General features: G+C 32.6%; 4 protein-coding genes across 6 annotated transcripts in view; 1 reads left to right on the top strand and 3 right to left on the bottom strand.

The window, feature by feature from the left end:
• The window catches only part of LOC139500330 (uncharacterized), a 17,023-nt gene extending 8,569 nt beyond the window's left edge, over positions 1–8,454 (top strand). The window contains exons 6-7 of the mRNA XM_071289071.1: positions 6,647–6,738; positions 7,062–8,454. Of these exons, the coding sequence (XP_071145172.1) occupies positions 6,647–6,738; positions 7,062–7,484 (515 nt within the window). The 3' untranslated portion in view covers positions 7,485–8,454. The remainder of the gene's footprint in view (positions 1–6,646; positions 6,739–7,061) is intronic.
• Positions 8,455–21,043: 12,589 nt separating this feature from the next.
• On the bottom strand, positions 21,044–22,255 carry LOC139500329 (craniofacial development protein 2-like). Its single transcript, XM_071289070.1, has one exon. It carries the CDS (start codon positions 22,253–22,255, stop codon positions 21,044–21,046), a length of 1,212 nt encoding a protein of 403 aa, XP_071145171.1.
• A 7,728-nt stretch (positions 22,256–29,983) lies between these two features.
• Positions 29,984–52,968, bottom strand: LOC139502258 (low-density lipoprotein receptor-related protein 4-like). 2 transcript variants are annotated; one of them, XM_071291692.1, is made up of 7 exons: positions 52,810–52,968; positions 37,929–38,103; positions 36,408–36,638; positions 34,335–34,456; positions 33,551–33,681; positions 32,113–32,254; positions 29,984–30,373 (listed from the first exon to the last, which is right to left on the bottom strand). In XM_071291692.1, the coding sequence occupies exons 1-7, from the start codon at positions 52,862–52,864 to the stop codon at positions 30,237–30,239; spliced, it is 993 nt and encodes a 330-aa protein (XP_071147793.1). In that variant the 5' UTR covers positions 52,865–52,968; the 3' UTR covers positions 29,984–30,236. The 2 variants fall into 2 exon arrangements, with proteins under 2 accessions (XP_071147793.1, XP_071147794.1); XM_071291693.1 differs by lacking the exon at positions 52,810–52,968 and adding an exon at positions 42,592–42,744.
• A 928-nt stretch (positions 52,969–53,896) lies between these two features.
• Positions 53,897–66,927, bottom strand: LOC139501275 (uncharacterized). 2 transcript variants are annotated; one of them, XM_071290310.1, is made up of 8 exons: positions 66,585–66,927; positions 62,758–62,961; positions 60,711–60,946; positions 59,077–60,191; positions 58,057–58,337; positions 57,378–57,563; positions 56,553–56,711; positions 53,897–55,495 (listed from the first exon to the last, which is right to left on the bottom strand). In XM_071290310.1, the coding sequence occupies exons 1-7, from the start codon at positions 66,777–66,779 to the stop codon at positions 56,565–56,567; spliced, it is 2,364 nt and encodes a 787-aa protein (XP_071146411.1). In that variant the 5' UTR covers positions 66,780–66,927; the 3' UTR covers positions 53,897–55,495; positions 56,553–56,564. The 2 variants fall into 2 exon arrangements, with proteins under 2 accessions (XP_071146411.1, XP_071146412.1); XM_071290311.1 differs by lacking the exon at positions 56,553–56,711 and having other exon boundaries at positions 66,585–66,917.
• Between the last annotated feature and the right edge of the window lie 5,162 nt (positions 66,928–72,089).

Raw genomic sequence — 72,089 nt, 5'->3', positions numbered from 1 at the left:
AATTTCACCCCCCCCCCCCCCCTACTTACAATGTGAGGCATTAAACAAGGAGAAATAAATTTGGAAGGGGCATAAAAATTATTGGCAAGTAACCCACTGTTATCACTAGGGACTAATAACGAAAATCAAGGGACGACAATTGTGGTCTCGGACGAAATCATTGAAATTTAAAATCTGAGCAACAAGAACCAATGCAACTGTGATGATGTATGGTTAACTGGAAGAGTAAGATAATCCTGCTCCGTCCATTAAGTTTTAAAAAGTCATGTATTAAACTCAAACTCTCGAACACGTTGTCTTGGAAGATCTTTATTCCAAGGGGGTCCTTAATAGTTGCTTTTTGATAATCCTATAAGGAGTTTATAATTTAACTCCTTGCGAACACTTTCATAAGGAACGAAAATTCCCATCTGCATCTTTTTGAAAAGATTGCAAATATTGTTTAAATTAAATAGGGTATCCCATTTCAAACCCAGCGTCTCGGAAAATCTCATTTTAGGGCACTAGACAATGATTAAATGTAGTAATTTGATAATAATACATGGATTTCTCGCGAAAACATCGTTAAGGCGAAATTTAAAGTTTGTCTTGGCTGATTGAAGAAATTTCACAATAAAAACTGAAACGCAAAAACGCAAAAACGCATAAAGATGATATTCAGGACAATAACTTATATAAAACAACAGCAGAAATACATATAATGTATCACCAATGGAGGTTATAAAATACTGTAGGTGATACTTAAACGTAATGTTCTATTTATTTTTTTTTGTCGTTAAGGGGACTGGAGGGTATTAATCCATTATTTTTTAAATATACATGTAGGATTTTGCTTGTTTTTCTATAGATGAACTTTTATCATATACTTAATAGAAAAATCAAATAAAAACATGGGGTTATCGTTCACTTAAGCTCACAATCTGCCCTCGAAAGAAGCAACCATTTTTGTTAAGGTACTTTTTTTTAAGTTGAACTAATAGGAGAAATAGAGAGATATATATATCGAAATAAAAAAAGAACTAAATTACAGAAATCGATTTAATTTTACAACTGTTTAGTTTACGTAAAGCATATTTGAAAAATATCTCTAGGTCACCGATGAGTTGAAAAAGACATTTTAACTCTAATGCCAAAACAAAATGTCATTATTGCACTAAAGGGAGACAATTTGGAGCTTTTACAGTGATATAAACATTTGAAAAATAAATCTGAGGCCAAAATCATTCGATTTTTTGGGTTGATTTTTGAGCCAATTTATAAAGTTATAACTAATAGTGTAATAAATAAAATTTGTAATGAAAACAAAAATGATAAAATTTTTGCTGAAATTACCATCGAGCCTCCGAAAGAGCAAGTATTGCACAAAAAAAAAAGGAATCATCCTTTAACGGAAACAACTCTTGAAATCATCGGCTATTCGTCGATGACTAAAGGCTATTTATTTCTGAAATCTAAATTTTGTTTTGCTGTTCTGAGTGTTCAAGATGTTACATGCAGCTAAAATATTGGTAAAACATTTGAAAAAATACTAGCTGATCTGTATAAAATTTACACAAAAGTAAACGAATGAAAGCCACTGGAATGCAGTCCAGGACTCGGATAAATAAGCACATTTAAACAAGAGTGCACACACTGAAATGTCTCGCCTACTTTACTCATCATTAATATTATGTTGATAGCCCTAAGTATAAAGATTTATTACAACTGCCACATAAACTTAACATTAACCAAGATAGCTAAACAAAGACCAAATGAATTATGAAAATGAGGTAAAGGTCAGACGAACCATACCAGGCAGACATGAACAGCTAACAATTCTTCGATACAACAAATATACTTGATCTATTACTTATAGTTTAAGAAAAACAGACCAAAACACAAAAACTTAACACTGTGCAATGAACCGTGAAATTGAGGTCATGGTCAAATAAAACCTGGGAGACTTATATATAGATCATAAGATATTTTCATGCACCAAATATAGTGACCTTTGGCATATAATATTAGATAAAAAGACCAAAACTCAAAAACTGAACTTTGACCACTGAACCATGAAAATGAGGTCAAGGTCAGATGATATCTTCCCGCTAGACATGTACACCTTACAATCATTCCATACAACAAATATTGTAGACTCATTGCATAAAGTATGAGAAAAACAGACCAAGACAGAAAAATTTAACTATAACCACTGAACCGTGAAAATGAGGTCAAGGTCAGATGACACCTGCCAGTTGGACATGTACACCTTACAGTCCTTCCATACACCGAATATACTAGCCCTGTTGCTTATAGTATCTGAGATGTGGACTTAACCACCAAAACTTATTCTAACCTTTGTTCACTGATCCACGAAATGAAGTCGAGGTCAAGTAAAAACTGTCTGACGGGCATGAGTACCTTGCAAGGTACGCACATACCAAATATAGTTATCTTATTACTTATAATAAGAGAGAATACAACATTACAAAAATTCTGAACTTTTTTTTCAAGTGATCACTGAACCATGAAAATGAGGTCAAGGACATTGGACATGTGACTGACAGAAACTTCGTAACATGAGGCATCTATATACAGAGTATGAAGCTTCCACCTTCTAAAATATTAAGCTTTTCAGAAGTTAACTTACGCCGCCGCCGCCGCCGCCGCCGGATCACTATTCATATGTCGAGCTTTCTGCAACAAAAGTTACAGGCTCGACTAAAATGACAGGTTATATGAACTGAGTGGCAATAAAAGCACAAGTCTAACACTTGCTTTTTAAAAAATTAAAATCTTTATTTAAAATGGTCATCTTTAAACAAACATGAAAATTTACAATTCCAACAATAGATAATTGGTTGTCAGAAAGACCTGGCATATAGTCTTATATTTATTGAACTTACTTACTTACAATAAGGGATAAGCCAGCGAGTAAGTCAGCAAAGGGTTAGGGAAGTACCTTGGTATATAAAAAAGTCGAAATAAACAATTGCCGGCTGGCCAAGAGATTCTCCACGTGGGGTATGATGCCAGAGGTAGAAGTAGGCATTGCCTTAAAAAAGGCACAGATCACTTAGGCCTAAGACCCGTACGAGTTTGACAACAATGAATTAAAAGGGTAAGGTGGTACCTCTGTTTGCAACGAAGTCGAAATACACTTTAATAATTGCCGGCTGGCCAAACTAAAAGATTCTCCACGTAGGCCATTTTACCAGAGATTGAGGAGGGCATTGCCATACAAATTTCTTATAGCACTTATGCCCTAGACCCGTACGAGTTTGACAATAATGAATCAAAAGGGGGAGATGGTACCTCTTTTTACAACAAAGTCGAAATAAAGTATTGCCGGCTGGCCAAACTAAGAGGTTCTCCACGTAGGCCATTTTACCAGAGATAGATATGGTAATTGCCTTTAAAATGGCATATGCCTTTAAAATGGCATATAACACTAATTCCAAAGACCTGTACGATTTTGCCTGCAAGGGGTTAAAAATAAAAGGTGTTACCTTTGTTTACAACGAAGTCGAAATAAACCTCTACCTCTGGTATAATGATCCACGTAGAGAATCCCGGAGTTTGGCCTACCGGCTACAGTTATTTTGACTTTAATGTGAACAGAGGTACCACCTCCTCATTTTAGCTCTTTACTGACAAACTCGTACGGGTATATGCCATATAAGTGCTATAGGCTATTTTAAAGGCAATGACCACCTATACCTCTGGTAGCATGGCCCATGTGGTGAATCTCGTAGTTTGAACAGCCGGCAATATTTCATAACGACTGTGCGATATACTAGAATACCCTCCTTTCCTTTTGCTGGCATAAGTGCTATAAACCATTTTAAAGGCAAGGCCCACCTCTACCTCTGGTATCATGATAAACGTGGATCATCTTTTATTTTTGGCCATCCGGCAATAGTTTATTTCGACTTTGTTATATACCAGGGTACCCTCCTTACCCTTTGCTGACAAACTCGTACAGATCAATGGAATAAGAAGTATGGGCCATTTTAGATGCAATGTCCACCACTACCTTTGTTATAATGGCCTATGTTGAGAATTTCTTTGTTTGGCCAGCCGGCAATAATTCATTTCGACTTCGTTGTAAACATAGATACCACCTCCCCCTTTTAACACTTTGCTGAAGCACTGGTACGGGTCTACGGCATAATTGGCCATTTTTGAGGCTATGGCCACTTCTACCTCTGGTATCATGGCCCATGTGGAGAATCTCTTCGTTTAGCCAGCCAGCAATAGTTTATTTCGACTTTGTGATATACTTAGGTACCCCCCTTACCCTTTGCTGATTAACTTACACCGGTCTGGGTCATACGTGTTATGGCTATGTTAGAGGTAATGCCTACCTCATCCTCTGATATAATACCCCGCGTATAGAATCTCTTAGTTAGGCCAGTCGGCTTAATTTATATTTTCGTTGTAAAAAGAGGCATCGCATCCCCCCTTTAACTTTTTGCTGACAAACTCGTACAGGTCTAGGGCGTTAGTTTTATCAGCCATTTAAAAGGCAATGCACACATTTAACCTAGGATTAATGGCCAACTTGGAGAATCTCGTACTTAAGCAAGCCGGCAATAATTTATTTCGACTTCTTGGTAAACAGAGGTTCCAACTCCCTTTTAAACCCTTTGATGATACCGCGTACTTCTCTAGGGAATAAGTGATTTAGGCCATTTTAGAGGCAATGACAACCTCTACCTCTGGTATCATGGCCCACGCGGAGAATCTCTTAGCCATCCAGCAATAATTTAGTTCGACTTTATTATATACTAGGGTACCAACCTTACACTTTGCTGACTAACTCGTACGGGTCTAGGTCATACGTGCTCATGGTCATTTTATAGAGGAAATCCCTTTCTCTACCTCTCATATTATGGCCCGCGTGGATAATTTCTTAGTTTAGCCAGCGGGCAACAGTTTATTTCAACTTCGTTATATACCGGGCTAATTCATCCCCCTTTTAACTCATTGTTGACAAACTCGTTCGGGTCTATAGCATAAGTGCTATGAGCCATTTTTAAGAGAATGACTACTCCAACATCTAGTATAAGGGCGCACCTAAAAATGTCTTAGTTTGGGCAGACGTCACTATTTTTGGTGGACTGTGTGATATACTAGAGTATTCCCCTTACCCTCTTCTGACCAACTCGTACGGGTCGAGGACATAAGTGCCATGGCCCATGGACCATTTAAGAGGCACTGCCTACCTATACCTCTGGTATAATGGCCAACGTGGAGAATCTCTTAGTTTGAAGAGCTGGCAATAATGAGGTTTATTTTTACTTCGTGATATACCGGCGAAACTCATGCCCCTTTTAATTCGTTGCTGATAAACTCGTGTAGATCCAGGACATAAGTGCTATAAGCCATTTATAAGGGTTTGACTACCTCTTCTTTTGGTATAATGGCCTACCTGGAGTATGTCTTAGTTTAGCCAGCTTTCAATAGTTGTTTTTTAGACTTAGGGATATACAAGAGTATTCCCCTTGCCCTCTGTTGACCAACACCTACGGGTCTAGGATATTAGTGCTTCGAGCCATTTTAGAGGTAATGCGATATATTGTAAAAGACATGAAATTTCATATACAAATCATTTATAATGTGAGTATGGTCTGTATTTAACTCCTAAAAGGACATGGTATTTTGAAGTTCAAAATGAAACCTGCCAAAAATATACACATTTTATATCGGACATAAAGCAAAATTATCGGACAAAAAGCAAAACGGACAAAAAGCAACGGACAAAAAGCAAAAGTTTCGGACAAAAAGCAAAATAATCGGACAAAAGGCAAAACGGACAAAAAGCAACGGACAAAAAGCAAAAGTTTCGGACAAAAAGCAAAATAATCGGACAAAAGGCAAAACGGACAAAAAGCAACGGACAAAAAGCAAAAGTTTCGGACAAAAAGCAAAATTATCGGACAAAAAGCAAAAGCGGACAAAAAGCGAATTGCGGACAAAAAGCACCGTATCAAACGTTCCTCTTGTACTGGCAACAATCCCGTCATCCATTAAAAAAGTATGACTGAATGCGACTTATCACCGAAATTTTACCTGTCTTAATCGAAACTGCAGTACCAAAAATATTTTGGAAACAACATATCATTACTTATATCCTACATATTTGGAAACATAGGGTACTCTGAAATTAAAACACCTCATCTTTTCCGTAAAAGAAATCAATACGCTACGTAGTATCTGCCATACAGGGTATCGTTTCATAAAGCCTTCGTAAGTCTACGTGTCATCGTACATCTATCGTTAAATAATCGTAATAAACTTAGTAGTCCTTTACGTTGCGTTAGTGAATCACACGTAACGTGAACTTAGTACCACACGTAAACACATCGTAAACTGATACGATGATCGTAAGTTAAGAAGGCATTTATGAAACGGTGGCCAGGTAGTTAAGAATGTACCATTACATGTAAATTAGTATGGCATTCATTATCACTGGACTAGTATATATTTGTTTAGGGGCCAGCTGAAGGACGCCTCCGGGTGCGGGAATTTCTCGCTACATTGAAGACCTGTTGTTTTTTATTTGGTCGGGTTGTTGTCTCTTTGACACATTCCCCATTTCCATTCTCAATTTTATGTGTATACAAAAATTTATCTTTATTATTAGAAAGTGTTTATTTTTTAGCAAATAAAATACATATCAGCTATTCTACATATCAATTGCTTCGGAAGACGAAATCGTTTACTATCAAGAAAAGAGGAAGCGTTGCAGTTAAGGTAGTATATATTGAAAGTATATTGTAAGAATTAAAATGGCTTACGAAAAACGAGACTGAGCCATAAAAGAACATATACAAATAAAATAATTAATATAAACATAAAACGATAAGGTATGATTCATAATGATTGTCAAATAAAACAACTGTAGTACAAAAGAATTCAAATGAAGTGAATGTCAGCAATTATAGACCATCGTACGACATACAACAATGATAAAAACAATACTGAATGATGGCTATAGAATGCTCTCACAATCAGAATTATGTTTGTAACAATTTACTTTGATTTTATCTAAATTTTATTTATTTGTTTTTCAATAGGGAAAAGGTGATATGAGAACATTCTGGTTGATGGGAAAAGTTGAAGATTTTGGCACAGTAGAAATTGAAGCAGATTTAGAATCTAACCAACAAGCTATTGATATCACTGACATGCCTGGAGAAATCGCATCAGTTCAACAACACACGTCCGGAATCTATGTAATGCCCGGATGCTCTGCGAAGGACGAGAAATCTTTTGGGTTGAATACTAGCCACGGTGACGTAAACAAAGAGGATCTTCCGGGTGAGATCACAACCATAGAAAGTCCAACATACAGTGCTTCTCTTCAATACCCAATGCCAGGTAGACAACCACAGCGAAGGAAACCAATACTGAAGAAGACGACAACTAATCCAAATATTGAAGTCACCAGCGGGAAAGAGAAGGAACTTAAAGCCCCGGATGTCCGTGAGAAAATATGATTTTATAGCTCAGCGATTATACATAGTTCCAAGTTACCTATCTTGTTGTTGATTTTGTTTTAATGTATTTAATTGATCTTCTGTGAGTTAGTGTATTTAATCCATTTCAACATAATTTATATTGCACACAAAAAAAAAGTCATGTACACAAACAAGAAACTATATTGATTCAAATGCAACTTCCTTGGTTTTCTTTTTTTTGTTAGATATGTGTCTTAACTCATGGATAAAACGAGTTGAGATGATAGTACACTATTTTAAAGAGGATCTGTGTTGAATATAGTTTTGAAATTATTGATAAAAAAACAATTCAGTTTGTAAAGTATAAAAAGGAAAGTGGCGAAAATTGAAATTTCGTCTTTTGCTGACTGTGTTAAATATATTTTCTATTTCATTGATAAAAAAAAGTCAGTTTGTAAAGTATAAAATGACTTATTAATGATTAAAATGCATTTTTTTTCTGTGGGTTACTTTGCTGACTATATTTTTGACTTGATGGTTGGAATAAGTGTTGAGAATACAACAGTTTTTATTGGTTACTGTGTTAAAGATTCGACTTTAAAAAAATGAATGAAAACAGTTTGTAAAGTAGAAAACGACTATTTTTTAATTAAAGTGCAGCTATTTGTTACTTTGTTAAGCATAGTTTTGATTTCATTAATATAATGGTTTCAGTATTAAAAGTATAAAACTACCAATTAGTGATAATGATGCTACATCTTCTTTTGGTTACTTTGTTAAAGTCCTAAGTAACCTCAAATTAAAAATTTATTACAACTTATGTACATATACTTTTTCTGAGGAAAATTCTTTAATTCGTACACATTTAGAAAAAGTTTTCTTAATTTTTAATTGCTTCCTTCCAGGATTTTTTTTCCGTATTTTCCGTATGCATAGTGACCTGAGCGTAACCTTCCTCGTAAAAATCCGGTGATCACAATACGCATGGATCTGTCATTAAAATAAACAATTATCTGATTATAATTACAAAAAATGTTTCTTTCACTATAATACGTTATTAATTGGCTAACTGTACATCACGTGTTACTCCTTAAGCAGTTGTATCACACAATTAAACTTTTCATTCATGATGACACGAGGTTCCACAATAAAGTGCACAGGTAAATGAAATAAAAACTTGATAAAGGGCGTGTTTTCATGATCCTATAGGTAAAAATGTAATAAGTATTGAATGCTTTTTTTTGTAACTTTATAGGGTTGTAAAAGCGTTGGCCGTGCGCACATTTTTAGTATGAAGCACTTCCGCGCTTCATACAAAATGTACTTCGGTCAACGCTTTTACACCCCAATAAATTTACAAAAAAGAGCATTCAATTCTTAAGTACATGTTAAACGCGTGCTCAATTCCTATGCGTTTTGTTATTTGTTTACTATAAGGTGACAATCGTTAAACTTAAGCTTCAAAACACGGTATTTAATGAGCAGCCATATTTGTTAAAGCATAACAGAAAGAGAGAACAAAAATTGACGATTATACGATATATCTGCGTAAAAAATGAGAAAATCGTGTACAGAAAGAAGTTTATGATACATTCTTGCATTGGTTCAAGAATTGGATAAACATTATTTTTCACCAGTCACTCGTTTCATATGACTTTAAATATACTTTTCTCTTTATTGAAAAACAAAAACAAAACCTGTTTGTGAAGTATGAAACGGCTAATAAATATGGAAAGAGCAACTGCTTCTATTGTTTACATTGTTTAATAGAGTTTTGACTTCATTGTTAAACAGTCATTTGGAAAAGTAGAAAACGACTTATTTGTGATGAAAATACAGCTTTTTATTTTAATTAAAATAGTTTCAACTTTATTTTTTCACAGTTTCAGTATAAAATTGTGAATGGATGGTAAAAAGTTTGTTCTGTTAGTTACCTTGTTGAATAGACTGAGTTTTAACTTTAAAGAGGAAAAATTGTCATCTGATAAAGTATAAAACGGTTAATCAATACCGAACAAACAGTTGATTCTGTTGATTGCTTTACTAAATATAGTTTTGATTTTATTAAAAAAAAAAGTTTCAGTTTCAGTTTGTAAAGTAAAAAAAAAAACTACTAATAACTAGTAGTGAAGATGCAACGCCTTCTGTTGATTACTTTGTTCAAATATATGTTTGAATTCATGATATCCATAATATAAAGCATATCTTAAAGGGACATAAGCTACAAGATATCAAAATAGATTAAAATATGAGGTTTTTGTTAAATCATTAATGAAAATGAAAAAGTGAAATTATAATTCGCCTTTAGAAGCCAGTTTTGTTAAATTTGTCAAGTTAAGCCAAGAAACATCGTTGATTGAATGATTCGACATCAATGAATCCGTAAATTCATGTGACCTTCAATTAACCCTTAGCTAGATATAGGTTACGCATGAATTAGACAAGTTCAGCTATTTATAGAAAAATAATGATAACATTAATAATGAAACCATGGTAAAACATTTGATTGACGATGATTCACATATATTGTTCACCTATAACATGTATAATATAAAATCAAACAGACCTAGAAAAATCCAATTGCGCGAGTTTGCCATCTATATATGTATTCCAAAATTTATGTTTATTTCGGGTTAAACTCTTTGAGGTCACCTCGGTGGTTAAAAGGTGGCGTCTATTCTAAACTTTACAAGAAATGCACTTACATATTATCGCGCCCTTGCATTGTATCTTGTTTATTTTAGATTTGTTTTATTATTTAGATATACATTTTACGTTATATGTGAAAAATATGATATGCGAATTTTAGTCAAATAGGTGAACATGATTTTAACAGCTATTGCCCCTTTAATGTATACAATAAATCAAAATAAATATATATTCAAACAACTAACGTGTTTTGATTGTACGTCTATAGTTTATTTCATTAAGTCATACAAGGGTGAACTTATACCAAAATACAAAATCACCCATATAAAAAGGAAAGGAAAAACACACTTTCCTATCAAAATAGTTTAATAATGTTTTCATAGAAAATACTATGCTTATAAAATACGTTTGATTTTTCTTCACCAGACTCGTGAGTTACAATTGAATTATAACAATTGTAAGATCTAAAAGTTGCCAAATATAAACTTATTTGAAACCAAAACTAATATGAATCGGTAACACAATTCATTCTTGTAGCTGTTACAACGACTGACTAAAACACGCATATCAATTAAATCAAAGGAATTGTCAACACTCTGTATTTCTGATCTAATTTTGCATTTAGGCCAATGTTAGATCGACCTGCTTGTAACCAGAACAGATGAAGAATACACAAAAGTTAACATCTACATCAGGTGCTCCTTTTTAGTAACTGTTAATAAATGACAGCCATATTCCTACTTTTGGCTTTGAGCGTTCCTGATGAAGGTAAATCCAGAAAAGCGCTTCGGACGCAAGAAATTAATAACGTGTTGTTTTCAATATTTAACATACATATGCATATACATCACGGAGAATCATCTTTACAACAAAAGATTGACTGCTGTACCTCTATTTTTTACATTTTTTCAATCATGCCTGTTTGGTTTTTTTTAACACACATTCCCAGCAAACACAAAAACATCCTTAAAATGTTGTGTCTAATGTCATTAAAATATCACGAAAAAATGTGAGAAAAACATGAATTGTATGGCTGAATACATATCGTTAAAACGTTTTCTAAAATATTTTCTAAAATATTTGCACAATATTATTAAAATGTTGTAAAGAAATATCATGATAATGTGAAAACCAATGGCGTATAAAACATTTTGATAAACTTTTAAAAAATATTTTCTAGAATTATTTTCTGAACGTTGGAAAAACATCATGAACATCAAATAACGTTATAAAAATGTTTTTGGGATGTTTTCTATTAAGTGAGACTGTGCCTGAAAAATGTTTTCAAAATGTTTTCAAAATGTTTTAAGAAAATGTTTTTGGTTGATATCTTGATCATATCAATATTAAAATTCTGTATTTTTGATTGAGTTTCCTGCCTTTTTAAGCAACACATCATTAGTTTAATTGATATACAGTGATTCATTCATTATACATACACGAATAAATCAATTGTTTTGCTAAACGTATGAAAATTCACAATTCAAAGTATCTAAAAACAAGAAGTATCTCCAAATTTTGACACATCCAAAATGGCAGACACAACTCATCATGGTCAATATTTACCAAATATGAAGTCATTAAGAACATTTGAGAACATTCAACATTTTGAAACAAAATATATAAGCAAACGGGAAACAGATGCCAGATAAAAAAAAAATGGTCACACATCACAGTTCATCACAGTTCATCACTATCAAGCAGCTTATCAAATATGAACTCATTTTAGTCAGCAGTTTTGGGAAACACAGTACAGTGTAATGAAAATATTTGTTGATCAAAATCCGACAAATTTAGGTGGACAGACGACAAACAGTGCAAGAAAGCTTACATTCCTACCTCAATGGTATAATGTTTAGTTTTTCACTCTCAACTCGTACTAACCATCTTATATACACATCATGCATATGTCAACATGATAAAATTGAGAATGGAAATGGGGAATGTGTCAAAGAGACAACAACCCGACCAAATAAAAAACAACAGCAGAAGGTCACCAACAGGTCTTCAATGTAGTGAGAAATTCCCGCACCCGGAGGCGTCCTTCAGCTGGCCCCTAAACAAATATATACTAGTTCAGTGATAATGAACGCCATACTAATTTCCAAATTGTACACAAGAAACTAAAATTAAAATAATACAAGACTAACAAAGGCCAGGACATGCATGACATATTTGCCATTGGACATTATGCAAACATTATACACATTTTTAAGCTGAGGTTACATTGACTAAAACTTGTGTCCAAATTCAGATTTTCCCATATAACTTCTCTTACTAAACTAAAACGTTCAACTTCTAATACGGTTACATCTTGAGTCAATAATCATTAAGAGATGATGAGAACAAACCACCATTTTTCATCAACTATTTGATTTATTTAAGAATACATTGAGTAAATCAATTGTCTTATTAAAAATCACTAGCAATGTCTTCTTGTAGTGTCTTAAATCTTTTTCTTGCTGTGCCATGCTTCTGAAAAAAAAATTAACAATCTTTCATTCATATATAAACTTCTTGCGCATTCCTTTATTACAGAACGATTTACGTTGCCAGATGGATATACATCCCCTCCCCTCTAAAGTTTTGAAATAAATAACGATGTTAGTCTGTCGGAATGGGACGATAAACAGCTGACCTTTTTAAGCAAGAGCAATATGCCACGCTGAACCTCATTTAGATAAAAAAAAAAAAAAAAAAAAAACATATGAAAAAACTTTCATTATACTCATTGATTGTTGTCTATCATATTTTTTTCTTTCATTGTTTTGTTTAAATCAGGCTGTTGTTTTTATTCTTTGATTTTTAGTTTTTACTTATTTTTTCAGTTTTCATTAAATATCTATTTATACCTATTCCTGTCAGAACAGTAGATGTCTCCTTAAAACACTGACAAGTCTCATATACTATACCACATAGAACAGTAGATATTTCTAAAGAACACTAACAAGTCTCATATACCATACCACATAGAAACAGTAGTAGTCTCCTAATAAAACCTCACAAGTCTCATATACCATACCACAAAGAACAGTAGATGTGTCCTTTAGACAATAACTAGTCTCATGCATCATACCACATTGAACAGAGGATGTCTCCTATAGACAATTACTAGTCTCATGCGTCATACCACATTTATCTATACTACTATAGATACTAAGAGTAGAAAAGGAAATGTTCTACTTGAATGGAACATTTATCCTGCCATACTGGATACTTGATATTTTATGCAAAACTGTATAATAACTATTCTAATTTTATTAACAAAATAATATACTAAGACACCATTGTATACACAGTATACTAGTATCATATTCACAATCAATTCTAAATCTATTATACTGAATACATATGAAAATAATAATAAATGTATCATTTGGCTTTCTAGGGGGCTACTCATTAAAACTTACAAAAATACTAATAAAAATAATCAAATGGAAAAACACTACCTACTCAACATAATTTAAATTGATTAAAAATAAATTGCCTAAATTATGCAATTTTCAGAACCTGCAGTAGAGCCCTGACAGGTGAAAAATTTATTTTAGAACCTGACTGGTAGAGCCCAGACAGGTATAAATTTTAAAAATGAGATTACCTGCGGTAGATCCCAACAGGTACTTTTAGAACCTGAGTGGTAGAGCCCAGACAAGTATGAATTTTGAAAACTGAGAATTCCTGCGGTAGATCCCAACATGTACTTTTAGAACCTGAGTGGTAGAGCCCAGACAAGTATGAATTTTGAAGACTGAGAATTCCTGCGGTAGATCCCAACAGGTTCTTTTAGAACCTGAGTGGTAGAGCCCAGACAAGTATGAATTTTGAAAAATGAGAATTCCTGCGGTAGATCCCAACAGGTACTATTAGAACCTGACTGGTAGAGCCCAGACGGGTATACATTTGAAAAATGAGAATTCCTGCGGTAGATCCCAACAGGTACCAAAACTAACTTAATTATCACCCTTAAATAAAACAAAGCCTTATTAATTTATAAGATGTATGAATGAATTGGGGGAAAATAATTTCCCTGAAATTAAGTAGGCCAAATTGAACGAGTAGAATGAGTGAAAGCCCCCAAGAAATGATACACGTACAAATATACATAGTTAAAATAAAAAATAAAAAATAATTCAATACTTAGTATACCATTTAAAAGATAAGTACTTGAATATGATTTCATGTATGAAAATGAAAACAAACAAAATAAAATAACTACAATAATAAAATAATGAACAAAATGTAGTTCTAGGACTCCTTTGATGTAGAACAAAACATGTATAAGAATTAGGAACGACACATTCTGCTTTGTGCTTTGCAAACAGTTGTTGGATCAGTTAGAATATAACGTTATATCAATCAAATGACAATCTACCTAAAGTCTGGGTAATGTGATCCTCAACCCCTGCTGCTTCTGCTGATGTAGCAGCACCAATTCGAAAGGAATGACCACAAAATTTACTATCATTATACCCTAATCTGAGCAGCAAATCTCTAAGCAGAGATAAAAATGTATCTCTAGACAAAGGAGCTTATACATGTATACTCATCACTAACAAATAAATGGGAATCTGGTCTATCTCCCTTATTTTTTCGTACTTGTAAATATCTTTTCATCAAATCAACTGGGCTGAAAATATACCTTCTCGAAATAAGTCACATTTGGAGGAATTCAGATGTAATGTGAAATAGAAAATTTATGTCTAAATAAATATTTTGAATTAAGAGTGTGTCCTGCCTTGCAATTTACTACTATTCGTAAATTCACAACATCGGAGAAATCCAAAAAGCTAGATTAAATGAGCGCTGCAACCGTAAGTCAACGAATTTGTTAAAGGTTCAGGATGCCCTATTCTTGAGTTATTATGCCTAATTCCTGCTAAATACAATTTAATTGTACATGTTGTAGCATGAGCTAGCTTAAGAGAAATCTTGCAATAGGTTACAAATTAAATTAAACAATCTTCATCTATTATTGGCACACTATTTATATGCTTCTAACTAGTCATACCATAAATGTTTTAAAACATAGAAAGCCAGAATAATAAGTCTAACTAAATCTTATACATAAGGATGCCTAGAAACCTGTGGTAGAACCCACAGGTGAAACAACAATTACCTGAGGTAAAACCCAGATAGGTAAAAATACTTGAATACTGTAGTAAAACCCTGACAAGCAAGACCTATAATAACATATAGTAAAACCCAGATAGGTGAAAAAACAAAACCAAAACAATAACATTTGGTAGACCAAAAAAGGTAAAAATTCTTGAGACTGCATATAAAATAAAACAGGTCTGCAAGCCTTGCTACATGTATGTGCAATATACGTAATGTGATACAATGTTCACTGGATTGATTGATTGATTGATTGTTGGTTGCTTAACGTCCCAATGTTCACTGGATTGATTGATTGATTGATTGATTGTTGGTTGCTTAACGTCCCAATGTTCACTGGATATATGAATGTTGAATCCTGCACAGCTGCATCTGACAAATACCATAACTTGGGTTAACTTGAACTGACAAGTCATCTAGCACTCCTTAGGCGGATTTATAGTTACAATTTCACCTACTATCATTCCTTGAGAACCATAAACAGCATTCCAGCTGGGACTATTATACCATAATAGTCCCAGATTCCTGCTGAAATATAAAACTAAAGCAGTATCATGTTTTAAACATCTGGTCCAACCTAACCATGAAAACAATATATGAACCTGTGCTAAATCCAGACAGGTAAAATCTTGAAAATGTGGTATAACCCTGACAGTTATAAACATGCAATATCCAGAACCCAGACAGGTGAAAATCTTGAATCCTATGGAAGAACCCTGATAGGTGAGCTTTAAAACATACATGTGCAAAACACCTGTGGTTGATCAAACACGAGTGTTTAGATGAGAATCACTGCATGATTGATTGATAGATTGTTGGTTGCTTACCGTTCAGTGGCCATCTTGCATGAAAACCTGCTATTAATCCATCAATTCAATTACCTAAAAATCCATAGTACGGATGGTCATTCAAATACTCTGATAAACTGTTAGTTTTAAAGTGGAAACTGAAGTCAAAACTGACATGGGGATCTAAAATGTCTTCAAGTAGCCAGATCCAATACTCTGGGGCTCATATGGTCTCTGCTTTAAGTAAGTACAACATATATAGATTTCCCCTTTACAAATCGAACAATTATGACTATTGCAACATCTCATAGCTGCGCATCCTCTGATACCTGAAAATATTACAAATTTCCCGAATTTCCCAACCTAAGAGTAGTGTTTCTAATAGACCACTCTGCTGCTATATAGTAAAAAGGCATATGAGCTGCACATTAACAATAGTGAAATTCGTAGAAACCCATACCTGGGTAATAAGTGGTCATATCTACATGATCCCTCCTATAGAAATCACATTACTTCTCCGTTGGGGGAAGAGCACGTATAATATAATATGAATATAAGATAAATAATATACTAACAACGTGAATATTAATAAAACACTTCTGTAATTACTTGATGAAAACCTAATTAGCCTAGGGATGAATGAAATGAATAGCCCCAATGTAAATTATTTTTTCAGACCCGGCATGATAAGGGTTGAGTATAAGGAGTTCGTACCTGATGTAATGTTTCCTCAGTTGGGGAGAAAGGCAGTGATTTCAGCTGCATATCACCTTGTATTCCGAACAACACAAACTTCCTGGTTTTTCTACTAGCTGCAGTTTCTGATATAGAATTCCTAGAGAAGGCTGCGTATCCTTCATATGTATGTAGTAGGGATAAATTTCTCCAATTGTTGACATTGTCACATCGTAAACCTCCGGTTGAAGTGAAAGTAGAAAAATCGGCTGCTTTATGTTCTGTCAAGTATTTTCAGAAACTTATAAGATTTTAGATGATTACTAACTTCCGTTCGGTGCAACATTTCCACTGAAGCAAGGGTGAAGAAAAATATGGACGCCCAATTGATAAATTTCTTCTGTCCATTTAATAAAGAAGTGGAATTAGAAACCATGTGGTCCTCTGTGTACTAGCTGATGCATTGTGGGATCGCGCACTACCATCTATGGTGTAGCTTGAATTTTATCTGCTTATAACGAAATATGTCCTCCATTTCGATTATATTATCATTATTGGTAATAAAGTCTTGAAAAACAATATTCTGCCTGACACATTTTCCTTGCATTTAACAGTGCTGTTATTAACTGCTCGGTTAATCCCGACTATTAACGTCCCATACATGCGGAATGAGAGGTCTAAATAGCTACTGAGAAGCAAACACATTAACTAACAACTAACTATGTTGATAATGAAATGAATAATTAACAGCATCTTTTGAAGCAGGTGCAAGTATCAATATCAATATCCGTGTTAGAAACATCAACTTCAATACAAAGACGCTCCAAATGTACCATTTTCTTGAATTAATTTTCCACAAGTACAAATATGACTGCTAACAGTGCAATGCTCAAACGACAACTGACCATCCTATCAAAATTATATACAGATGTTTCTCTGATAACATCCATGCTGTCATCCTGCTGTTTCCTATCTATGATCTAATACCTATCCCTTAATCTCTTAATTAAAACAAACTGCCAAGCTGCCAAGCTGACCTTATCATTAATGAAATTAAAACCAGGGAAAGTACATACCCTAGGAATTTATCAAATATGTATAAACTCTAATTTAATTTTTAAATTACCATTGTACATCTACATTGTGTCTTGTACATGTGTAGGGGCCTTTAAAAGCCCTGCTACATAAAACATATCATTGTCCTTATTAAGTGTTTTTAAACTCTGCAGAGTGACATAGTTTATGATTTGTCATTTGTATCTAAGGGCATACGATACAGTCCTAGAAGTAAACTAGAGGCACATAATAACCATTCGAAGTGTTACGCATTGTTTTCACAAAGATGATAATAATATAACAACTTCCGGGAAACACACAGATGTCATTAAATGAGTTGTTTATATGTATTTTAAATACTTCAAAGGAAAGCAAACATGTTATTTATGAAAGCAAACTTTTGGACTAAAAGATTTATTTAAATAAATAACTTATAGATATAGGAAGATGTGGTATGAATGCCAATGAGACAACTCTCCATCTAAATAACATATATTTTGTCACCAAAAAAATAATTCATTCAAATATATCCAGATATCTTGTCTGTATTGCATTGTATTGCGTGCCCTTAATCTTGAATATAATGTATTGTTTATGCTAAATATTTGACTTAAATATGGAATAACAGGAATTCTGTATGAAAATCTTACTTAAAAAAAAAAACAATCTCCTGAAAGGTTGTCTTCATTCAAAAGAATCTGGGACACTTCCAAATTGTAAACCTACAAATTGAGTTTGTCCTGTGTGACTTTTTTTTATCTCCTGTTTAAAAATAAAAGATATACATACATGTACATTGTGTGTATAAATCAATAAATATAATTTTAACCAATAGTTTGTATTATCTTGCTTTTGCGTACTGAAGTGTTACATACATGACATAGTCTTTTTGTAATGTTCATTAAGCTGTTAAGGGAAATTTAATTTACTGTTTTGAAAATTATACCTACGTAAATGTACATGTACACTGATTTTACTAGAAAAAAAATCTCCATATTCACATGGTGCTTAAATAAGTGTTATATTGTAACTTGTTTGTGTGCCTCAGAACAAGGTATTGAGTCATGCGTATTGCAATAGTTATTTTTGGTTTAAGTCTGTCATATTTGTTTTTCATAATGTGTATTCAATGAAGATGGTTAGTAGTTATGTTTCAATTGTGTTGAGAAAACATTGACATTTGTTTGTCAACATGATCAAGGCCTTTTAAAGGCTAATTTAAAGTGGACTTAATGTTATGGCTTTTCTCAGTGTTGAAAGCTGTACACGGTACAGTGACCTATAATTTCTTGTATCCAAATCATTTGAATTCTGATTAATACATGCAGCTGTCTCACACGCCTTATCGCTATTTCAGTATTTGGAAATATATCCTGCTTGGACTCTTTTACGTCAGCATACTTCATACAACATGTACAATAATACACCTTATCACTATTCCTGCTCGAACTGAGAATCTGTCCTGCTTGAAGTTTTGATGTCACACAACAATCACTTTTCCATTTTGGCGTCAGACATTTTTTTTATTATGACATCAGTGTTTTACAGGATCTTGTGACAGTTGTGTGATGTTCAGTTACTTAATTACCCTCATTGCTCCGATCTGAGCATAAGGTCAACACAAGTCCTCGCCACTCTGGTCTGTTCTTTGCCATTGTTTCTGCCTCTCCCCATGTCATCTTTAGGTCTTTTAATTCATTCTCTATTGTCCTCCGCCATGTTGTTTTGGGACGTCCTCTTTGTCTCTTTCCCTGTGGTGTCCATCTAAGGGCTATTGTTGTTATGGTTGAGTTTTCCTTTCTTAAAACGTGTCCAAGCCACCGGAAGCGCTTCTGTGTTATCTCGTCGATTATACATGACGACTCTGTCATTTTTAGAAGGTTGGTGTTCGAGATGGTATTAGGCCAAAATATTCTGCAATTTTGTCGGAGGCAGCGGTGATGAAATGAAGAAAGTGCCCTCATATCTGCTTTCGTAACTCTCCAACATTCACTTCCATACAAAAGAACATGTTTTACGTTGCTATTGTATAATTTGATTTTTGTTTTTCGGCTGTATTGCTTTGATCTCCAGATGTTCCTTAGTTTTTGAAATGCTGTTCTTGCTTTTGCCAATCTGTTTTTGATGTCCTTTTGTGTAGAATCTTTAGTGCTGATGACTGTGCCCAAATAAATAAATTTATCAACTTTTTGAATTTCATTTCCATCAACCTCTAGTTTTCTTTGAGATGAGGTGTTTAATCTCATTTCCTCTGTTTTCTGTGTGTTGAGTTGGAGTCCGGTTTGGCTTGCGAAATGGCTGAGTCTGTTGGTCTTTTCTTGCATATGATCATTCCGAGATGATAATAAGGCAATATCATCTGCAAAATCCAGGTCTTCTAGTGTTGTTAACATAGACCATGTTATTCCTCTTTTCTCGTCACTTGTGGTTTTTCTCATTACCCAATCGATTGCAACTAGGAATAAGATAGGAGAGATGATGAATCCTTGTCTTACCCCGGAGTCTACTGCAAACCATTCTGTCTCTTTGTTGTCTAATAAGACAGAACATTCAAATTTTGTGTATAAGCATTTAATGAGGGTCACTACCTTGTCTGGTACTCCGTATGATCTTAAAATTTTCCAGAGTGTATCTCTATGGACGCTGTCGAAGGCCTTCTTGAAGTCAATAAAGTTGATAAAGAGTGGTGTTTTCCATTCTATTGACTGTTCTACAATGTTTTTCAGTGTAAAGATTTGATCTATGCATCATTTGCCTTTTCTAAATCCTGCTTGAACTTGTCTTAGCATGCTATCTAGTTCTTTATCTATCATATTGAGGAGTATGCGACAGAAAACCTTACTAGGAATTGATAGTAGGGTGATGCCCCTCCAATTGTCACAATTTCCTAGATCACCTTTTTTTGGAAGCTTCACTATAAGACCTTTTGCGCAGTCTTTTTGGATGATGTTTTTCTCCCAAATAGTATTGAATAGACTGTATAAAACATCTGTTGCAGTTACTATGTCGGCCTTTAAAAGTTCAGCTTGAATCCCATCTATGCCTGCAGTTTTTCCGGTCTTCATGGATTTAATGGCTATTTTTATTTCTTCCTTAGATGGAGAGTTGATATTTATATCAAGTTCACATTGTTGTTGCATGCCTTCAAAAGGTACTGTTGGTTCTGGCCTGTTCAGGACATTTTTGAAATGTTTTACCCATCGTTTGGTCTTTTCATCATGTGTTGTTATCAATTTACCATTTTTGTTTTTAACAGGTGGTACTTGACTGGCTTTTCCACTAAGTTCCTTGGTTATTTTATATACTGTATTTAAATCACCTTGTTTTTTTTGCTGCCTTTTCTGCTTCTTCGGCACGTGTCTCGATGAAATTTCTTTTATCCTTTCTTGCTGATCTTTTCACCTCTTTATTTTTTTGGTTATATTCTTTCTGCAGCTGTTCTTTTAGTCTAAGTGACTTGGTGTTAAGGACTTTTTCTTTAATCTTTCGTCTCTCATCAATTATTGTCCAGGTGTCTTGTGTTAGCCATTGTTTATCGTTCTTTCTACGAAATACAATTGTTTTCTCAGCGGTCTCTTGGTAGACTTGTTTGATGTTTTCCCACTTATTTTCTAGATCAATTTCTTCCATCTGACTGAGATCTTCTAATGCTTTTAACCTGTTCTTAAGTTCGATGCAAAATTTCTTTTTAACTTCTGCATCATAAAGTTGTTTTGTATCTATGATCTTTCTACATGTTCTTATCATACTTTCTGCCTTCTTCAATTTGAGTCGTACTTTTGATATTATTAGATGATGGTCACTATTTACATCAGCTTCACTATATGATCTTGTATCAAGAAGTGATCTTCTCCATTTGCCGTTTATTATAACATGGTCTATCTGATTTTTGTCACGGTTGTTTGGTGAGTTCCATGTTATTTTGTGTATGCCTTTGTGTTTGAACAAGGTACCTCCAATAACAAGCCCATTTGTTGAGCAAAAGTCAGCTAGTCTTTCTCCATTTTCATTCATGATTCCAAGCCCTTCTCTGCCCATTGATCGTTCATGTTGGCTGTTATCATTACCAACCTTGGCATTCTGATCACCAATTATCAGAAGGACATCATGTTGAGGTGTTTTGACTATCTGTGTTTGTAAAGCTTCATAATAAGCATCTTTCACTTCATCTTCTGCATCATTTGTGGGTGAGTAACATTGGATTATTGTGGTCTTTGCATAGGTGGAATTGAAGCGAGCTTTTATGAGTCTTTCATTTATTGGCTCCCATTCTATTAAGCTTTTAGCACTTTCTTTGTTCATGATCAGCCCAACTCCTTCTTTATGTTGGTCATCAGCTCTTCCAGAGAAGATGATGGTGTGGTTGATTGAGACAGTTTTCCCAGATCCTGTCCATCTACACTCACCTATTCCCATGATGGCTATGTTGTATCTGTCCATCTCTTTAATGACTTGCGCCGTTTTTGATACCTGGTACATTGTTCTTACATTCCAGGTACCAACCTTTATGGTTTTCTTTGGATCCATGAGGTAACGATTCCTGCTTAAGGCCTCCCTTTGCGGGCTTTCTCCTTAAGCATTCATATCGTTACTTGTATTTAAGTAACTCGTCGCCTCAAGGTTTCCAGCTGTAATTTGATTTCTTGCGTTGATTTCTGTAATAATAGTCTTTTTACAAGATGAGGTTATTAGCCTCATGCTTAACCCCCAACTAGGAGGACCAGGGGTTTTTCATCTAGTTTCCTGTGCTATAGATCAGTTGCCTACCCTGGCTATCGACTTGTGATCTACCCGGTTTAGTTAGAGTTTACTCTCATAGATGAGTTACTAACCAAGGCTAGCGACCCTCATCTGGCCAACTATTTACCCATAGCTGGGGCAAGGTTGATGAGTGCAAGGGCATGTCCACACGCCGGTGGGCCTACACACTGCATCTCTGGGGTCCTTGCTACTCCGAGATCCTCTACAATTATGCCTAGGGTACTAGACCCTAGTTACCGTGTGCGTCGCGTGGAGGCATTGCAGAAGTCTTGAATAATGCAGAGGCTATGTACTGGCAGGAAGACTTACTCACTCGGCTTTCTTTTTCACCTGCAAGCAGGCTAGCCAGCGGTGATAAAAAGCCTATGGCTCTACCACACTAGACGCATGCACAATCCTGTGGTACAACCACCAGCACACGTGATGTTCAGTAGTAAGGGAAAAATAACAATAATGTGTGTCAAATATTTTCTATTATGATGTCAACATTTGACGGGAACTTTTGTGATGTCCATGGCCAGTAATGACGGACGATTAGCGATAAGGTGTATTGGCATAAAACCAAATGCACTTGTTTCTATCCATCTGAAGACCCAGTGTGCCACCATCAACGTATAGACTCGTTATATATACGTGATAGTGGATCTTCCCATAGATAGAAACAAGTGCCTGTCAATATACGTGGATAGTGGGTCTTCCCATGGATAAAAACAAGTGTACAAACAAACCACATATCATTATTTTTAGAATTTGTGTACATGAATGCTGAAACATTGGCGGATTTAGGGCATAGACACCCCCTATGGAGCTACATATAAGTTAATGCATAGACTATTTACATGTATCTAAGGACCAAACGATTGCTTGCCTTGGGCAGGCCCCCCTTTTCAAAACCTTGAAACGCACCTCTAGAAACAGATGTATTGGTTCCGATTATGATAGAAATCTTAAAAGATTAATCATTCTTACCAAGTGAGCATATATCGCGTAACAAACAATTTTCTTTACTCTTTTTGTTGATGTTCTGACCTCTTCGTTTCAAAATTCAAGTTCAATATCATTTCCAGTTATAAAACAAAAGTCGATTCCGGAAAAGATCGGGTTTCCGTAATGCATATAAACGATACGAAAATGGAATTACTACAGTTACCAGTTTTCATGTCTTTTAATTTCTAAAATATACACAAACGAAATAAAAAAACGAAAACATTAAAGAAAGATAATTGTTTATTAATACATTATTGATTAATTTAACCTTGAATCTTTTAAATGTTGATATAAGAAGAAAACAAATCTGACTCCTTCCACATATCATTCAAGAATTACACTGGTATAGTACATGTATCTTGCTTGGCATGATATTGATGAAATGTAGTACTATATCTTATATCCTGAAAAAAAACGAGCTAATTCCACAAAACGATGTGTGTGGGGTTTTGAATAAAGTTTAAATAAAATGTTATTCTTATATCCGTAAAATATTGAATAAAATATCAGTAAGACTATTAAAAAATGTGCATGTCAAAATAATTTACAGAAAACATTTAGCTGATGTTTTTCAGATGTTTTATGTAAAACATTTTAATTTTACTTTAACAAACATTTTATGCAAATAGCAAAACTATATTTTCTGTAAAACATTTTTTGCAGAATGTTTTTGGGATATTTGGAAAATATTTACTTTAAATGTTGTAATAATATAAATTACCGATTGAAGAAAATATTATTTATCTATATTAAAAAAATATCTACAGGATATTTTTGAACAATGTTCGAGAACATGAACAAAAGACATTAGCAAATAATATTTCGTCAATGTTATAAAAACATTTTACTTAAATGTTAAAAATAAAACATTTCAAAAACAATAAAATAAATTTTTTTTAATGTTTAAATGATATCTTATTGAAATGTTTTGTGAGAGACGTCCATATGACATTTGAAAAATGTTTTTTAAATGTTGTGTGTTTGCTGGGTTGTTATCAATATCATGGAATTGTATAAGACTGTCATAAAAGTGAGAGGTTTAGCTATCTATATAACCAGGTTTAATCCACCATTTTTTACATTAGAAAATGCCTGTTCCAAGTCAAGAGTGTGACAGTTGTTTTCCATTCGTTTGAAGAGTTGCAGCTTTTGTCATTAAAAAAAGGACTTTCCGATATGAATTTTACTTTGATTTCTGTATTTTTGTTTTTTTACTTTTTAAATGTAAAGTTAAAGGACAATTCTAGCATCTAGCCTATTTGTTCCTTTATTCATATAAGGCCGACATTATACAAGAGCTGATAAGGAAGAATGAAAAGAAGCTCACATTATCCTTTAACTTTACATTCCACTAAAACGATGATGTGCTCTCATTAAAATATTCACAGTTTTTGGGACCTTGTTGAACCCATCTTTCCTACCGAACATGTAAACTAGAGGCTCTAAAGAGCCTGTCGCTCACCTTGGGCTATGTGAATACTTAACAAAGGACACAGATGGATTCATAACAAAATTGTGTTTTTGTGATGGTGATATGTTTGCAGATTTTACTTTACTGAACATTCTTGCTGCTTGCAATTATCTCTATAATGAACTTGGCCCAGTAGTTACAGTAGATAATGTTAGTGAAAATTTACAAATTTTAAATTGTTAAAAATTGACTATAAAGGGCAATAACTCCTTAAGGGGTCAATTTAGCTTTTTGGTCATGATGACTTATTTAGGTTTTACTTTGCTGTACATTATTACTGTTTATAGTTTATCTCTATCTATAATAATATTCAAGATTATAACCAAAAACAGCGAAATTTCCATAAGATTACCAATTCAGGGGCAGCAACCCAACAATGGGTTGTCTGATTCATCTGAAAATTTCAGGGCAGATAGATCTTGACCTGATAAACCATTTAACCTCATGTCAGATTTGCTCTAAATGCTTTGGTTTTTGAGTAATAAGCTAAAAACTGCATTTTACCCCTATGTTCTATTTTTTAGCCATGGCGGCCATCTTGGTTGGTTGGCCGGGTCACCGGACACAATTTTAAAAATAGTTCATGTTGATTTATTTGTAAATCTTACTTTGCTGAACATTATTGCTGTTAACAGTTTATCTCTATCTATAATAATATTCAAGATAACATCCGAAAACAGCAAAATTTCCTTAAAATTACCGATTCAGGGGCAGCAACCAAACAACAGGTTGTCTGATTCATCTGAAAATTTCAGGGCAGATAGATCTTGACCTGATATATACTTTTACCCCATGTCAGATTTGCTCTAAATGGTTTGGTTTTTGAGTTATAAGCCAAAAACTCCATTTTACCCCTATGTTCTATTTTTAGCTGTGGCGGCCATCTTGATTTGATGGCCGGGTCACAGGTAACATTTTTTAAACTAGATGCCCAAAAGATGATTGTGGCCAAGTTTGGATTAATTTGGCCCAGTAGTTTCAGAGGAGAAGATTTTTGTAAATGATAACCAAGATTTACCAAAAATGGTTAAAAATTGACAATAAAGGGCAATAACTCCTAAAGGGGTCAACTGACCATTTCGGTCACTTGAATTATTTGTAAATCTTACTTTGCTGAACATTATTGCTGTTTACAGTTTATCTCTATCTATAATAATATTCAAGATAATAACCAAAAACAGTAAAATTTCCTTAAAATTACCATTTTAGGGGCAGCAACCCAACAACGGGATGTCCGATTCATCTGAAAATTTCAGGCCAGATAGATCTTGACCTGATAAACAATTTTATATTTATGTCAGATTTGCTCTAAATGCTTTGGTTTTAGAGTTATAAGCCAAATCTACATTTTACCACTCTGTTTCATTTTTAGCCATGGCGGCCATCTTGTTTGGTTGGCAGGGTCACGCCACACATTTTTTAAACTAGATACCCTAATGATGATTGTGGACAAGTTTGGATTAATTTGGCCCAGTAGTTTCAGGGGAGAAGATTTTTGTAAAAGATTACTAAGATTTTCGAAAAATGGTTAAAAATTGACTATAAAGGGCAATAACTCCTAAAGGGGTCAACTGACCATTTCGGACATGTTGACTTATTTATAAATCTTACTTTGCTGAACATTATTGCTGTTTACAGTTTATCTCTATCTATAATAATATTCAAGATAATAACCAAAAACAGTCAAATTTTCTTAAAATTACCATTTTAGGGGCAGCAACCCAACAACGGGTTGTCCGATTCATCTGAAAATTTCAGGGCAGATAAATCTGGACCTGATAAACAATTGTACTCTGTCAGATTTGTCCTAATTGCTTTGGTTTTAATAAGCCAAAAACTGCATTTTACCCCTATGTTCTTTTTTTAGCCATGGCGGCCGTCTTGGTTTGTTGGCCGGGTTACTGGACATTTTTTTAAACTAGATAACCCAATGATGATTGTGGCCAAGTTTGGTTTAATTTAGCCCAGTAGTTTCAGAGGAGAAGATTTTTGTAAAAGTTAACGACGACGGACGAAGGATATAACAGATACAATTAAGTCTGCCTTATGTCTTAACTAGACATTGGCAAAGAGTGTGGGTTGAAAAAAAAAGTTTACGACAAAGAGGATCATTTAAGCTTCCAAATTGTGAACTTTCCATTTATATGTAGCAACAATCCAGCATCGCCTGCATCTGGTTAATAAATATCATAGTTGATATGATATTCCAGCACTTGATTTCTTGGAAAGACGGTTGCTTCTTACATAACAAAACATGACATATAAATTGATGTCAACCCGACGAACTTTATATCGTGTTTGCTTTTTAATAAGCTCATAGTTGTTAACAAATCTGAAGAATGATAGTTATTTGAGTAAGAAGAATACAGTTACTATGATAGCTTTATTGAATCTCAGCACCTGAGACCACCCCTAGATTTTGGTGGGGTTTGTGTTGCTTAGTCTTTAGTTTTCTATGTTGTGTCTTCTGTACTGTTATGTGTCTGTTTGTCTTCTTTAATTTTTAGCCATGGCGTTGTCAGTTTATTTTCAATCTGTGAGTTTGACTGTCCCTCTGGTATCTTTCTTCCTTCTTTTATTTGATGTTGAATAGTCAATCGTTGTCATTTTCACATAGTTTTAGTTTGTGTAATATATCGATAAAAATAAATGAAAACGACACGTTATTAATTTCAGGAGTCCGATGCGGTAATTTGTATATTGATTTAAATTATAAATCTCTATAAAAAGTAACATTTCGTTGCAGACTTTCGTTGTAAATTTTCCAAAGAAAATATTTCTGTAAAATAGCTCTGGTCAGAGAGGTGCGTTTTCCAACTTTAAATTTGGTGTAGATCCGCTTAGGATTGAAACTAGGATATATGAAAGTATTCTTGTAAAGAACAGGATGTGATGTTTTCATCGATTTATTGAAAATTTAGTACAATGTTTTTTTATCCAAAAGAGACCAAAAGTGCATCGTTATCTCAAACTTTCTAAAAAATGATAACAACTTTGAAGAAAAATAAACTGCAATTTTCAGTATTTTTTTATGAAATCAGGTCCCTGTCCAGAAATATAGTTTGTCAATTAGTCTCTAAGAATCACTAAGTATTTCGTTCTGTTCTTTATTGTTACTTTTTGTGGTAACTTTAGGCCAATACCAATATAGCTAACTGTATAACATATTTTTATGCACCAATATTTTAAACCATTGGGGAAAATCGAATCTTGTTGACTTTCCAGACAAAATTAAATTTTTTTCAATGTATGCAAAAAGAACGACTTTAGACTTGTTAAATAGTGTACTTTAACCTATAAGGGGTTTTCTTTTACAAATTGTGACATGGATGGAGAGTTGCACTCATATCACATCTTCTTGTACCTATTCCAAAATTACAAAATATTATTCATTCCCATCAAATATCCAGCAGTATGATTGTAACGATAAAGTGTTGAATTTAATGAGTTTACTTGTATATAGTTATTCAAAAACTGGAGTCAAATTTAGGAATTGAAAAGGATGTGGTGTTGCTCATTTCCTTGATCTTTGCAGGTAAATTGTAGTCCAGTGATCGTCGTTCGATACTGTCTGTGAGAATAGTTTTCATTGAATGTTATGAAATTGGATGACTGGTTTCTCTCTAAAAATTATCTTCCTTTTGTAGCGTACTATCCGGTCTGATTTTAAGCTCACCTGGCCCAAAGGGCCAAGTGAGCTTTTCCCATCACTTTGCGTCCGTCGTCCGTCGTCCGTCGTCTGTCGTCCGTCGTCGTTAACTTTTACAAAAATCTTCTCCTCTGAAACTACTGGGCCACAATCATCATTGATGTATCTAGTTTAAAAAATGTGTCCGGTGACCCAGCCAACCAACCAAGATGGCCGCCATGGCTAAAAATAGAACATATGGGTAAAATGCAGTTTTTGGCCTATAACTCAAAAACCAAAGCATTAAGAGCAAATCTGACATGGGGGTAAAATTGTTCATCAGGTCAAAATCTATCTGCTTTGAAATTTTCAGATGAATCGGTAAACCCGTTGTTGGGTTGCTGCCCCTGAATTGGTAATTTTAAGGAAATTTTGCTGTTCTTTGTTGTTATCTGGAATATTGATATAGATAGAGATAAACTGTAAACAGCAATAATGTTCAGCAAAGTAAGATTTACAAATAAGTCAACGTGACCGAAATAGTCAGTTGACCCCTTTAGGAGTTATTTCCATTTATAGTCAATTTTTAACCATTTTTCTTAAATCTTACTTATCTTTTACAAAAATCTTCTCCTCTGATCTACTGGACCAAATTAATCCAAACTTGGCCACAATCATCTTTGGGGTATCTAGTTTAAAAAATGTGTCCGATTACCAGGCCATTAAATCAAGATGGCCGCCACGGCTAAAACTAGAACAAAGGGGTAAAATGCAGTTTTTGACTTATAACCCAAAAAACAAAGCATTTAAAGCAAATCTGACAGGGTACAATTGTTTATCAGGTCAAGATCTATCTGCCCCAAAATTTTCAGATGAATCGGACAACCCGTTATTGGGTTGCTGCCCCTGAATCGGTAATTTTAAGGAAATTTTGCTGTTTTCGTTTATTATTTTGAATATTATTATAGATAGAGATAAACTGTAAACAGCAATAATGTTCAGCAAAGTAAAATTTACAAATAAGTCAACATGACCGAAATGATCAATTGACCCTAAAAAGTTATTGTCCTTTATAGTCAAGTTTTAACAATTTTCTTAAAATTTGTAAATTTTTATTAACATTTTCCATTGAAACTACTGGGCCAAATTCATTATAGGTAGAGATAATTGTAAGCAGCAAGACTATTTAGTAAAGAAAGATGTACAAACACATCATCATCACCAAAACACAATTTTGTCATGAATCCATCTGCATCCTTTGTTTAATATTTACATAAACCAAGGTGAGCGACACAGGCTCTGTAGAGCCTCTAGTTTTTATGTTAATTTTATTATTAAACGGTGGTCTTTATTTGTTTACATCTATTTGCTTTTTTCTCAATCGATTTATGAATTTCGAACATTGGTATACTACTGATGCCTTTATTTTGATCTTGGCTTATACATTTCTCATTGGTAATCATATTGTTGCGTAAAATATGAGACAGGGCTGAACATGTTTCTGATACTCAAGCCCAATTCGTTGTGTATACATGCTAGACAAAAAAAAGTATATTTATCAATCGATATATGAATCCAGAATGTTTGTGTTAATAAACCTTTCGAATGTTTAACTTTTTTTTATGTATAGGAATAATATGCATATACATTAAAAATTATAATCAGGAGGATTCAACACATGTGTTGCCTTGTTTCTCATATTTGTCTGGACATTCGCAGATATAAGCTGGGTTTCCCGTATGATTCGGTAAGCACAAGTGAGTGCAGCCACCGTTGTTGCTACCACAGGGATTTGTACCTGAAAATTGAATAAAAAATATGTGTATACACTTGTCTCATATTATTATATTTATCGAACAAATTTCAGCAAATTCGGCTTCATTGTTTCCTTTGCATACTATTTTTTCAATTTCTACAAATGAACTTAGAAATTAAGAGTAAACTTGGGATTTGAATGAAAATTTCTACAAATATCCTATAATTTTTCGGGAAAAAATTTATACAGAAACATTGAAGTCATTGAATATATTTGTGTCCATGTAACCGGTTTTTTTTTAAAGTTTGTATGACATCAGTAATTAAACATACATCCCATCATAATGAATCATATTTATTTTTTACTTTCTAAATAAACTCATCATAGATACCAGGACTAAATTTTATATATACGCCATACGCGCGTTTCGCCTACAAAAGACTCATCAGTGACGCTCGAATCATAAAAAGTAAAAAAAAAAAAAAAAAAAAAAAAAAAAAAAAAAGAAGCCAAATAAAGTAGGAAGTTGAAGAGAATTGAGATCCAAAATTCCTAAAAGTGTTGCCAAATACAGCTAAGGTAATCTATGCTGGAGGTAGAAAAGCCTAAGAATTTAAAAAAAATCAAAATTTGTAAACAGTTAATTTATAAATATAACAATATCAATGATAATTCATGTCAGCACAGAAAAATCTTTCAAGAAATTAGATTACAAGTAATGTCATGACCTCAATTTATGAGTTAATCGTTGTCATTTGTTCTAAAAAAAAATTACATCTTCTGAATTTTGTTTTACTTTATATTATATTTTGCTTAATTTAAGTTAGATTTGTTTAGCTCATAATTTTATTAACTGTACTTAATACAAATGATATCTTCAAAAATGTATAGCTTTTTAGTCTTTGTTTTATTTATTTTTTCAGTAGTCAGGATTTTAACACAACCTTTCAACACCACCTGAATAAGGTGTTTCGCTGTGTCAAGAATGTAAAAACAAAATACTATTGTTTTACTAAGTTTATAAACAGCTACGCAACGAGAGCATGATACGCTCTTCGCCTTGTGTGTGAAGTTTTATGCAATAATCATGAATAGTCCCTGAAATACAGTGCGACATGTGAAAAACCCCCTATTTTTATAACAAAAACTCAAGAACTCTAAAATAAATTTTGAATCATCACCAAAAAATATACAGATCTTTAGATTAATATAACTAAGAAGTGTGTAAAGTTTAAAGCAATAAACATAAACCGTTTCTGAGATACGGCGCGACATGTGAAACCCCCTCCCCCCGTGTTTAAAAAGAACTCATTAACTATAAAATAAAATTTTGAATCATCACCAAAAAGTATACAGATCTTTAGATAAATATAACCAATAAGGGTGTAAAGTTTTAAGCAATAATCAAGAATCGCTTTTTGAGATACGGGGCGACATATGAAAAAATCACAACCCTGTCCCGTAACTCAAAAAGTTTAAATCCTATTTCCACCATAAAGTTTACAGGTCGTTTGACTATTATAAGAAACAACTCGATAAGTGCTTCTCAAGTTACGGTGCGACATGTGGACGCGGAAAAGACAGACGGACAGACAGAAAACCAGACAGACGACAGACGGACCAACGCCGGACATTTGTATACCGTAATAGGTCCCGTCAAAATTTTGGCAGCCGTATAAAAACAAAACTAAAATATAAATCATATGAACATTTTTTTTTATCTCTGATTCTCTCTTTTTCTCTCTCACTCCCTCTCCTTTTTCACTATTTTAGTTACTTACCTGATACCTGTGCGAACGGATGATATATCCTGTAATCCCACAAAATGTTATCAAGGTCTTGCTGTGTTGTCGCTCCTGTTGAAGGATTGTAGCGCACGAATGTGTCCAAGTCATACTTTGAACCAAGGTAATATAAGTTACCCTGCGAAATTGAACAATGACATATAATTTATTCAATGATTTAAAGCTTCTTTTTTCTTAAATAAAACTTTTCGATGTTGACATCTTTATTCGGATAGATACCATTGTCATAAAATCATTCAGTTACATAATAACTATTTTTTGTGTGTTTGAGGACATTTGTTCGTCTTACAAATTTCCCCAGAGGACATTGCGAATGGTATGGATAGGGTTAACAGAATGGAGAATAATGGTTCAAAAGTGCAGAATAGGGGGCAAGCAAAATATAAGATAGAGAATAATAAGGCTAGAATACAACATAGTATAGAAAAGTATAGTGTTTTCTATGTTGTGATGTTATGCTATTGTTTCAGAAAAAGGGAGAAGGTTTGGATCCATTAAAACGTTTAATCCCGCTGCAAATGATTGCACATGTCCTAAGTCAGGAATCTGATGTACAATAGTTGTCGTTTGTTTATGTAATTTATACGTGTTTCTCGTTTCTTGTTTTTTATATAGATTAGACCGTTGGTTTGGGCCCTTTATAGCTTGTTGTTCGGTGTGAGCCAAGGCTCCGTGTTGAACACCGTATATTGACCTATAAAGGTTTACTTTTTCTTTTTCTTTTATTTGGATGGAGAGTTGTCTCATTGGAACGCACACCACATCTTCCTATATCTATTATAGACAACGGTCTAATAAAAATAATGAATACAGAAATTAACCACCCTCATAAGGTTCTTTACACTTAAATTTGATGTTCGGTCAGAATTAGAATCATAAGTTTTTGTAACGTTAAGGGACCAACCATTTAACTTTGACATTTTGTTTTGTGTGAGTCAGAGATCAAACTTGTTCGTTCAGTGATGGTTCACTTGTTTTTTGTAAATATGTCTTTTTATTTAGTTAAGCCATTCCAGTTAATATTTTATAGTGTGTCTTTCTATGTTGTAATGCTAAACTATAGTTTCCGGATGGGTGCAGGTTGTTGCATATTAAAACGTTTTAGCCCACTGATTTTGTTTGTACCTGTCCTAAGTCAGGAACCTGATTTCCAGTGTTTGTCGTTTGTTGATGTGGGTCATAAGTGTTTCTCGCTTTTATATATATAAGACCGAAGGTTTTTCTGTTTGAATACACTAGTCATTTTGACAGTCCTTTTAGCTTGTTGTTCGGTGTGAGCCAAAGCTCGGTGTTAAAGACCGTGCTTTACATTATGGTTTACTTTTACAAATTGTTACTTTGGTGGAAAGATGTCTCGATGGCACTCTTGCCTTATCTTATTACATCTGTATTGACTATTATTCAAAATACTTGCCTGATAGCATGTGAGAAATTTACTTTTGTATACATTTGACAATTCTTTTCTGTTATCGGTACCATCGGATTTCATCGAGCTAATTCTAGAATACATTTTTTCTATGTAGTATATTCGATCAGTTTTGAAATCTTAAAGTAGATAAACGATATGATATTTAAGTTTAAAGTATTACTTGGCAGATTCATGGTTGATAAAGATTTTTTTAATGTGTTACCTATATTAGAAGTTTGCACGACTGTTAGACCGTTAACAGACATTAAGGTGAAAGTGTGCGTCAGTAACTGAAATATTTTGATTAACATTTAGAGTCGTTTACGAGATTATTCAATATCGAAAGAACTAGTAATGTTATCGTATGTTTGTAAAAATTAATAATTTGCTGAATATTAAAGAAATATTTATGTTAAAAAAACATAACATAACTAATAGGAAGGCTGAAGATAAATAAATTAATAAAACCATTGATTTACTTTTCAAGGGGAAAAGCTTTGTCCAATTTAAACATAGTCACATCGGTTTTTCAACAGTTACGTTTAATGGCATAGCGAAAATCTTAAACGGTAAATTTAATATCAAAAGACCATATTTTAGATACAATTCCTCATGAAAACTGATTTTTTAGCATGTTTCAACTGTTAAAATCACCCCTTACTTTGTTGCGTATCATGTAAATACAAAATGCAATGTGATAAGCAATTCAAAATAACGCTTATGCATATTAAATCATATAATCTTAAAGTTTTTCTTACGCAAGATTCAAACACAAAATTCTATAACTTACCAATGGCCATATCGGAGCCTAAATCTGTTCCTATGAAGAAAATATCGCTATAAATAACCTTCCTGTCCCTGCCGTTCATTCCTATTCTCTCTATTCCATTGGATGAAGTAAAATAAATATATCTGAAAGGAATATATTTCGATCAAACACAGTATCGGTGCATAACAATTAAGACGGTTGTTTAAAAAATGCCAAGCGCAGTCACAATTACTTTGGGAGCTCAAATATACAGGAGCAAGTTAGCCCATACGGCTCATGGCAATATTTGCACCTCGGGGAAAATAAACTCACTATTCCACTCATATGCAGTCATTTAGTATAAAATGTGCAAAAGAGGTAAGGCACTCAATGGATAATATCAGTGACAGTTATTCAGCCAAGTTAATAACAAACTGCGGATATTGTTGTTGGATTTGAGATACTTCATTTTATACGATATAATTACGATTCGCAAATTAAATCTGTTTTTTTTTTTCATAATGAAATATTTGATGTTCATTGTATTACTACAATGCCATTTATCATCCGTTTTACTAAGTTTTTGTCTTTATTCACTATGTGGTCCATAATATTTCCATTACCAGAAATATTCCTTTTCTATACATTTAGAACGTTTTATAGGCTAATTGGTTCCATTCATCTTTGAGCTCATAAAGTAATTATGATTCCGTTTGACATTTTTTAAACATCTGTCTTAAGTGTTATCTTACCTCCTATACATTTCCAGGAATATGATTGGTTAAAAGCGTCCGCGTGCAAACCGTGTATATTTGATATTAGGTCAGTAGGGAGGCGGGGTTTATCTCATACACGGTTAGTAGTGGAGTTACGTCCCATTATATTCCATATTAGGTAAGAAGGGGCGGAGCTTATTTCATACACGGTTAGTAATGGTGTTATGTCCCTTTATAAAAACAAAACGGTACTGAGAAAAAAAGTTAAAAGTTCCAACAGACGAAGAAATTGATGATTAAGATTGAAATAAATTCATAAAACACATTTAAACCTTACAAGTCGTTATTGTTGGCATCTGTTTTTGTACGATCAATGGAAATATTTTCTTAATGCTAACAGTATTGAAGACTTGCTCATTTTGAGAATCACTAGTCTTAATTTCACACGTTAAGATAGTCGGTAAGATCAATTCGTTACATAGTGTGCTAGTGACGTAATACGGTATATATGGGGTCAGTAAATTCCATATAGGGGTTCGAGCTTCGCTCTCACCCCATATGGAATTTACTGACCCCATATATACCGTATTAGGTCACTAGCACACTATGTAACTAATATTATGCACATAATCTAATCCTGTCTAAAAAAAATATATATAAATTTTATCATTTAAAAATCGAAGCAGTCATCAGAAGTTATCCCCTTTGAATATCACTGGGGTAAAGCTGATGACCGTAACTACATTCACGGTCATCCCAAGATGTAGGATGAAAAATTAGGTCAGTATCTGTATTGTCTGTTACAGTGTTTCTATATCATTTTCTTTACAAAGGAGACATTGATACGATGTAAATTTACATCTTAGAGATTATTTTAAATCGAATTTCCTGTTTCATGCACATTTCTCGGAAGTCATTTGTGACTTCCGTGTGAATCTTTTATAAATTTACATCGTATCAATGTCTCCTTTGTAAAGAAAATGATATAGAAACACTGTAACAGACAATACAGATACTGACCTATTTTTTCATCCGACATCTTGGGATGACCGTGAATTCAGTTACGGTCATCAGCTTTACCCCAGTGATATTCAATCCCTTAGATAAAAGAGTACTGATTGAGATGTTATGCCCAACAATTGACATCAAATAACGTCGTCACCTGAAACGAACCTCTTTGGCAGAAAGATAATTATTTGAATCAATTATGCGAATATCACGTTACATATGGCTGAACACTTTTTTAATAGATGAGGATAAACATCCTATTGAATGAAAATGAACAATAGAAAATACTTTCAATCGCAGAAAAAAACAATGGAAAGTTTGAGCAATAAATAAACGTCACATGTGTAATTTGATAATAATGATTGTATACAACAAACTATGATATACATACTTTTTATACGGATCCAGTATCGGTTTTGTCTTTTTGACTCGATTTAAAACAGCCAGGGTCTTGATCATTGTTCCATCAAGATTTGATACATACAAAGTATCATTCTTCTCAACGTCTATCCAGTAAATTTTGTCCTGTACCCAGTCTACAGCATATTGAGAAAAGTCGATAGATTTAGTAGTGATGATACTTTCTCTAGGTGATACACTTCCATCATCTCCAAGTTTTACTCTGCAATAAAATAGATCCCTTATCAAAGAAAAACATTGATAAATGCAAAACAACCAAAAATAGAACGTACACGATACGTTACTATGACATTTCTGGTCCATTCGTTTTTAAGTGTTTTGTCATTTGATTTTGCCATGTGATTGTGGACTTTCCGATTGGATTTTCCTCTGAGTTCAGTATTTTTGTGATTTTACTTTTTACTGTGGATTCATTTATTTTCATGGGTAGAAATTTTCGTGGATTGAGGAATGCTTGCATGTATGTGGATATTTAATTTCGTGGATTCGGCATTCTAGCCTTTGGAAAATCTGTAATTCGTTGAATATTTTTAAAAATTCGTGATTCCCTTGTATCCATGAAATCCACGAAAATTGTTCCAACTAACATAAATTAATTCACAGTATATTGTTTGGTACTGACCCCTTATGAAAAGAGGTATAATAAAATCCATAGATAATAAACTGTATAAGTAATTTATCGCAGACAGAACTTTTCCTGCTAAGTTATGTATAAAAATTAACCTTAAAATTTGATAACATTGCACTTGTCAGTGAGTTGTATCAAGTTCCGTTATATTGTGTGAGCAGACCAAAAGAGACATATTATGAATTCATTATTCTTGAATACAGCTTACCACGAATTAAAATTTTACTATAGATTGAATGCAGCATTTAGCAAAACCACGAAATCACATATCCACGAAAGGGAAAGTTTTCGGCATTCTACAAAAAATGGTACCTATGAAAATAAATGGACCCCCAGTGTTTAACGCGACAATAATTGTGATACATCAGCAGAAATGAATGGAGAACAATGTCTTTTATTTTGACCATTGTGTAACAATATTATTATTTAGGTGAAAAATAATAAAATGATCCAATATCCTTTATTCTTTTAATCGATTATTACGATTAAAACTATCATGTTTGTATACTTATTTTAACCAACATCTTGGTGATTATCAATACTCCATAAATTAATTAGTTTGTTCATTAGGCGAGTGGTTAAAACACATATACATTCAGCTAATCAAGTTTTCAGTTAAATTAGCTCATTTGGAATCAACAAGAAATAGAATAAATTGACAAGGAATTTAAGTTTTATGATGCCTTTCATTATTTATTATTAAGTTTTCTGATTCGAAGACATTATTCATTTGCAAAAAAATATGTAAGTATGTAGGTATACGCCAACTATAATTTATGACGAGTATTGAGTTTAGGATATACATAACAGGATTGCATCACATGTGTTTAATTTAACGGTTCTGAAAACTTAGGAAACCATCACCTATATAACTCTCCAGCTGGCACTTCAGAATAGTATATGAATTGTTTTTCCCAGTGATAATCGACCGAAACAGGAAGGCCAGAAGAAGGTGATACATTAACAATCTTCTTCGTATTCCAAAGAGGTTCCTCTTTGATGCTGACACCATCTCGAGCTATTAACAAAGATGGTTTATCTATAAATAAAAACAAAAATATCAATTTTATGGCAAGCATAGAGTGCAATGTAAGCAAGAGACGTTTCTTTTTCGCTTCTATTTAATTAGGTCTTTCCACTTTTCTGTGGAAAGACCTATTGTATTTCTTCTGATTATTATTATTATTTTTTTTTTTTTTTTTTTCTTCCGCCTAATTTTGATATTGCGACAAATGTTTGTTTCGCAATATGTCGCTTAGATATTTCTCATATTGTATCGTACAGTTTATGCGCTTTTACATTTAACCCTGCTAAGCCGAACACTTTTCTTTGTAAGAGTTATCTCCCTATTCACTGTTTATCATCAGAGTGCATCTCCTTTGTAACAAAAAAAGATAGCGACAAAATTCTTTTTACAAATTGTTCGTTACATCCTAAGGAAAATTTGGCTTATTTGGAGCGAAGCGATTCGATGAAATTTTATAGGAGTTATCTACCTTTACAAAATTATTTTCTAAATATGTGTTATTAACTAATAAACCGTCAACCGTATCACCCTGTAATGTATTTATTTGAGATCCCTAGGCCCTTTATTAGAAAATGGGGTCAAGGTCAAAGGTCAAGGTCAAGTTCTAAATTCGGAATTTTCCATGTTTTTGCATTTTCTCCAACCCTTGAAAAGGTACATATTAAAGAACAAGTGCAAAATGATTGCTATATAGTTATGAAGATATGTTACATTTGGTCTGATACAATTAAATAGCATCTAATAGGAGTTAGTGCCCCTGAAATGTCTTGTTATGAGGTTATTTGATTATAACTTCAACTAAGTGCATTTTAATGGCATTTGACCTTGTGCAAAAGGTTGCATGACAAATGACCTTGAAAAATGACTACCGGAAGTGACCTTGAGAAAACCGGAAGTAACCTTTTTTTTCAATTTTTTCGTATAAAAGTACTCAGAATCCATATATTTTGTCATATAGATACATAAACTGATTACTGAAGACTAAAAATGACTTCCAACAAACCGGAAGTGACCATGTATCTCCCATTCTAAATACAAAAGTATATAGAAACTATATATTTTTGGAATCAGTGTGAAAGAAGCTATCATATTAGACCGGAAGTGACATTCATTTCACCGGAAGTAGCATATTATCTCCTTTATATCACTTAAAAATATGATTAAACCATTATTTATCGTATCAGTATGAACAACTATCTTCTTATCAAAATTTCTTTGATATGGAAAGACCTTCAATTGTTCTCTGAACAATTGGTTTTTAATTTCCTTTTTATTTGTGTATAGAAGAATAGTAAATTGAATGTGTATGAGAATTAAGTGTTAACGAGTTTGCAATACCATATTTCCATAAATGCAAAATCAAAATCTTTAAAATTTGCAATTTGTTCATATTTGAAGAGTTTTATTACATCAAAAATTATTTTCAAATCAATCCATGAACATAACAGTTCATACATTGCTCGCTATTATATAGTTATCTTCGTACGGAACGAATAAATTGAGACATTGGTTGCCAATAACAATCGACCGAAATGCATTGTGTAGTAACTTTATGAGCTATACTGACAAAAGCATATCTAAAGAAAAAAGTCTAATTCATAAAACTATCGAGTTCATAGGAAATTTCAAAAAGGAAATTTCAAAAAGGAAATTTCAAAAAGGAAATTTCAAAAAGGAAATTTCAAAAAGGAAATGTAAGCTTTAGAATTTTCCCAGGTTTGATCCATCATTTTCAACATTAAAGTCAGGAATATGACAGTTGTTATCCATTAGTTTGATGTGTTTGAACTTTTTATTTTGCCATTTAATTAGGGACTTTTCTTTTCTGAATTTTCCTCGGAGTTCAGTACTTTTATGATTTAACTTTTTAGTACAGGCATTTTTTATTTGTAAAAAATGGTTAATTAAATCTGGTTTAATGGCTAGACACTGTCGCCTGTATGAAAGATACCAGAGAGAAGCTCAAACTCATACAGTCACATTAAATTAAATCTTATTGACAACAATGTGTGAGCATAAAAACTTTACCTGAGAATTTGAACGTACCCACCAATAAAAGTAATATAAGAATATTTAATACCACAATCAATAGTGTTACATTTACCATTAACATTACTAAAAATATATGTTTTTCTCTCACTTATTTAAGTTACAATTTTACATGTATTTTTATATTATAGAATAAGAGCTAAAAAGATGTTTCGAAAAATATTTTCAGAGGGTGGTTTGTGGTAGCTAGTTTACCTCGAATTTAGGTGAGTTCGAATCCCGTTTGGGTATGGTATATGTGAGGTCACTTTTTCAACTAGCTCTTTAAAAATCCAGCTATGTGTTAAGGTATTGTTCGTAGTAGTGTTTATATATTCATATCACATTATCATGTCTTTGTCCTAAATATATATTTAATTTGCAAATGGAGGTAAGTTTCACCTACCTCCCACCCTTTATTTTCTCATATTTAGACAGTTTTCACAGTGACCCACCGATTTTGGTATTTTGACTTTCATTTTGAAAGATTGTCATGTGATCAGGAGAAAAAAGTAAGGCACAATGGACTATGGGAAATGATGTATGAATATGACCCTAGGTCAATATGAATATATAATCTAACACCTCGCTCATTTGCAAATGTTTTACTTTTACAAATTGAGACTTGGATGGAAAGTTGTATAATTGGCACTCATACCACATTTTCTAATATCTATTATAATGAGACTTTACTAGGTCAAAGTTCCATTCATTGACGACGTGATAGTCAGGTGATGCATTTACTAAGATACTAAAATCGTTTGGAATTACATATTCAATTACAGACATCCTGGATAATCGACAAAATTCAATTTTCACGGGCACAACAACAAATCTAGGAAACACGTTGGTGGCTCCTCGTGTAAATAGGTAGCAACGTTCCGGTATATGGTTAGCAACACCGGGGCTATGGGGTTTTAACGACGTGTCATTAGCCTTTCAAATTAAGAGAAATATGCTATGAGTTAAGCCATATTTTAAGTTTGATCTCATGTTGTGGTGTAACACCACTGTCCCAAGTTAGTGGAGGGTTAAGCGCTCACACACATCTTAAACCAAACAACCTTATGCATATGCATGTCCCAATTTCATTGGTTGTGTATTTCTGATTGTTTCCTTTATATGTGATACAGTTGCAACTAAGTGTTTTCAAATTCATCAATTATTTTTAAACGCGTCTTTGATTAGTTTGTCAATAAATTGTGATTTATAAAAAGAAATCTGTTTTAAAAAGGACACCATAAGCTCTCGCAAGAATATATATACAAATACTGCCAATAATGTGCCCCCCTCCCCTCAATAATATCAACAGCTGAAACGTATGTTTTAAGAAAAATTACATCTATAATGTAATTACCTCATTACATTTGCATTAAGATTATTTTCCTTATTCATTCTACTCATCACACTCGTTTGAGTTGTAGCTAATATTTCTGCAATCCGATTTTATGAGGGACCATTCAAATAAGCAAGAACACTTCTATTGGAAATAATGATGTGGTTATGTAATAAACAGATTTAAAACTTCAAGCAAAATGACCGAACCATCAGAAGCACTTGATTTATTCATAACATCAAACAATACCTGAATTCATTTATATTTGGAAAAGCTTTATTTCAATAATAAATAGCTTGTTTTGTAGTAACCAAACAGAAAAATAAATCTAAGAACATTTACAAGACGCCAAGATAAATCGAAATTTAGAAGTTGTGTACATAGTTTTGGAAGCCAATACATTAAAGATATTCAGAGAGGTCATGAGCTGAGATGTGATCATGACGTAATTATTAACTATTAAACCCTCTTTGAAGCGCGCGGCTTTGGTTGAAGAAGATTGTTCAAATTATAACTTTTAGTGAGGTATTTACCTATAACCACCACCAACTAGTTTGCTGCTATGATGACCGTACAAAAACAAAACGCTTAGTCTTTAGTTTTCTATGTTGTTTCTTGTGTGCTTGTATTTGTCTGTTTGTCCTTTTCTCTTATGAGCATGGCGTTATCAGTTTATTTCAGATCTATGAGTTTGAATGTTCCTCTAGTATCTTAAGCACCTCTTTTGCAAGTACTTGAATTGTATACACCGGCTCGTGCTTTAACCCATTTCAGTGTCATCGATTGCGTTCGGAAAGAGTCCTGAGACACTATGACTTATCTACAGTTTGACGTTCTCGTTTTTCTGTTTGATTAAAACTAATCCTAAAATTTTGTGTTTACAAAAGAATACCCTTTTGTTTGTCACAGGAATACGGAATGTTAGATTTTCTATATAATACAGAAGGCATAAGATTTAAGCGTAAAGATGTAAGACTAATATCTGAAAAGATTTGGTGTATTATGTCTGCTGATTATTTCTAGCAAACATTAACCTACTTTTGGAAGAAAAGAAAAATGTTTTATAGCCATCTAAAAATACTTTTTGCCGTTGAAAGTTTTGTAAATGTTGTAATGTATAATGTTATATAACTCACCCAATGAAATCAAATTGGTCAGTAACGTTTTCAATAAAAGATTGAAGATAGCCATTTCACAATTCGGTGATGTTCACTTGAGAACTCACACATATATGATGAGATTATTTTAAAATAAGTCTACTAGAACAGACATATGTCCCTTCATGTACTAAAGTAGATACTTACTTTTATGTACTTACATGGCAGATGATATATTTGATAGTCGGACGTTTTATGTAAGTGTCTTGTAGATAATTAGTAGATACCACTGCAGTTTCAAAATGGGCAATTGGGTAGTAGAATTATCTTTTAACCACAAAAGTTATCTATTCTTTTTGAAAAATTAACCATTTTATAACTTAATCTTTAACTTTTATATCTAGGTAAAACATACTTTAACTCATTTGAAGTAGGGGCGATAAGGCCCTTATTTGGCCCAATAATTTCTGCAAATTTAAAAGTTATCATACATATACTTAAATTACTGAAAATTTGACTAAGATACAAGGTATTCAGAAAAACAAAGCAAATTTGACATGGAACAAGTTACCAAAGCAACAAATCATGACTAAATTTGCATATTTAATTTTTTTATGATTTTCCTTGTTTTTCATCAAATTTTAAGTATATTTTACATTGAAAAAGTATGTAAGCACCCAAGAAACAACTTTATATTTAGTGAGATTATGTCAATGGTAATAATAAAGCTCCTGTTTAATTATTTTGTCGTTTCTTAGCTGTGCACGATGTTTCAACTACGAAAATAAAGATATAAAACTGCATAAATTCTATATTTTTTCATCGGTTTTATGAAAACAGTACATATAATGACGTAATTGTGACGTCATTAGATGAAAATCTTTATTATATTTCTTGACCCTATGCATTTCTAAACATTATGGGCTAATTTTAAAAAAAAACCTTAATGCCCCTACTCCTTTAATGTTTAATTTTGTATAACTTGCAAAAGTTTCCACTTTGTATTACATGTTTGTTCTAAATCTTAAACTGTTTTTTATGTTATCTATATTTTTTTATATTCTGTCAAACGCTCTTTAGAGCTAGTGCTGTATATTTGACTAAAGCCGAATCAAAATAATTTCTTCTTATCTTATCTTATCTTATCTTATCTTACCTTATCATCTTATCTTATCTTATCTTATCTTATCTTATCTTATCTTATCTTATCTTATCTTATCTTATCTTATCTTGTATGCAATGTTTGCAAAGAAACAGATTCTTTCTTGATTTTTTAAAGTCATTAATTATGTAAGCGGGTGATATTTTGATGACTTCACTGTAAATCAAAATGGAGAAGATGTAACTATAGTAACAATAAAGATCATTAGCTTGCGTATTTCTGATTGTTTCTTTTGCTTCAGACACAGATGCACATATTATACACCCGTTTAACCTTTTGTTTAATTCTATAATAACAGTAGATGTGTTTAATTAAAAGAATTATGAAAATAGGAGATTTGATACGATTGTCAATGAACTATAAACCAAAGTTGTTAGCGTTTATAGGTCACCGTACGAGTTTTGACCATTTGAAAATCTTGACAATGAGGTCAATAAAACAACACGCTTTTAAGAATGAGAACAGTGTCAAATAATAAAACTAACAGCCTTATAAACTAATAGCAATACTGATTACAAAAACAAACTTTACAGACACGAACCAACGTCAAACAAAATGAACGAACCCTCAGAAGCAATTGATTTATTCAAACGTAAAAGAAAATCATTATCTTCATAAGCTTTATAACAAATAACAATCAATGTTCAATAATCAAGGGATTAGCAAAATAGAAGGATAGATCTAAGAACATTTAAGGAATAAACAAGGCGTCAAGGTAAACAGTAGTGTGTGTGGTCTGGATAGCCAACACATATAAGTACCTTCAGTTATCCAGAGGAGAGGTGTGAAAATGACATATTTACAATTAAACTATATGTAAAGCGCACAGCTTTGATTGAAAATAAATGTATAATTCAGAACTGTACGTGTAGCATTTACTTCATACCATCACCTTATTAGTTGGCTGCTTAGGTGACCGGTACAAAAACAAAACATTTACAAGAACTTGAATTTAACATATCGGCTCAGGCTTATACCCATTCCATTCAGAATGAGCACTGAGACACGATGAGTGATTACCCATTCCATTCGGAATGAGCACTGAGACACGATGAGTGATTACCCATTCCATTCGGAATGAGCACTGAGACACGATGAGTGATTACCCATTCCATTCGAAATGAGCACTGAAACACGATGAGTGATTATCCATTCCATTCGGAATGAGCACTGAGACACGATGAGTGATTACCCATTCCATTCGGAATGAACACTGAGACACGATGAGTGATTACCCATTTCATTATGAATGAACACTGAGACACGATGAGTGATTACCCATTCCATTCGGAATGAACACTGAGACACGATGAGTGATTACCCATTCCATTTAGAATGAGCACTGAGACACGATGAGTGATTACCCATTCCATTCGGAATGAACACTGAGACACGATGAGTAATTACCCATTCCATTCGAAATGAGCACTGAGACACGATGAGTGATTATCCATTCAATTCGGAATGAACACTGAGACACGATGATTTATTACCCATTCCATTCGAAATGAGCACTGAGACACGATGAGTGATTACCCATTCCATTCGGAATGAACACTGAGACACGATGAGTGATTACCCATTCCATTTAGAATGAGCACTGAGACACGATGAGTGATTACCCATTCCATTCGGAATGAACACTGAGACACGATGAGTAATTACCCATTCCATTCGAAATGAGCACTGAGACACGATGAGTGATTAACCATTCCATTCGGAATGAGCACTGAGACACGATGAGTGATTATCCATTCAATTCGGAATGAACACTGAGACACGATGATTTATTACCCATTCCATTCGAAATGAGCACTGAGACACGATGAGTGATTACCCATTTCATTCGGAATGAACACTGAGACACGATGAGTGATTATCCATTCCATTCGGAATGAACACTGAGACACGATGAGTGATTACCCATTCCATTCGGAATGAACACTGAGACACGATGAGTGATTACCTATTCCATACGGAATGAGCACTGAGACACGATGAGCGATTTACAGTTTGATGTTCTCGTTTTTCTGTTTGATTAAAACTATTCATCACATTTTGTATTTAACAAAAGAATACCTTATTGTTTGTTACAGGCTTACGGTTTGTCAGACATTTTTCATAATACAGAAGGCATAAGATTAAAAGTGTAGAGATGTGAGACAAATATCTGAAAAGATTGGTGTATTATGTCTGCTGATTATTTCTAGCAAAAATTTTCCTACTTTTGTAAAAATATGTTTTGCTTTATAGCGTTTTATAAATTAATTCCGTTTAAATTTTGTTTGCATAGTAATGTATAATGTAATATGACTAATCTAATGAGGTCAAATTTGTCAGTGAAATTAGTCTATTTTAACAGACATAAGTCTCTTTATATAGATACTTTAAGTACTTAACATGCTCAAGTAGCAGATAATTTATTTAATAGTTGTACGTTTTGTGTAAGTACATGTATCTCACGATTTTATGGAAACTTGTAGATACAACTGCAGTATTAAAGTGGTAATTAAGAAGTAGAACTATCTCCAAACTATAAAAGTTATCTAATCTATTTGAATGGTAAACCATAGCTTAAACTAATTTCAACGTTTAAATCTAGGTAAAACATGCTTTAACTTATTCTAAATTTGATGTTAAATTTTTTATAACTTGCAATTTGTAAGTTTCAACTTTGTATTACATGTTGGTTTTATTATATCTAACATTTAAAAAAAGAAGATGTGGAGTGATTGCCCATGAGACAACTCTCGACAAGAGACCAAATTACACAGCACTTAACAACTAAAGGTCACCGTACGGCCTTCAACTATGAGACTGATTTATGTTATCAATATATGTTTTTATATTTGGTCGAAAGCTCTTTGTAGCTAGTCCGGTATATTTGACCTATGCCGAATCAAAATAATCCGTTCTTATCTTTTTTAGTCTTATCTTATATTAATTGTTTGCCGTTAGACAGATTCCCTCTTGATTTTTTTTATATTAATCAGTAAAGCTGGTGACATTTGCTGACCTTATTGCAAATAAAAAATGAAGAATATGAAACTATAGTAACTATAAAGATCATTAGCAGATAGGTAATAGCTACTTGCGGTTTTTTTTTGCTTGAGACACATGTGCACATATTAAAATGCCCGTTTAACCTTTTGCTTAATTCTATAATAACAGTAAATGCGTTTAATTAAAAGATTTATGAAAATAAGGAGATTTGATATGATTGTCAATGAACTATCAACCAAAGTTCATATGAAAAAGTTGTAAGCATTTATATGTCACCGTACGACATTTGACCATTGAAATATCTTGACAATAAGGTCAACAAAAACAACACTTCATTACAAATGAGAAGCAAACGGCCTTATTAACTAATAGCAAAACTGTTTACGAAAACAAATATTACACACACGGACCAATAACAATCACTGGCTCTTGACAGGAACATAAGCAATGTGGTGGAGTTTAACATACTTTTAGGAGCTCAACCTGGAACACTGGTGTGACAGCACAACATAAGAACCAAAACGACAGTTACAGATGATCGATACGAATCCAAAATAACAAATAACATTATACAATAGACACAAAGCATTTATATTATAATACTCGCAGTTATTAAAAGCAGGTTCAAAGAAAATAACTCATAAATAAATAATGTTCAACCTGACAAAAGTATCAATCAGTTCACATTCAAGGGATTTAGTGTGAGGAATTCATAAAAAATCGGGAAAATACATGTCCTTGTCCAATGCCAAAATAGAAATAAACAGTATCGAAATAATGTAAAATTATGAGTACTTATAACTGCATAAACAAAGCAATATATATATTTAGCTATGTTTAAAATTTTCATATACAAAATCAATGTTAGTACCGATAAACAGAATGCAATTTAAGAGATTTTTCGAATGTGATGAAATATGTCCTGTAAGACATAGCTGCATTAAGACTATTTTCCTTTTTCATTACAGAAGAATGCTTTGTTATAATTGCAGCAAATAATTTTGTAATAAGATTTGATAAAGTACGGAAGCCGATAAGGGCCATTCAAAAAAAATATTTTATGTCGTAATTACGACATAGCATGTCATAATTTCGACATAACATGTCGTTATTACGACATCGCTATGTCGTAATTTCGACATAACATGTCGTTATAACGACAACGCTATGTCGTAATTTTGACATAACATGTCGTTATAACGACATCGCTATGTCGTAATTTCGACATATCATGTCGTAATAACGACATCACTATGTCGTTAAAACGACATAGCTATGTCGTAATAACGACATCGCTATATATAAAAGAATATGTATTATGATTGCCAAGAGACTAAATGACAAAGAAATTAACAACTATGGGTCATCATCATGCCCCCAATAATGAGAAAAGCCCCCGATTAGTCAGCTATAAAAGAGGGAGGAAAGATACCAAAAGGGAGAGACCCCGAAATGCTGTGTGGCAGACAGTGTTATTAATTAATTATTAGCTCCCTTGGTAAAAATCCAAATTTCATATTTAATGTATTTCATTGTTAAATAATTTACATGAAGCTTAATAAGTATATATTTGTTAATTGCATAGGTTTTGCTATTTGAATTCATTGGTTGAAGATTTTTTATTTACATTGTAAAGTTTAATATTTGCATCGTTGCAAAATCTTTGGTTACCTTCTTTGGATACCTTCAGTGAGAAACTTATATATTTTTAAAATCCCGTCGAAGTTTTAAAAGTTACCTGCCATGGAAGGGCTGTACAGCCAGACAAGTTTGAAATAAACAAATAAGACGTGGAAATATATGAGGACTGGCATTGCATGGCAAGCATTCCATCTCCCTTTATATAAGCGCAAACTACCTGGCTTCTTGTAATAAGGGCGAATTGAAGTATTGATAGCTCTATTTCTACTTTCAAACGTTGGGCACGACGTTTCCTTTTAACATGCGGCGTCGAAGAGGGTTTTTGACTTCGTTTAATTTTTGCAAGTTTTATTCGGTTTTTCATATTGTTGGTTGATTCTGGTTCTGTTCGTTTTGTGATGTCAAAAATTACCTCGAGTTGTGGAAATCGATTTAATAATGTTTACTCTTTAAGTTATTTCAACTAAAAATGCAGTACTGTCGCAAGTAATGTAGGAAGGAAAGATGGGACGGAAGTACATGCACACGGTTTTCCATATTTTTGTTTTATCATAGGATGTTTAACTTTCAAGGTGCATATCATCTGTCATTGTAAAATTTCTATATCTTAATTCAACCAATACAAATATATCTGACACTCTGCAAGTAAATCGAACATTTTTACCCTTGGTAAAATTTGAATAGAATTGTATTTTCCCTGGCACATAAGTTGTCGAAATACACCCCTTCAATTACTTGAACCTTGGCTTGAAAATTATTTCCCAAGTCATCTATAGCGTTTAACTTCTGATATATATTCTAAAGTATAGTAATCTACTCCTGGATCGTCCGCGAAAACGGCAAATATAATCCAGGGTTTTTATTAATTCGATGAAACGGTTTTCGTTGCTGTTTGGGATTCGTCTTTCAATTACCTCCATTTCATGCACAAGTTTATATTGACGAAAAGTTCCGGCTTCGCTAGTACAGGAATTATTTTCATCACGACCGTTATAAGTTAACATGAATAGCAGGACAAATCGCGAAGTAAAACATTCCATGAACTGGTATTAAGTCTTTAAATATTGGTGATTGCACCTTACTGAAGTGACGACTTTAAATGATCTATTTCGGAGTACTTCCGTAACATAACTTTCAATTCGCATTTTACATTTAGAGGACTGTCTTGGTGTCTTTGCAAAAGTTGGACGAAGTTCATGTAATGGGATGTTTTCCCCATTTCCCAATTCTTTTAAATAAATCGTTAAAAGCTATAAACGATTAATAAAAATTGCAAAATTTAACCTGTGTCGAACCTATGTCCTCGGGCGGAGTCTATAGCAACATGCACTATTCTTTTTTTTCGGCAGCAATCATCAACCTTTTTTTCCAAATTTTATAACACGATTTGTTTTAATTATCATGAACATTTAATTGAAACTTTACCACATGTAACGTCGGAAATTAGCGTCTTTAGGATTTTAGACGTTTTCAGACGTTTGGACAAATTGGCTACCGTTTTGTAATGTGTGGAAGCATTTTATTCCTTTAAGACCCAAATATGCAGGTAAGAAGAAAAGAATATTGGCATTTTTTACTCTTCGTGTATCTAACTTTTGTTTTTATTAATTATAAAAAATACGCGTTAACTGCTTTGAAAAATGAAATATCAACTTGGACAAAATGGCTACCGTTTGAAAAACGACTGTGTAGAGAAGATTTTTATTGAATCACCAATATTTGAACTCACATGAGGCAAATATTTGTACTTTTGTTAGATATTATTATTGTCTTACTCTTTTTATTCATTTTCTGCTGTATCTACTTATAACATTCACTTTCAGTCGTTGAGTTAATGAAAAACGTCGTTGGACATTTTTCTTATTCCAGCTTAATATGCAGTCACCGAGTCAAATGAAATTTGGCAAAATAACGGCTTTAACGGCACAGAGAACCAACACATGTCGTTGTTCCTGCCAAGAATCAAGAAGATCAGAGAATAAGAAATAGGATCACTATACATAAGGGTTAAAACAGTTTTTCATAAATGTAACGTTGGACATCCGTTTTTTTCACAAAGCTTTCTTATTTTAATCCTCAAATAAACTAGATATTACTTAGTATATGATCAAGAGCTGTAAAAACATAATTTAAAACATATACTGAATTTGTTACAATATTGTTTCGTGTTTTCTAACATTTTTATTTTTATTTTGTTTTGCGGATGAAATTTCGAAGATTCATTTTAAATCCTAGGCGTTGTAGGAACATCGTGCCCAACGTTTGAAAGTAGAAAAAGAGCAATCAATACTTCAATACAATATTATTACAAAAAGCCTTGAAGTTTGCTTTTATTTGTAGGGAGATGGATAGCTTGCCTTGCTAGGAATGAATGTTAGACTTATCATACAAGGTCGGTGTAATTACATGGGATCTATTAAATATATAAATTTCTCACTGAATCTATTCAAAGAAGGTAACCAAAGATTTTGCGACGATACAAATATTAAACTTTACAATATAAATAAATATCTTTAACCAATGAATTCAAATAGCAAAGTCTATGCAATTAACAAATATGTACTTATTAAGCTTCATGCAAATTATTTAACAATGAAATACATTAAATATGAAATTTGGAGTTTTACCAAGGGAGCTAATAATTAATTAATTAATAACACTGTCTGCCACACAGCATTTCGGAGGCTCTCCCTCTGGTATCTTTCCTCCCTCTTTTATAGCTGACTATGTGGGGCTTTTCTAATTATTGGGGGCATTATGATGACCTATAGTTGTTAATTTCTGTGTCATTTAGTCTATTGGCAATCATAATACATATTCTTTTATATAAGATAAGATAAGATAAGATAAGAATTTTATTAATCTAATCAAGAACCCATAAAGGGCATCATTTTACAACACAATATGATTGGAAAAAGCAAAACAGAAAACTATACCATACTATAACATTATGGACAGGATCAGAGCCTAACACAACATGTGTTTTATATAACTATTATATTAGGTCTTATAACAATAAGATATTATATTATTTCATATATTTTGTTTACATCTAGATCTTATTTCTAAACCTTTAATAATGTAATTTCCTAGGCACATGAGAGTTGGTATATATAAAGCGATGTCGTTATTACGACATAGAGATGCCGTTATTACGACATGATATGTCAAAATTACGACATAGCGATGTCGTTATAACGACATGCTATGTCGAAATTACGACATAGCGATGTCGTAATAACGACATGTTATGTCGAAATTACGACATAGCGATGTCGTAATAACGACATGTTATGTCGAAATTACGACATAGCGATGTCGTTATAACGACATGTTATGTCGAAATTACGACATATCTATGTCGTAATAACGACATGTTATGTCGAAATTATGTCGTAATTACGACATAATATTTTTTTTTTGAATGGCCCTTATCGGCTTCCGTAATAAAGAACCATTTACAGAAAAAAAAAAATTCTCTTGGAAAAAAAGATGTGGTCGTGTATCAAAACGTCAATCGAAATTAATGAACCGTCAGAAACACTTGACCTTTTAAAAACATCAACATATTCCTTAATCATTATTTTTTTTAGAAAAATTAATAACTAGTTCTTTAGTATGAGGATTAGCAATATAGAAAGATATATCTAAGAACACTTAATAGACGTCAAGATAAAAAGTAGTGTGTGTAGTTTGGATAGCCAACATATACAAGTATCTTCGGTTATTCAGAAGAGGCATTAGCTGAGATGTGAACGTGACATATATATTTGACTCCTTGTAAAACGCACGGCTTTGATTGAAAATGAATGTATAAATCAGAACTGTTCGTGTAGTATTAACTTAATACCATCACCACATAGCTGGTCGCTTTGATGGCCAGTACAAAAACCTAACTCTTGAATTTTACATCACGGCTTGTGCTTAAAACCATGTCAGTGTCATCGATTGCATTTGGAAAAGCAATGAGATACAATTGATTACTGATTTATAGTACATAGAACAGGTTAGGTTCTGTAAAAATAACTAGACGTTGTTTGACGTGCTCGTTCTTCTGTTTACTTGAAACTAATTATCCGGTTTTGCATTGTGTGTTCACAAAAAAAAAATAACTTATTGTTTGTTGTAGGCTTATGCATGTTATGATCAGTTAAATATATACTATACTACGGTGACGTATAGTTGTAAAATTTCTGTGTCATTTTGTCTCTTGTGGAGTATTGGTGGAGAGTTGTCTTATTGGCAATCATACCACAAATCGTTTTTTTATATATATGATATTAAGAATGCATAAAAATATTGCAGATGATATGAGCAAAATATCGTGATTCTTTCAAGCACTCGTTAATCTCCTTTTGGAAGGAATGAAAAAGTGTTTTGCAGTAGCTATATATACTATTTGCCGTTTAAATTTTTGTATACATAGTAATGTAATATGTAATATAACTCACCTAATGAGACCAAATTGGTCAGCATTGTTTTCATTATAAGATTGAAGAAAGCCATTTCAAAATTCGATGATGTTCACTTTAGAACTAACACATATATGATGAGTTGATTTTGAAATAAGTTTAATTCAACAGACAGGTGTCCCTTCATTTAAATACTTTCAATAATTAAAATAGCAGATCATTATTCTAATAGTCGGACGTTTTGTTCAAGTACCTCACGAAATGTGGTAATTGGGAAGTTAAAGTATATTTAAGTTATCTTTAAACTACCATTCGTAATGACTCATCCATTTATGACATTTGAAAATTTGAAATTATTCCCTATCATCTTATATGGATGAATCAACAGAGATTTGAGATACTAGTATTCGTCAAAAATACAAAAACCCTATTAAAGATAAATAACTTAATTGGCAAGTAGATTAGTACTTTGTAGCTTAAAAAAAATTTTTTTGCTTTATATTGATGTGATGAATAAAGCCTTTTCCGACTGATTTTTACAGTTTGTTCTTTTGTTGTAATATTTCACCATTTTCCCATGTTACGGAATTGTTAAACGCTTCCAAACGTGTTTTTTCTTATACTATGTGTTTTGGTTATGACGTATCTAAAAATTTCTTGCCTGGTTATGTTGTCATTTATTTCAAATACATTGCTGTAAAGTTGTCCAATTTTTGTCGAATGTGACCTACCGAACAAGACTGGTGAGGTTTGCAAGCAACCCGACGGATGGCACTAGATCTGCTCACCCACCCGGTTGTGGTGGTGTTTTTTTGTTTGTCGGTCTTTAGATGTTATAGGATGTGGACTTTATGCTGCCTTTTGATCTCTTTTCGGGTTTTTTTTGCCATAGCATAGTGAGTTTGTTTTCGACTAATGAGTTTGGATATCCTTTTTGCATCTTTCAACTCTCACCCATGGTCTTAAACAGCTTCTCTTGGTGTTATATTGTCACTAATCTTACGACAATTATGTGTGTATGTAAGAGCACATAAGTATTCCGTAAACAGGAAGTTGATAACCTTATTCAAAATGTTAAAATCAAAATAAATACTGATGCGATATGAATGAATACATGTAACAAATATTTGACAGCATATGTTTATTTATTAACCAGCAAACGCTTTGCTTTTGTCCTTATTAGCATTTACATTTATTTACATTTTGTATCAGTCTTTGTCAGCAACAAGCAAACATCATTTCAAAACACAATAATAGACAACTACCATTTTGATAAACTAGCACCTATATAGTATGAAACAAAGTATGCAGAAAATATTATTAGAACAGCAAATATTTAGAAAGGACTTAAAAATGTGCCAATAATAGATCAGATATCCGCTGGAATTCATTGATACTATGGATATCTGATATAAAGAATTTCAAAATATATCATTTGACCTACTAGTATACCGAAATATTAAAATTGACCAGTGCTGGTATACTTGTAGTCAATTTGTCCGTAGCGGAAACACCTATACGTTTTATGCTTTTCGGCAAAACAAGAAATGATGTGTATAAAAAGTAATTTTATAAGCCTTGTACCTTTGATAACTATTTAAGCTTATGTAAATTCAGAAAACTTTGAGAGGTTTTTATTATTGCAAAAATTGCCAAAAACGGAGTATCGCAAAAATAAAAACTCACATTAAATTTTGAAACCATTATCTATATGCAGTATTGACTAAAATCGCAATAATCAATTTCTCATTATGTGTCCTTTTTTTCAATGAATGGATGCAAAAATATCTGAATTAACAATATTCAATTGTGTTTTATTAAGACTAAGATTTGAGAGGTGAATGAATCAAACAATTTAATGTAATGTCATCATTTTATGGTTTTATATACAGGTAATTTACATTTTTGGTGATAATGTATAAAATCTACAAGAAATGAATTTAAATTCTCCATTATCTATGCATACAAACATACAAAAAATAAATTAAATTGCTTAGTGACATAAAACTTACAGAACCTTCCTAAAATATACTATTATTTTTTTATATATCAGTTAAAAATATATGATAAAAATTAAATCATTTGAATCATTCTATTTCGTTTTTAAACATACACAAAATCATGCATTATAACCATGATCAGAAAAAAATATCCACATATAACAAATTTCCATTTCTTTTGATTTTTTTCAAATATACATCTAATCAAAAATTGTTTTCTTATTTCTTATATATTTCAAGTACTGATTAACATACAACTCATATAACAAAACATTTTCCAAATATTGATAAACATACATCTCATATATGGCAAAATATTTCCTCCAAATACTGACGTATTTTTTTCTATAATTGCAATTTATAAGTACCGTATTATCTTTTGATGACGAAGTCGTTGATTGGAGAATTGAATTTATGAATGCAACCATCGAACAAATTTGATTTATCTAAGTTAGTGTAGTAATGGAAGATTTTTTTCTCCAGCATTTGTAAGTTTGCTGCTTGTGTTCTTAATTAGTTGGGTTTTTTTTGTATTTTGTTTGATGTATTTCTAAATTCTAGTTTTGACGGTGTGTGAAATTTGCTACACAAACACGATAGTATGAACTACACAATTATTTTTTGAAAAATTCAAATAATTATTTCTTCTGTCGTTTTGTCCTTGGGAATGTATTGTCAATCACTTTGTAGTTTCGTCGTTCCACTTCTTCGATCACTCCCATTATCTGAAATAGACCCAAGTGAATATTAAAATTTGATGATATGTATATAAAGAAAAGACAATATTGAGCACAATATATATATATATATATATATATATAAAATAGAGATCAACGTGCACAAAATATAAAAAAGAGAAAAAGAACCTAAACATTTTAAGCATACAGAATTCGACGGACCCAATCCTATCATTTGTGATATAATAGAGATGATACCTCCAAATTTAAAACATTGCTGTTTTCAACTATTAAAAAAATATTTAAAGAAGATTATATAAAATGAGGAGATATGGCATTATGGCCAACGAGAAAGCTATCCGACAGCATTCAAATGACGTGGATATAACAGAGAAAGCAATTGTAAGCCACCATACGGCTTTAAACAATGAAAAATAAAACCGTATAATAAAAAGATCCAACATGAAAATGTGACAAAAAATTAAACGGCCAAATTTATGTCAATACACTTTGCAATAAAAGCATATTGTTCGTCTTTATCTGTTTCTTGATTTGATTGGCCTAGTAAATATTGATATAACAATTGTTCCAGTTAACAAACAAAGAATCCCACTGAACACCCAATAGATAAAATTATCATTGCACACACTCAAATATATATGCTGTATTAAACAATTATGCAACGAAAAATAAAGCATTAAATATAAGTGTTTTCCAAGTTAGCTAGGTTCCTTTGCTAGACAAAAATCGTATTAAGATTGACACTGCTAATTGTGTATCGTTTTGGTTATTGTTATCTATCCACACAAAAAAAATTCAAAGTAAACACAGTGTAATTTCCAGATTTAGAACAAAAGCAATTTTTCAGCTAACAACTATGGTTTATATTTGCCCTTTATGTCTAGCTTTAAAACAATTTGCTTATAAATGAAAGCACCCCAAAAAAATTCAAATCTGAAACTGAAACTCACTGCAACATATAAGCTATTTGTTATTGGATGTTAATTATAGTTTCAGGTTTATATTTTGGTAAATATTAATCTCAAACAGTAACAACACAACACATCAAAGCGTTCAAAAATCAAACAACACATTCAGATTTAACCTCTTTAGCCAATCAAATGTCATGAAGAGCCATATATTCATTCACATCTAAAACCATTTGAAGCGGCTTTCCTTGTCCGCTCATAAGATGAGTTCGAGGGGCAACTAATCCAATCATATCTGAATATCGACTTTGCATTTCGCCGACAATTCCTTGCACCTTTACAAAAAAGTCATCGTAATTTAAAAATGCATTCAAATGTAAAGAAAGACATTATTACTACTTCCATGTCTATTTGACTTATTTCTTTTATACAATCTTATTTAAAGTAAGTTTCCCCGTTTAAAACCAAAAGAATAATTAAAAATGCATTAAAAAGAACATCCTAAATGAGAAAATGACGCCATTACTCTCAATCCATTGGATGTTTGATGCGTACTGATTGATACTTCAGTCGTATATACATATTTTATTTTATCAGTTGTTATAGGCTTTGAACTTACTGTCAGTATTGCAAGTACTCTCAGATCTGTACGTATGTGTCTTTTTGTTGTTAAACATGAGGGATAAATAAATACCCTGCCACGTCCTGTCTGTTCTTTTGTTTGATGTTTTTCTTTGTATCGATCTGGTGAGCTAAGCCTTTATCAATGATTTTTATAGTTTTTTCTTATGTTGTGATGCTACACCACTATTATTCATGGACCTATCGAAGGATACGATAACTGTAAAATGCCTGTACCGCATCAGGATTATGACAGTTATTTTAACTTCTTCAATTGATTTATAACGTTCGATTTTGACAGTTTGTATGAACTTCCATTTTTTTAATTCGCTTTTGAGTTGGGTATTTTTGTTATATATTTTTTTACTTGTGATACGTACCCATACATAAAATGTTGCCGCCCCTGCACTAGCCTGGTTTACATTGTCAATGAGAAGATTCCCTAACATCTTCCTGGCACCCAAAGCTATATCCAGCTCTAGTGTATCAATGTCAAACAATGCTATTCGTCTTTTAATAGATTCCTTTCCGATTTTACCCAGCAATGCTTGTACATTGTCCCAGTACTACAAAATATAGAAAACCAAACAATGGTCGTATGCATCGATTGTAATTGTGTTTGCAAATATAGAATAATTTTTTCTGTAAAATATCTAATGTATATATAATAAGAAATATATTTTTTTCCAAAGAACTTAACAAAAAGATGCCGCGCAATATTATAGTAATATATTATAAACATGTTTACTTTTAATACAACCAACAGAAAATAATTAACCCAACGAAAATTTTCAAATTAAAGCTTACTAATATGTTAGTACAGTACTATATAAACGTTATTACCTCATTGACTTAAGTCTTTTGGAATGGAATAAATTTATCATAATTATACTTATTTTAATAAATTTTAAGTTTGCTTCTGTATTTAACTGCTTAATGTGCTACTAGCGGCAATTAGCTTAACATTAATTCCATAGTTTTACCTTACGCTTTTAAATTCTATTTCTCAATTTTGGATATTGTTTTTCTATCCCCAATATTGGTACGTTTTGTAGTTACCTTTGTCTCCTCTTCAAAATTCCCCAAAAGGAGCAGTGCTGCTTTCATCACGTCGTGAATTTCCGGAATAGGACTCGGATATGACCGAATCTCAGCGAACACTCTGTTATCTAGTGCCAGAACATCATGCATTAGTCGTTGTATATTACGGAGACGTGCTATCAGATCTCGAGCTGTTTCAGTTTCTTTTGGCATATGTCTTTCGTAATTTTTTGTTTCTACAATATCTACTGCTCTTTCCAACAAATCGAGCTTCTTCTGTTCAATAGCCAAAAGCAAAGCTGCAAAAAAAATAACTCAATCTAGTTGCAACACGACTGAATAATTTCTTTTTTATATTCTGATGTACTGTATTCTAGTAAATTACATTTTTGTAGAATATTGTCATCATCGTATGTCTATCAAGGCTTACTTTTTTTTCATTAGCATTTGGTGTGATGTGTTTTTATTTTACATTTGATGTTCTCTGTATTACTTTTTGACAACGTGGATGTATGTTTGATATTTTTCACTTCAATTTACCAAAAAATTAGCACCAAAGGTAACTCAGATAATGACTTAAAAAATCCGATGCCCTTTATTAATGTCAATATATAAGTAAGAAGATGTGGTATGCTTGCCCAAGACAGAACTCACCACCAAAGACCTAATGACGTAGAAGTAAGCAAATGATATTCGCCACATGTTTTCAACAATGAACAAAATTTATACAACAGTACAAACTATAAATGGAACTTAAATTCCAATGTTAAACAATTAAATGAGAAAACTAACGCCCTGAAAAGCAAATATGATATTCAGCAATAAACGACAACAATTGAATTACATACAGGCTCCTGGCTTCAGATTCTAGTTCAGAAACCTCCACTACCAGTAAGTTGTTTTGAAAGAAATCTTAAGAACTTAACGCTATGGGTTCTTTAAAAAAATATCGGAATAAATCAATCCGTATCTAATTATCCATCCGAAAGGTACAATACCGGATCAAAAATAGGAATGCCTACCACAATGAAAACTTACTTTTGCGCGTTGATTCTATGTCTTTCAGTGTTATTTCATCAATAGGAAAACTAACAATCAAATAGTTACAAATATTGACTTCAACTGATCCATACGTTTTGTCTTCAACAAGAGCAAAAACACACGCTGCTGACTCTTCACCGGGAGTTGTTTCTATATCAATCACATGCTTATCATGTGATTCCACTCGAATACCCTCGGTTTCAGTCGGAACCTCATCCAAAGATTCTTTCACCGTTATCATTTTCACTGACATTTGTAAGTCCTCTAATTCTGGTTCTTCGAATTTAAACCTGAGTTTTGTGAAACCGTCTTTTGCAAATATCATTCCTTGAGTATGCTTAAGGGGAGTTAATCCAAGATCCTCTAGTCTATGATCATTGTTTGGACCCCAGCCAGCAGCCCCAACTCTAGGAAATCCAGAGTATGGACTAGCAGCTTGTTCACATTTAATTTTATAAATGGCTACCCAATCAAAGTCATAATCCTTTTCTGTAATTGTTGTGTCTTTACCAACGAGTTCAAATCGATAAATTCCACGTTTGGGAAAGCGTAGTTTCACCACAAGTGCTTCCGCTATTGGCACGTGAATGAAGTCATGTTGAACTTTCTTGTCGTCTAATATTTTCCATTCATTAAATTCCTTCATATAAACTAATGCCATAAATTTCAAATCTTTTGCTCTCTTTTTCGGAAGCGCAAACATCATTTCTATTTCACCATTTTCTGTAGTAATTTCACACTCTTGATGAGACAAAAGACGTAATTCCAACTCGAAAAATCGTTCTTTTAAGTATGCTTTTTCCTCCCATTCTTTAAAAGTGATGGGATCTTCTAACAGTTGCCATTTTTCCTCTTCTGGAAAGTGCGTATGAATCAAGTGCTGTGGATCAGGAACAAAATAGTTCTCATCCGGTTTATACTGAGCAGCATTTACTGCTTTCTCACTTCCGAGAGCACATGCGCCCCAGAATGCATTAACAAAACGCCATTGACTGCTAATCAAAACAGCATTCCATTCACCGTAGTGAGTTTTTATGTCCAGTTTTTGTCCAATTTCATAAGTGTTGCCTTTTAGGTATCCATGTATTACAACACAAGGAATTCCAGCAATACTGAAAAACATGTACTAATGTATTAGAAATCAAACTGTAGAAAAGTGTCTTTCATTTTATTATTAAGCTTAAATGAAATACACGAAAAAAAATTACAGCAAAATACCGATGGTCCTGTACGAAGATGTAATTGTTGGTAAATCTAAGAATGGAAATTGGGAATATGTCCAAGAGACAACAACCCAACCAAAGATCAGAAAAGTGGTGAAGGCCACCAATGGGTCTTCAACACAGCGAGAAAAGCTCGAACTCGAAGGCGGGAATTATCTAGCCCCTAAATAAAAATGTGTACTAGTTCAGTGAAAATGGACTATTTTTTTCAGGAATTGCCTTTCCATATATCTGATTTTTCCAAAAATAATAAGAAAGTCACCATTTAGGACAATTTCGACAAGTTTATAACATTATATGCACAAAAGAGTCAATATGACCGGTTTTAATTCCCCAAATCCTTTATATCACCAACGTCAGAAATCGTACAACAAAAACACAAGTATCAGAATTCAACATAAGCCTTACTTGCACATTCTATTAAACAGCTGAGAATAATTTCCAAGTCTTTCTTTTATCTTCATAAGATAGAACATGGTGTATCCAACTTTAGGGTTCTTTAAAGGATGAGACAGTTTATTGATGTTGAGTGAGGTCAACCACACATAAATAGCCCTGACCTTTGACATATCGTCCTCGTATTGGTCTGTTAGAAGGGACACTAAAGATTTTAATGTCCCTGATGTCGCCTTTGATTTCGGGATCTGAAATAGGTTCAAATCATAAATTTAAGTAACAGAATATTTACTTTTTAACATACAATATTCTAAAACAAATCTATTTGAAGGGAGACCATTTCAGCTTTTGTGTTCTTTCTTCGCTTTATGTAACGTATGGTTTTTTCTGAGTACTTAAAAGACTTAACGTGAGATCAATTCAAAAAAACCACCAGCCTTTTTATGTTGGATTTTTGCCACGATATTTGATTTTGCATATCATTGGGTTCATGTAACTTAAAGACTGAATTTTTATACGCCCGTCAAAATTTTGACGGGACGTATTATGGTATACAAATGTCCGGTGTCCGTCCGTCCGTCCGTCCGTCTGTCTGTCTGTCTGTCTGTCTGTCTGTCTGTCTGTCTGTCTGTCTGTCTGTCTGTCTGTCTGTCTGTCTGTCTGTCTGTCTGTCTGTCTGTCTGTCTGTCTGTCTGTCTGTCTGTCTGTCTGTCTGTCTGTCTGTCTGTCTGTCTGTCTGTCTGTCTGTCTGTCTGTCTGTCTGTCTGTCTGTCCGTCCGTCCGTCCGTCTGTCCGTCTGTCCGTCTGTCCGGCGTAAACATGTCGCACCGTAACTTGAGAACGACTTATCCAAATTTCATGAAACTTAATAAAGTTGTTTCTTATGATGGTCAAATGATCTGTATACTTTTTGGTGAAAATAAGATTTAATCTTTTTGAGTTACAGCACTTTATGACTAAAACAGGGGTGTGTTTTTTTCACATGTCGCACTGTATCTCAAAAACGATTCTTGATTATGACTTAAAACTTTAAACACTTCTTAGTTATATTAATCTCAATATCTGTATACTTTTTGGTGATGATTCAAAATTTCATTTTTGAGTTATTGAGTATTTTGTAAAAAAGGGGGAGGGTTTTTTTACATGTCGCGCCATATCTCAAAAACTATTTATGATTATTGCTTAAAACTTTACACATGTCTTTGTTATATTAATCTCAATATCTGTATACTTTTTGGTGATGATTCAAAATTTCATTTTTGAGTTATTAGTATTTTTTTTAAAAGGGGGAGTTTTTTTTTTTACATGTTGTGCCATATCTCAAAAACGATTTATGATTATTGCTAAAAACTTTACACACTTCTTTGTTCTATTAATCTAAAGATCTGTATACTTTTTGGTGATTATTCAAAATTTTATAATGAGTTATTGAGTATTTTGTAAAACAGGGGAGGGTTTTTTACATGTCGCGCCGTATCTCAAAAATAAGTTATGATTATTGCTTAAAACTTTACACACTTCTTTGATATATTAATCTAAAGATCTGTAGACTTTTTGCTTTTGATTCAAAATTTTATTTTGGTAATATTTAGTTTTTGTAAAAAAAAAAACAGGGTGGGGGGTTTCACATGTCTCGCCGTGTCTCTAAAACAATATATGGTTATTGCTTAAAACTTTCTCATAAACTATTTATGATTATTGCATAAGACTTCCACATAAGACGTCGGGCGTATCATGCGCTCATGGCGCAGCTGTTTATTAACCCCTGGTCAATTTCTTGAACTTTTTAGCTATATTTCAATAACTCTATGTGTGCGTATTAAAAGACATAAAAATGGGAGTTTTTTTTTTTTGTTGGATAGCAATCTCAAAGTCGTATATCACACATCACATTTACAAATAAGTTTAAAATATAGGCAATGTTTGGCTAAAACATAACCTTGTTTTTGTCAACATAATAACGATTTGTTTTATTTGGCAATAAAAACTATCCCATGATATTAAACATAGCATGATTTAGATGAAAATAGTCCGATTTGTTTTCTAAATAAATACGTACACCAGAGGCGCATTTGTCAACCTCAGCATAATCCTCCGGATCGAAGAACTCATTTTTCCTTGTGTACGGAGAATGCGGTGGTGGTATCTCTTCCAGTGTTTTCTCGTCCTCGTCTGTATAAAAGTGGTGTGATTCGGAGAAGGTAAGTTGCCGGAAGTCACCAAATTTGAACGTAGCAAATTTCAACGAAATTCGCCTTCCTTCCTGTTAACAAAAAAATATCATATAGCTTAGCTATATTTCATATGTAAGAATATGAATAAACTTTCTGACATTGACGGCCACAGCTATTATATAATTGGCAGTACTTATAGGTTCAATTTATTGATATATGTATTTTAATATAAAGTTATTTATTTATTTGATCTTGTATTATTTTATGCTTATTTTGTGGAGTAAAAAAAATATATGGCGTGAAATTTTTTCAATTGAAAGAGTCTTACATACGTTTAAAATCTATCTTTTACTCTAATGAAAGGACAAACTAATAAATGTTTGGCTGTATCGTCCGTCAAGTGTAAAAATCAAAACAAACATTAAGTATATTATGTTTTAAAAAATGCAGTTATTGTTATCAAATGTCATCAAAGTTTGATGCGAGTGAATAAACAAGAACTAACAATCTTTTTGGTTCAGCCTTGAAAGTCCGTAAACGGCAAATGTATCCTTAGTTTCAGTTCAAACTAAAAATTATTAATAGACATAATAAAATAATGCTAGGGATAAAGCTGTGTGCTTATTTTACACAAGGAGGCTAAGTAGTTTTATTATTCAAAACTTTACATTCTATTATAAAATGCAGATGCAAAAGTCACATGTTTTATAACAAACTCATGAAACAAAACGAAAAATGACGAAAAAGACACAGTCTACATAACACTGCATAAAAACTAAAGACTAAGCAACTTATTCTTTGTGTTAGTTATATATGTTAAAAGACACATAACAGTTTAAATTGTCCATGTTATTTAAACATATTTCTATATAACCTCCCGGCCTTTTTGTGCAAACGTATATCGCTACTTTTATTAGCTAGTATATACCAAAGTGTATGTGTAGTGCGCTAAGCAGCATATAATTGCATTTATACGGCGTGATGATTCAAAATACACATTTGTCATTTAAACAATATTAATTGATTTTAACATCATTGTAAATCATATTTTCCATATGTTATTCAGTACATATAATTTTAAACTATGACGGCTTTGTTAAATTGTAGATTGATTTGAAGGTTATCAAATACACATACAATATGATGTCTCTATCTCTGCACAGTATATTTTATGAGGGAATGCCCTTTGTCAAGCGTCAAACGTCTGTTTTTCTCTATCTTAAGGATCAAATGAGCCTTAATTTTTATTTATCTTCAAATTGGGTAAAAAATCTTTCGTCGTAAAGGGTATCTCATCAGTATTCGCAAGCATATTATAGTTTGAACATAAGAAGGCAAGATGAAATGATTTCTTTTTCTATTATTTTGCGAATTTTATGAATAATATAGTAGGTAAAATTGTATTTTCACTCATGGTTTCAACAAGTGGTGGCCCAATATAAATTCAGATGATTCATAACATCTTTTGTTAAACCTTGAACGACTTATTGACATTCAAAGAGTTTTTCTAGTATGAAGACGGGTATTTTTTTGAAAGGCGATTTAAAAATGTTCTTTATGGGATGTGTCTAGAGACAACAGCCCTATCAAAGAACCAAAAATGCCTAGGGTCACAAACGGGACTTCTAAAATGAAACGTTCTCTACCACATTGATGTCTGGGACTGTTGATGATGAGGGAAGTTTTTGACGACCTTGCCTGTCTATACAGCACTCGCACGGTCGGTACTGGCTTGCGCCTTTTTTACGCATTTAAATAATTACTTTTTTACGATAAGGTACTGTTGTAGTAGACCGGGAACTATTTGATAACTACAGTGAAACCTGACTAAACCGAACCCTTTCGGGACTTGAGATTTTGTTCGGTTTTGGCAGGTATTCGGTTTCATCAGGTTCACAATGCATAAAATGTGATATGATTGGTCTTCAGAACAAGTTTGGATTAGACAGGTTTCCGGTTTATTCAGGGTTCGGTTTAATCAGGTTTCACTGTATATACATTCATCATGATTGAACATAAATGATGAATGAGTCAAAGCTCTCACATTCATTTCGACCTTTAAATAATAGGTCAATACGTTCAAATACCATAAAAGGAAGTAAGTTTTTTGTAATTCAATCACACATTCATCATGATACGGTTAAATACTTATATTATTTCTTTCCCACATTGTTAAACTTTTCAATAATAATGATTTAATAGTTAAAACATCGAAAACACAAAACTGTACTGTTTTATTATTTTTATATTCGCTATACGACAAGACTTCTAGGGGAGATTTTTACCACATGTGAATTTTAAGTACATTTCCTATCAGACTATCAAACTTTCGTGTTGAACTTTTAAAGTCCTTTTTTAAACAAGTAAATATATTGATGTATAGACTTTGTCTGGAATGTGTCAACGGGTTTGCTTACTTGCTTTATTGCGATCAGATAAACAAAATGTCATTGCTTACAGTTCAGTTCAGTTTCAAGATATTAAAATAGATACATTTATATTGTTATATTATGGTGAAAACTGATTGATAACTTTTTACTTGATGTACTAAGCAAGTTGTAGGCTTGTGCTATCCAACACAACAACGTTGTTTGCTTGTCTAAAGCGATAGTTAACTTATCCCTGTATATAATCTGTTATAGCAAATCAACAACAACAACCACTGAAGCACAGGAAAGTTGCAGATATAAGAAATAAGCATTCTCTAACATAAGAAAATGATGATATCGTAATGCATACATTTAAAACATAAATTATAGAATCGGCTTGAAAAAAAAATCAACTCATCAGATGGGCACTAAGCACACGCAACATTGGATTGCGTATATGAGTGAACTTTTCTTTGGTACATTTGGAATAGTTTTGATTGAAAATATGCATGTCAGCAAGTTGTAATTCATGGTAACACCGGTGCGTACCTATCTGAGATGCACATATCTTAATGTACCAAGAAAGTGATAAGGAAAAATGCACGGGAGTTCAAAAACATGTAGAACAGAGATTTAAAATAAAGTAATAGGTTTTGTTTGTTATGTTTAAAATGACACCTTCTGAAATTCACGTCATAACACGTCATAAAATATCTATAATTTGTATACTACTTTTATATAGTAATCTTTAATTTCATCAAAATGTTTTGTTTCAAATCATCGGCGTTAAAAATCAATGATCTTAAAATATATATGATTCATATATCTTTTATCAATTTGTATTTGTATTTAATTTTATCGTGTCTAATAAGCCACATGATGTTTAAAAGGTCACAATATGTACAAAATCAGGTACAACTAGGAAATACATGTTCTATATGAGAGAATGAAAACGGAGATTATAGAAGAAGAAACAAAATCTAACGTATAGTAAAAGTAGCTTAGTCTGGCATCTCAATATCATAGACAATATTGCAGCCTTCTGAAGAATCCAGATACACTATCGCATGTTCAATTATTACGTCTTAATTTATAAAAACAAGCGCAGAGAATGAATACTCTTTAAACTTTATAATCTCATACATAAATTGTGAGAGATAAAGGAAAGATTTGAAATCGAAATATTTCCCCCAAAAATGTTAAGCAACATAAATGTGGAGTATGGCTGTATCCCCACAAACCAAAGAAAAACAGTTTTATGTTATATCATAATTTAGCATACATTTATACACTGAAAAGTAATGTTAACATGAATATATTTTGACTCCACATATTAAACTCACCATTTTCACGATTTTTGATGGTACATAGTTTTCTCCGGACGATTTACTTAGGTCTGATCTATTGGTTCTGGCGCTCACTGTAGATCTAGACCGAGGACCATGCCCATTTTGCACAGATTTGGCGACAGTATTATCCCTATTCAGTCTATCAGCTCTTTTCACTGGAGTAATGTTCACACTTGCTCCATTCCCCATAATTGAGCATAAGAACTAAAAAAATCTGTGATGAAATATCATAATAATTTTTATATGTTGTAAATTCTCCGCGTAAAGCTATGAAATAACGAACCAACTGGCGCAGTAGCTGTTTAAAGGGTACGTGTACAATGCATTATTGTTTAATGTTGCGTGCGTAATTAAATTACATAAATTTTTAAATTAAAATGGTTCATATCACAGTGTTTTATCTCGCATGTTCAATAAAGGTGCCTTTTTATAGTTCAATAGACTCAATCATGGCAACATCACACACACAATATTTTTAAATTGTCTACCTTGTCTTCCAAAATTTTATTTAGCTAATGCATGCTATACTCTTCGGTCTATTTTTGCTTTTTTCTCCCTCAAAACACAGCGTTATTATGTATGATAAGATAACCAGTGGCGAGGATTATTGAACCCAATCAATACTTTAAAAAGTCGATTAAATATGCTAAAACAAGACAGCCAAAAAACAACACAACAAATCTGTTAAACATACAGTATACCTTCAACAATAGATAGTTCGAAGTGTAATATACATATATAAATCTATCTGCAATGGTTTTGAAGTATTCACAATATTTGATAAATTATGAAAATGCATAATAAATAGTTAATGTAAAATTGAAAATGGGGAATATGTCAAAGAGACAGCAACCCGACCAAAGAGCAGACAACAGTCGAAGACCACCAATGGGTCTTCAATGCAGTGTGAGACTCCCGCATACGGAGGCGTACTTCAGCTGATTCCTAAACAAAAATATATACTAGTTCAGTGATAATGGACGGCATACTAAACTCCGAAATATACACTAAAAACTAATATTAAAAATCATACAAGACTAGCAAAAACCAGAGGCTCCTGACTTGGGTAAGCGCAAAAATGCGGCGGGGTTAAATATGTTTTTGAGATCTCAACTCTACCCCTATACCTCTAGCCAATGTAGAAAAACAAACAAAATTAAAAACCAATTGTTCAGAGAACCATTGATGGTCTTTTCACCAGTTAAGACCTTTTTTTTATATGAAAATAAATTCGGTTTTAGATGTCAGTTTTAGCGTCAAATGACAGCTGGAACTCCATATCCAGAGAGAAACTGTAAAACAAAGAACAGATATACATTTTATTAACAAACACAAAGAGAAACAGTGAAAAAAGTGTTGGTAAGGTTCTTCTTTCATAAGGACCAGAAAAACATTTTAGGTGATCCATATCTCACGTTGGATGCGGTAGGGTTATCTCCGGCTTCAAAAAAGTGGGTATATCGTAGTCTATGTACGCCATATTCCACGTAGTATTCTTTACCCAAAGGTAATTTGTTTTAGTCAATATTGTTAAAAATAAATTAATGAACGAAACAATCAATTATTAGCAACTATATAGCACCGTATTGCCTTCAACAATGAGCAAAACGAATGTCGCAAAGCAAACTAAAATAGCCCCATATGTTACCTATATTCAATTTGATATTTATCTATGAGCCAAAAATAAAGATTGGTTTGCTCCTCACGCTTCTCTATGCATCTCTTTTTAAAATTGAAATTCAATTGTGTAATTCTAATTCAATTAATGGCAACATTGAAATTGAAACAGTTAAGGATATGTCAACATTTCAAATATAATGAAATAGTAGTAAAATATTGGTAAAATTGCTCTGATCTTTCTCAAGACGATTTGATTTATAGGCACTACTACGAGTATTCTTACATGAACACAAACTGGATTTACTCTGTTCGAAACCATAAAATTAACATTATACATGTATATTGAATGGTTCACAACTATTTTAACAGTCGTGTATGTATCAAATAACGAAGTTTGAAAATAATAACTTCTTTATCGCGTCTTAAAATGGTCTTTTGTTTGATGCTGTTGTATATGGCAAATCAACGAATGGCTCGTTTCGTCGATAACCATTTAACCGCTCATTTAATCTGGGGGTCTTGACATCAATTTTATAATACGTTATACAATAATTGTGTCCTCGTTTAAAAGTTTGTTAATAAAGGCATACGGCGAAATGATAGGTCATAGGTGTTTATATTGTTATTAATTTTTAATATATGAGTAATCATTTACCACCTGCAATACACATCTCACGATATTATATGGTAAATCCATTTTAAAACAACAGTTCCTTTTTCGAAGACAAGGTTTTGTAAATAGTGTACGGTTTTTTCATTTGTCCAAGGTAATGGTTGTCTATCTGATATTGTTTGACATCCAACCCCCTTGTTTTGTTAATTTTGTATAAACATTTTGTCATAGATCAAATTTGTTTGCACCTTTCCTATGTTAGAAATCTGATTTTCAGTGGTTGTTGTTTGTTGATGTGGTTCATCAGTGTTTCTCGGTTTTTTTATATTGATTAGAACATTAGTATTGCCTGATTCCTGGATTGTTTTTTCGATAGTCATTTTGTGTGCCCTTTATATCTTGCTATATTTGGTGTGATCCAATGTTCTGTTTTGAAGACCGTGCTTTGACATATAATGGTTTACTTTTAAATACATTGCGAAATTTTACGAATTTTTATGCTCTTTAACTCAGTATTTGATTTGGTTTCTAACTAATTCATTCAAAGCTCATTGATGAGTATATGTAGAGGAAACGCTCGTCTGACAAAAACAAATGTTAAGCCTGTTATCTTTGATAAGTTTTTACATTGACCAGATTATGCAAGTACATTTTAACCAATCTTGACAATATCTCATAAAATAAAGTGAAACCCTGCACAGTCTTGTTACCAACAGAATGAGCTTACTCTGAATATGAGGTAATTTTCTTCCTTTTCCCAATAGCTGCACTTTCTGTATTAGAATCGAGTTATTTCCATCTTTTATATACGTTTGAAATACCAATACTGCAGTTTTAAACATATATATCAAGTCAACTGTACCACAATTTATGTGAGGACTATATCTATTCATTTATAGACTGTATCAATGCTAGTTTGACCACATGTTCCTTCAATGTAATGTTTGATGGCATAATGTGTGACCGAAAATTTCAACATATTTCCAATATAAAATTAGTAGTTTTGTAAAATTAACTGACAACAAGCTTGTCATATACTTAAATTTGCTGCTTTAGTTCGTTACAAACATTGAGACTATATGAAACACAATAATGCATATATACTAAAAGGAAAAGTAAATGATCGTCTACCATGGAAATCACTGGCTAATAAACAGTTAATTAGCACACAAAAAATATATGTATTTTCATGTAGAAAAGGGAAATCGAATATTAATAGTTACTGTAAGTTTTTGTCGTGAGTTTGAAGGTTTAATCTTTTTGATAGAATTAAGAACAAATATGACAAATGAAAAAGTATAAAATTGAGAATAACAGGGCACTCAAAGATACAATGAAAATTGGGCATTCAAATACAAAAAATGGAGGTCTCAAATATAAAGAATGAAAAATAATGGAGACTCAAACATATTTAATTATTAAAATTAATTAAAATGTAAATTTAATCATCGTTAATATTTTGAAACCAAAGTAAAACAAATGTAATCACCTTGCAGATGTATGTGACGAACGGGTTAAACTTCAGTATCTAGTTAAGACCCTCTCAGAACGTAAGGATGGTGTTTATTTTAAAGTATAATTGTGAATGGCACATTAAAACTCATTTGAAATCATAAACGTTCATTTGTTTATCCGTATAAATGAATAGTATGATTCAGATGTTAAAGTACATTTTATGTTTTCAATGAAAACTAAACACGTGCAAATAGTTAAATCAACTGAAAATATACAAATGATATGTCATATGTATAATGTTTCTTTTCTGAATCGCATGAGTGATAAACAAAAGGACGAAAACAATTTCTGGTCCCCATAAAGAATTTAATCACAAACTCCATGTATTTACTATATTCAAAACAATATCATTTATCATCCAATTACAACGGTTTAAATTCAATTGAAAGTACTTACGGTTTGATTTTGATTTTAAAATCATTATAAACATGCAATGTGGATAACATTAACAAACATTTAATGTGCATAACATTATTAAACGTGCAATATGTGTAACATTAATGCACAAACAAACAAAATACGAAAACAATATTTAATGTTTATTATTCTCGTTTAGATTGATTCATATTTTGTCATGCGAATGTAAAACAACTAAAATACCGAGTTCCAAAGAAAACTCAAAACGGAAAATCCCTTTAAAAGTTTGAATTTTAGAGAATTTGCTGAAGGTATTTTGAAGGCTTCGGACGGTCGAAATAGTTGCTTATGATTTTAATTTGTTGTAGAAATATAACAAAGCATATGAGATTCTTCAAAATGATAAAATGTTTAAATAGATGTTGTTTCATAACAATAATGCTATCCGACTCCGGGCTCATCGAAGGATTTTACGGATATGTTATTTAAGGCAAATTTATTTTAAGTGGAATATAAGAGTATGTTTGCTGAATTTCTAGAACGATACAAAACAATAAAATCTAAAATTACACACAAAGTCATGTAAAAAGTAAAATCACAAAATTACTGAACTTCGAGGAAAATTCAAAACGGAAAGTCCCTCATCAAATGATAAAACACATCAAACGAATGGACAACAACTGTCATATTCCTGACTTGGTTAAGGCATTTTAAAATATAAAAAATGGTGGATTGAACCTGGTTTTATTGCGCTAAACCTCTCACTTGTATGACAGTCGCATCAAATTCCATTATATGAGATTGTGTATCTCTAAAGATATGTATTAAACAAATGAAATAACAAAACACAACAAATTACTGTGGTTTTTATAAAATAATATCGACAAATTGCGTTTACACAACAAATAAACCATTATAAACAAATAAAAAAATCCGTGATTATCGTGAAAAACATCAATAACGAAGCAAAAAATCAAATCAAATCAAAACAAAACAAATCAAGACACAAAAAAAATAATTTCTATTAAATGTAAACCTCTCATTTCCCTCATATAAAAATTGAATATTTAAAAAGCACACAATGATCACATTGAAATATACAAAGAAAAGACAATTAAGGTAAAACAAATTGGTAGCCTTCTGGTTTCGTCGATGTGCTAAATATTATTACATCTATAGACTTGAAGGAGTTTGTTTGATTCTCAATGATCGCAAATGAAAGTTGCAAAAAAATAGTTTCTTCATTTGTGAACATATTTATAAAATTGTTTAGCAAAGCGAGGGACATTTGATTTAATATGTTTAGGGAACGGCGTAGGCTCCCTTTTAAACAAATAGCGGGTAAATAAAAAAAACTTATCATAGATACCCCTGAGACTTAAAAGTTTGTACGC

Source organism: Mytilus edulis, chromosome 13 (genome assembly GCF_963676685.1).
Source record: "Mytilus edulis chromosome 13, xbMytEdul2.2, whole genome shotgun sequence".
NCBI classification, from domain to species: domain Eukaryota; kingdom Metazoa; phylum Mollusca; class Bivalvia; order Mytilida; family Mytilidae; genus Mytilus; species Mytilus edulis.
The sequence above is the reverse complement of the archived record's forward strand: the minus strand, read 5'-3'. Positions and strand labels throughout refer to the sequence as shown.

Coding starts and splice junctions, on each gene's coding strand:
- LOC139502258 (XM_071291692.1), bottom strand. CDS start 52,864: ATGGCTTTCTTCAATCTTATAATGAAAACAATGCTGACCAATTTGGTC. Junction 36,639..37,928: donor CCAGCTGGAGAGTTATATAG/GTGATGGTTTCC, acceptor ATTTTATTGCAG/AGTAAAACTTGGAGATGATG. Junction 30,374..32,112: donor TCCGTTCGCACAGGTATCAG/GTAAGTAACTAA, acceptor TTCAATTTTCAG/GTACAAATCCCTGTGGTAGC.
- LOC139501275 (XM_071290310.1), bottom strand. CDS start 66,779: ATGGGGAATGGAGCAAGTGTGAACATTACTCCAGTGAAAAGAGCTGAT. Junction 62,962..66,584: donor CATCAAAAATCGTGAAAATG/GTGAGTTTAATA, acceptor TTTTGTTAACAG/GAAGGAAGGCGAATTTCGTT. Junction 57,564..58,056: donor ATTTTGAAGAGGAGACAAAG/GTAACTACAAAA, acceptor TATATTTTGTAG/TACTGGGACAATGTACAAGC.
- LOC139500329 (XM_071289070.1), bottom strand. CDS start 22,255: ATGGATCCAAAGAAAACCATAAAGGTTGGTACCTGGAATGTAAGAACA.